The sequence below is a fragment of the Oppia nitens genome, unplaced genomic scaffold, assembly GCF_028296485.1.
Source record: "Oppia nitens isolate AA-2021 unplaced genomic scaffold, nextdenovo-longstitch-racon4-pilon3 scaffold20_pilon_pilon_pilon, whole genome shotgun sequence".
In the NCBI taxonomy this organism is placed as follows: Eukaryota; Metazoa; Arthropoda; class Arachnida; order Sarcoptiformes; family Oppiidae; genus Oppia; species Oppia nitens.
In genome coordinates, this window is record NW_026533200.1 from 392934 (window position 1) to 465022 (window position 72089).

The window sequence follows — 72089 nt, forward strand, 5'->3', positions numbered from 1 at the left end:
ATATGTTTGTATTTACTGTTGAAAAAGTAATTGAAAGCAAAAGTTGTCTGAAAACTAGTCGTTTGAAAACTCTCTCTCTCTCTCTCTCTCTCTCTCTCTCTCTCTCTCTCTCTCTCTCTCTCTCTCTCTCTCTCTCCAAGAATCGGATGTATTATTAKTATTATTGCCAATACTATCAAGTATTTCGTGCAATAGTTTAATCAAAAAAAAAATTATTGAAACCAAAAATAAAATGTATTACAAAAAAAAATAAATGATTCATAAAATTCTGGTTATTAATTRATTGATTGATTGATTTTATGGAGAGATTCCTATAGACTATAGGCTATACTGTCTATAGATTATTGAAATTTTTAAGCCCTAAAGGCATTTGAAAAACTGGTTCAATAAATAAACTTTAAATAAATAAATTTCACTATAAATTTATATATTTATATACTGTATATAAATTTGATTGATTGACTTTTATTATTATTATTATAGTAAATTGATCAAGCTTATTATTATTTTTTTTATTGGACTATTGGAGCATTAAATAAAATGTATTTTTTTATATAATATAAAATTATTATTACTATTATAATGATTACATTGACATTCAATTTAAACAAAATTTTTTTAGACATTAACCTTTTATATCTTTAAATTATATATTTATTGTTATCTTAAATAACTTATATATTAGGAAAATAGTTAATTGACTTTTATTTTTTTTTAAAAAAATATGTAATTTTTTAATTAATAAACTAATATTTTTTTGTTGATAGAAATAATTTAGTGATGATTCATAATAAATATCATTTATAAAAAAATTATATTTAATTAATTATAAATTCCTAAATAATATATTCATATTTATGATTAATTGTATTAATATTTTTTACGTAAATATGAAAATTTAATTAATTATTTTAAATACAGTTTTTCCCTATTTTTAGAAATTATTTTTAAAAAATTATTTTATGAATAAAATTAATTTAATGTTTAATAAAAATTAATTTGTATTCAAAACTACAAATAGTCTAAAAAATATATGTTTTACATGTAATTATAATTATGCGATAAAACATAAATTATATATTTTTAATAATATTATAATTATTTTATATATATATATATATATATATATAATATTACTATTATTTTTCATTATTATACATTTTATTACTAATACAAAAAAAATAAATTAATAATTTAACATTAAATTACAACAACAAAAAACAATTTTGTTTCAAACATTTAATATCATAATAATAATAATTATATGTTAATAATATTAGTATATATTTCTAACTAATAAAAAAACAAACTAAATGAAAACCACATTAAAAAAACCTGTTGGCCTTCAATTGAAAATTAAATATTTATATATAAAAAAATTTAATGATTATATCAGTTATATATCAAATATATAATGGTTTTAATGGCTATCGGATATAATAGTAATTAATTATTATTATTATAAACAAAACACGCAATGATTTAACTATTTGTTTGTTTAGTATTAAATTTTTTTGGTTGAATCATTTGATAGTATAAAATAATAATAATTATTAAAAAACATTTATTATGATAAATATTATTAGTTTTTTTTATGAAAAATAATAATAATTTTTATTTAAAAAAAATATCAGTTAAATAAACATATTTATAAATAAAAAACATATAATAAATTGTTTACTAATAAATAAGTTAATAATACAAATTGACTTTTAAAAAATCAGATATTTTATAAAACATTTAAAACCAATTTTTTTACTAAATAATTATTTTATATATAAATAGAAATGATTATTATTTTATTTTTTTAAAATACTTAAATATAATTCATTAATTGAAATGCTATTAAAAGATTATGATGATTTAAATTTAAAATTTAAATAATAATAATAATATTGAACATAAATAATACAAACAAACAAAAATTTGATTAATTCAAAGTAAATTTTGATAAATATAATTAATTTTATTTTATTAAAAAATTTGAAATAAAAAATCTCAGACAAAAATTGTTTTATTTTATTAAATATATAAAAATAATTTTTTTTTAAATAAAAAGATAGACTAAATATTTTAAAGTTTATTATTATAATATTTAAAATAATATATTTTTTACAATTAAATATACAAACAATAAACTATCATTTAGTATTTTTTATATTAAATTATTTTTTTTAATAATGTATGACTATTGGCATACAAATTAAATTTAAATTGAATTTAAATATTTCTGTATAAACTATAATAATAACTCAAATTAATAAACTTTAAAATATATTGCTTAAATTTATTTATTTTTAATAATAACAATTTAAATAAATCAGAAAAAAATGTTTAATTAAATTTCTAATAATATCTAATTGAAAAAATAATAATATTTATTTCAATAATGCTTTTATTTACTACAGTATTAAATAAATTTATTTTAATTAATTAATAATAACATTAATACAAATTTAATTAATCAACTTTTATATATATATATATATATAATAGATATCATTATAGCATAAAAATTATTATTATTATTATTATTATTATTATTATTAATATTATTAATATTATTTAAATTTAAATTTTTAACTAAAACTAAAAAAATATTTTAAAAAATACATTTTTAATACTATTATTACTATAAGTTATAGTCTATAACTACTATAACTACTAAATATAAAACTATTGCTTAATATTATTATTATTATTATTATTATAACTATTTGTTAGCAAACGTATTGACAATATGTTGGATAATATCCGTGAATTTAGCCGAAAATTTGCCGATAGTTTCCAACAACAAATCGCCGCTATTATCGGTTTTCCGCAAACGATTGACCAGATCGTTGACCGAGCGATCATAATGGCGACCAATTCGGCCAAAAAAATCGGCAAATACTGGCTTCAAGTTATCGGTAGTCAATTGTTGGTCGCCATCGGCGGCAATATCGGTGAATAGACTGACCAATAGTTGGCCAAGTTTTTCCCGATAAACAGGTTGATCGGTACGTTGTTTGCCGTCGGTTAACGGTCCAAATTATCTACGGATTTCGGCCGTAATTTTACCGAACAAATCGCTGGCATCGCCGAAATGTTTGGCCATTTCCGGGTCATTTGTAGCCAACTGTGACCGAAACCTGTCCATTGATTTGGCCAATTGGTCGACCAGTTTAGCTAAATCGTTGCCAAATAGAAACGGTATGTTATTATTATAGTTATCTACGGGTGCATCGGCTAAGTCCCGGAAAAATTGGTTCAACTCTGTGCTCAACTCCCGGAGCCGTGAACTAAATTTTTCGGCCAAATTTGTGTAACCGTTTGACTTGAATATAGCAATCAAATCAAAGTCATCGAAACCGGTTTCTCTGTAAACTTTTTTATCAAATTCAGCACGGCCTATTTAATTAAATATATTAATTAAATTTTATTTATAACAATAATTAGTTAATTTATAACAATTAACTATTTACAGTATTTTATAACAATAAGTATTTAATTTATAACAATAACTATTTACAGTATTTTATAACAATAACTATTTAATTTGTAACAATAATTAGTTAAATTATAACAATTTATTATTTAATTTATAATAATTAGTTAATTTACAACAATAACTATAACTATTTAATTTATAACAATAACTATTTAATTTGTAACAATAATTAGTTAAATTATAACAATTTATTATTTAATTTATAATAATTAGTTAATTTACAACAATAACTATAACTATTTAATTTATAACAATTAACTATTTAATTTATAATAATAATTAGTTAATTTATAATAAATAACTATTTAATTTATAACAAATAACTATTTAATTTATAATAAATAACTATTTAATTTATAACAAATAACTATTTAATTTATAATAAATAACTATTTAATTTATAATAATTAACTAATTAATTAATTTAATTACTTACTTAATATAATAATAATTTTAAAAAAAGTTTTCTATATATTTAAAAATTTTTTTAAAAAATAAATTAATTAATTAATTTAAAAAATAAAAAAATAATTACGATGTAGACAATCAATATCATCGATAATTGTACCAAGATAAACTATCAATATAACAGCAATAATAGTTAATAATTTTTTATTAGACATTATTGTTGTTGGTTATTAAAAAATAATTTTCAATTTTAATTAACAACAAAAAAATAACGGAAATTATAAAAATTTAAAAATAATTTTTAAAAATATATTTACTATATTTATTAAAAATATTTAATTTATTTTCTAAATTAAATAATTTGTATTGTGTTTAAACATAAGTGATCCTTATATACCCTTTAAAAAACATACACATATTTATACATAGTTTAATAATAATAATAATAATAATAATAATTAATGTAATAAAAAAAACTAATAAATGATATTTATTTCGTAACTATTATTAACAGTATATATCAAGCGCAGTGTTACCCCACCCCTCCTATAGACCCCTTTATTAGCATCTTAATCAATATATATATATATATATATAGTTAAAGTTATAGATACACTGTATATATAGATACACATAGATAATAAAAAAATAACAAAAATCATACATATTATTAGTACAAAATTTTTTTTTATTATATCAAATCAAAGTTAAAAAACATAAATTAATAAATTAAAAACATAATAAAAATAATAATTTATTAAAATAAAAACAATATTATTTGCAAATCATATATTTGTTCATGTTAATACGTTATTATTATTACTATTATTACTATTAAAATTATTAAAATTATAATAAATATATATAATGGTATATAAGTTTAAGTTTAGAAAGTTTAGGTGCTATTTGTATTAATTACTAAATTATTAGTATCACATGATAAATAAAATTATTTTATATTTAATTTGAAATTAATTACTATTATATATTAATATTGTAAATATAAGAAAGTTTTTTTTTAAAAAAAAATAATTATTAAAATAATATCATTAAATATATAAGTATTTTTTTAAAAAATATTTATATATAAATATTTGCAAAAATTAAAGAAAAATAATATTTATTATTTTTTAAAAATATTCTATAGTTTTAATTCTAATATAAATTAATAAATATATATATATTACTTTTAAATTAAATTTTTATTCTAACTTGTAATTAAATAATAGATTTCACAATATATTTAATTAGATGATTATATTTATATATTAGTGAAATAATATAAATTATAATCAATACTGTTTTATTAACAGTATTTATTTGATATATTAATATACTAACCAAAATTATAATATTATTAAAGTAATATTAATTAAAATTTTATTATAATTTAATTAATTACTTATTACAAACTTATGTAAATTTTTACATAATAATAATTTTTACATAGATAAAATAATTAAATTGATAAAAATTTATTGATAATTTTACTTATTTAATATTTAAGCTGTGTCATATAAATTTTTATTTCATATATCTTATTGTATTAGCAATAAAAAAATAAATAAATTAATAAATTATATATTTATATAATAGAAATAATAATAATTATAATAATAATAATAATAAAACTAACTGTAAAAATAACTCTAATTATATAAAATAAAGAAAAATTTAATTAAAAAATTAATAATCATGTAATTATAAAGTATTTATAGGTAATATTTTTTTTTAATTAATATTAAACATTTTATTTTTTTTAATTAAAAAAATAAAAATGTCTGTAAATTAAAATAATATAAATTTTAACCAATTAGTAGTGACTGTATATTATTATATATTTATTAAATTATTATTTTATTAGTAAATATTACTATTATTTTAATTTATAATTTATAAACAAATTTGTTAAAAAAAATTAAAATAATGTCAAAACAATTTATAGTATTTAGGTTTCTAATTGTTGCCTTGGCATTTAACCTAAGTGAACTAGGTAATTTATTTAATAATTATAATTACTTTTGATATTAATAAATACTATATAATACTAATATAACAATTAATACAAATATTACTATTAATACAAATATTACTATTAATTCAAATATTACTATTAATACTAATATTAATAATATTACTAATTAAATCACTAATTATATTACTAATTATATTATTATTATTATTATTATTACTATAACTTAGCTAATAGTAAAGTAGACGAAAAGTTTGATTTAGTTTCGCTATTGAATGGCAATAGTTTAGAAAAATTGGTCAAAAAATACGGACCAAAACTACAAAAAATAGGCAAATTGTTGGACAAACTATTTCAGGACATTAGTAAAACCCCTGTCCAAGACATACCGTTCCTATTGCACGACGATTTAGGCCAACTGATCGACGATTTATGTAATTCATTACAATTATTTCAGTCAGTATTGGCTGATAAACGGGAAACCCGTGAACTATCAGTATTTGTTGGTAACGCTGGGAAACTGTTTGGACAGTTAGCCSTGGAAATCAAACATATATTCGGACGGTTAGTATTGAATCGGAAACGTATGGGTCGACCGGTATCGGGACCCGAATTGGAACAACTATTAGTCGAATTGTTTACCGATATTACCGATAAATTAAGTCAAATAGATATCCAAAAATTGCGATCAGTTTTGTTAAAATTTTACAAAAATWTWGGCAACCATTTGATTGATGTAATCAAACAGGAAATCAAAAGTTTGCAACAAAAGTATCCGATTGAGTATAAAAAAGTTGAAAAATTTCTAAACAATTTCTATATTAATATACAAAAAATTGTTAAACAATTGTAAGATATATTGATTTTATTATAGTTATTATTATTTTGTTGATAATTTTGATATAAATAAAATAATTAAAAAAAATGATAAATTTTTAACTATATTGATATAAATGTTTCAAAATTGTATCAAATATATATATATATAACAATTTTTTGAAAATAATCGTTGAATATATTTTATTAAATAAGTATTTAAATTAAAATAATAAAAAACTTATTAACTATTATTTAAAATTAACTATAAAATAATAAGATAAAAATAATAACCAAATAATTATAATAATAAAATTAATTTTATTTTATATAAAAAACAACTATTGATTTATTGATTATAATAATATAATAGTCTAACCATTTTTTATGTAGATTTTTATTAGATAAAAATATTATTTTTTTGGTCAAAAATTAATATTAATTTTTTATAAAAAAAAAATTAAAACTATTGACAATTATAAAACTAAAAAAAAATATTGATATCTTAATTGAGCAATAAAAAAAATATTATCAAGGTAATTTATATTAGGCATGTTTGTGTGTATTTGATAGTTTAGACTTAAAATATTACTATTATAACTACTACTACTATAACTACTACTACTATAACTACTACTACTATAATAACTAATAAAATTTTTTTTAAAAATATATATTTAGTTATTTAGTAAACAAATTGACTAATTGTTGTATAAAACCATTGATTTTGACAACAAATTTATCGATAATTTCGGACAAAACGGGATTTTTCGGTCGCAAACGTTCGGCTAAATCATTGACTGCTAGATTAAAATGGCGGCCAAAACGGCTAAACAATTGCGAGAAAACTCGTTTCAAATTACCGCCGCCGACGCCGCCGGCAGTACTCTGGCCAGCGATAAAATCGTCGGCTAATCCGATCAATAGCCGACCAATTTCCGGATTATACACGGGTTTGTCCGTACGYTGTTTGCCGGCAATTAGCGGTCCAAATGTTTGCCGKATTTCGGCCGCTATTTTACCGAACAGATCGCCAGCATTGCCGTAAAGTTTGGCCGATTTCGGGTCAGCTTTAGATGCGGACGATTGTTGAAACTTTTTCAATGCTTCCTCAAAATCCTTGACCAGTGCCGCRAAATCGTTGTTYARTAGGAACGGTATGTTTTGATCTACCGGTGCATCGGATAAGTCACGGAAAAATTTGTTCAACAATGAGCTAAGCTTCTGGAGTCGGGACTGAAATTTTTTGGCCAAACCCTGGAAACCGTTTTCATTGAGTAGTGAACYCAGATCAAAGTCATCGAAACCGGTTTCTCTGTAAACTCTTTTATCGAAAGTCGAATGGCCTATAGTTTTGGGAAATAAAATATTAATTAATTTGTTAATTAAATTATTAATTTGTTAATTAAATTATTAATTTAGTTAATTATTTAATTAATTTGTTAATTAATTTATTAATAACTAAATTAATTAATTAATTATTTTATTAAATATTTAAGTAATTTATTAATTTGTCAATTAATAAATTAATTTGTTAATTAAATTATTAATTTTGTTAATTATTTAATTAATTTGTTAATTAATTTATTAATAACTAAATTAATTAATTAATTAATTATTTTATTAAATATTTAAGTAATTTATTAATTTGTCAATTAATAAATTAATTTGTTAATTAAATTATTAATTTAGTTAATTATTTAATTAATTTGTTAATTAATTTATTAATAACTAAATTAATTAATTAATTAATTTATTAAATATTTAAGTAATTTATTAATTTGTCAATTAAATTATTAATAACTAAATTAATTAATTATTTTATTAAATAGTTAAGTAATTTATTAATTTGTCAATTAATAAATTAATTTGTTAATTAATTTAGTTAATTAATTAGTTAATTTATTAATTAATAATTTAAAAAAAATTATATTTTTAATTAAAATAATAATAATAATTACGATGTCGATGTCTATGTCGATGTCTATGTGCATCGCCAAAAACATTATCAATAAATTCAACTAAAACCACCATGGTGATTAAAATTGTTATAAACTTTATGTTTGACATATTTTTTTAGTTTTATAAAAAAAATAAAAACAAAAAAAATGAAAATTCCTACTATAATAACTTTATTATTATTATTATTATTTTTAACTATGTTAAAGTTAATTATTTAATAAAATAATACCCTGATACTTATATACCCTTAAAAACACACACAYATATATATACATATACATATATATATATATATACATATATAATCTATTAAATATAATAAATGAGTTTATTGTTATAGCTATAAAACTATTTACAATAATAATTATATTAAAATTTTTTAGTTTTATATTATTATTATTAAAAAATATTTTTGAAAATTAGATATAAAGTGTCAATATTTTTTAGGATATATAGCAGTATAAAAAAAATTGTGRGGGGGGGGGTAGAAAATTATTATATTTGTTGTATAAAAGTATAAAATTCCTTAACTCTACCCCTCCTCTAATAATAATTATTAGTATTAGTTAGTTTCAAAAAAAATAAATATTTAATTACAAACTTAATTATATATATATATATATATATATAGTTTATTAACACATATTTGTTTACGTCAATATTATAAATCACTTATTTTATTAATTTAATAACTTATTTAATACATATATATATATWTATTATAGTTATATCATTATAATTCAAATAAAAATATTAACATTATTTGCGATTATTTTTTTATTTTATTTAGCAATTATGTATTTATTACTACTACTACTACTACTACTACTAAATAAATGTATATTATATTTGTATTATATTTATATTAAATTTATACTGTATTATATGAAAAATATTAATATAATATGATATTATAATTTATATTATTAAAAAAAATCTGAAATAAAATTTGTTATTAACTATTGTCAACAACAAAAATATTATCATTAATTAATTTAAAGTTTATTTAGTAGATATATTTATATACACAAAAATTATATATAAATTAAATCATTTTACAAACAATAAAATATGATATATAATTAAAAAAAATAAAAAAAAATAATTTTAATAATTTGTTTATTATTTAAAAAAAATTAATTATCTGTTTTTAATAAAAATTATTTATTTATTTTTTCATAAAATACTTTTTATTATACATATAATAGTAGTAATAACTAAATATAATTAGCAAAAATTGCTATTTAGTAATATATATRTATATAWATATATATTGATTTTGTTTTTTAATTATTAATATTATTTATTTAGTTATTTAAAAAAATATTTAGCTGTATCATTGAAATATTTTTAACAAATTGTCAATAACCTAATCAACAACAAAAAAAATATTTTATTTTTTTAACTTAGTTAGACATGTAAAAAAATTATACAAAAATAWTTTTTTATTATTATTACTAAACAACTAAATAATTATTAAATAATAATATATATTAATATTATCTATTTTTTATTATCATTTTTTTTAATAATAATTTTTTAGAAAAAAATGTTATTTTACAAACAATTATCATTATTATCAACAATAGTATTATTATTATTAATAATTTTAATTAGTTTAACAATTTATTTTGATTTAATATCAATGAATTTATTATTGACTTATCAAAAATCATATTATAATTATAATAATTATTATACAAATTATAWAAATAAWATATCGGCCAACAAATCGTTGGCCAACAGTGACAACAATCGGCAATTATGGGACAATAATAATCGGCCGGCAATTGATTTATCGGCGGCGACTCTATTGARTCCAAACATTGTTAACCAACAAAAAGATATCCAATTAGTAGTAAAATCRTTGAATTTTRTACGTAAATCGTTTCGGTTTTATGAGGAAACCATATTAGATGGTAGTCTAACATTGGATGGTTTGGACGGTTTACGTATGTTTACCGATCAGATGACTGTCCTATTGACTACTAGACTACTAGTTAGAAGGACTACTACTAATATACTAGCGATGAGGAGGCGTAGGAGGACTAGTAGTAGTAGTGATGGCCGATACCACCCGACACTTACGGTTAAGTCATCTAACAATGGATTGAATGTATTGATTGATATCTTAGAGGATATGATCAAAAAAGCTGATCAACTAATACAACTAGCATTGCCATTGGTTTCCCAAAAAATCCTGAATATTATCAATGTATTTAAAAATATAACATTAATTTAAAACATGTTTTTTTTTAGAGATTTATCACTAAAATATCAGTTAGTTTTTAATTATTACTAAAACTTTATTAATTAATCTTTTTTATAGCATTTAGTTATCTATTAGTTAAGGATTTTTATGGTCAGCGYCCGGACTATACATTGAGAGTCAATCAGTCACTTGAATATACTCAACGTTTAGATGAACTATCGGTACCATTGAATGATAGGACATCCGACACATGTATTACACAATTGTATAGTAAAGGACAAGTAGGCTGTAGTCATATCACTGAYCAGTGCTGGCAACTGATGACAGCCCCCGGCTATCAAAGCTATGATTTGTCCCATGAATTATTGTATTTGATAATTGCATCGCAAGTATACAAATGGCTTATATAGTATACCAAAAAAAAAATTAATTAATTAATAATATGTTATTATTAATAGCTTAACTGTSACCGAAARATGCARTCAATGATTGATAAACATAATCAACAATCAGTGRGAAAGTTGTTTGAAATGTTTTGTACAAATATGTTGAGAGAGTGTCGTGAGATTGTTGACCGAAAGTTTAACAGTTTTGATGGATCGGACATGGATTTGTTTATGGAGGACAGTATGTATTATATATACACACACACATAGATACATATATACATACATAAGTCACACACATACACATATATACTGTACACATATACACACACACACATATATATACACACACACACACATACATATACACACATTTATACATACATACACACACAAACATACACACACATATCTATACATCTATACATACACACATACTGCACATACATACTCATTGCACATACACATTGCACATACACATTGCACATACACATTGCACATACACATTGCACATACACATTGCACATACACATTGCACATACACATTGCACATACACATTGCACATACACATTGCACATACACATTGCACATACACATTGCACATACACATTGCACATACACATTGCACATACACATTGCACATACACATTGCACATACACATTGCACATACACATTGCACATACACATTGCACATACACATTGCACATACACATTGCACATACACATTGCACATACACATTGCACATACACATTGCACATACACATTGCACATACACATTGCACATACACATTGCACATACACATTGCACATACACATTGCACATACACATTGCACATACACATTGCACATACACATTGCACATACACATTGCACATACACATTGCACATACACATTGCACATACACATTGCACATACACATTGCACATACACATTGCACATACACATTGCACATACACATTGCACATACACATTGCACATACACATTGCACATACACATTGCACATACACATTGCACATACACATTGCACATACACATTGCACATACACATTGCACATACACATTGCACATACACATTGCACATACACATTGCACATACATATTATACATTAATGATTAAAAAATAATAAATAAATAATTTGTTTAGTTTCCTTTTGCGGATTAATTGGTTTCAAAGAGTTTACTATTGATAACAAACAGTGGCTAACAATCATAATCAATGAACGGATCAACGATCGTAACGGTTGTTATATTTATGAATACTATCGACCAAAACAACACCGACAACAACAACCTCGAGGTCTGCGACGGACTAAACGAGACGAACAACTTCTGGCTGACGGATGTCTACCACACAAGACATCAGTCGGTTTGTCGGCCATTACTGTCTTTATTAGAGATATTATATGGCATTCAATTTAATTTAATTTAATTAATTAATTAATAATTAATTATATGATTAATATTGCATTTTATACAATAATATTAAATTTATTGTATGTATATATATATATATATATATATGAAACACAAAATATAGTTAATTAATTATTTAAAATTAATTATTATTATTARTTWTTAAATATTATAATAATGTTTTTTTTTTGTTTTTTTCATAATATAAAATTAGTAATAAAATTATTAGTTAACAACAAATTTATATATACTTTAGTATCCCCCCCAAAAAAACTACTAAACATAATAATTAAATATTATAAAAATTAACTAAAATTATATTTATATAATAATTATATAGTTATAATTATAAACTTGTCGGGTGGGGKTGGGGTGGGTGTAAACTAAATTTTTTAAAAAAATTGCATGTTAATAATATATTTTTTGGGAGGGGGTTTAGTGTCTAGTTTATTATTAAATAGATTTTAATTTTTTTACAAAAATAAGCTAGTTAATTTTTTATTGTGTGTGTGTATAAATATTAATAATARTATATAACTTTATTTTTACTATCATCATGGTAAAATAGCTAAAAAAAATTATTGCTTATAAATACTAAATTATATGATTAAAAATTTTATATAAATTATTTTTATTTATTTATTTAAATTAAATGTTTTATACAATACAATTAAAGTTGTTTTTTAAGTTTTATTATTATTATTATTATTATTATTATTATTATTATTATTATTATTATTATTATTATTATTATTATTATTATTATTTTTATTATTATTTTATTTTTATTATTATTTTTTAAAATTATTATTTTATTGAAATCAAAAAAATTAAATCAACAAATAATAATAATAATTGTAAAAATATATTTTACAATTGTTTAACAATTTTTTGTATATCATTAAAGAAATTGTTTAAAAAATTTTCAACTTTTTTATACTCTTTGGGATACTTTTGATGCAATCGTTGGACTTCCTGTTTGATTACATCAATCAAATGGTTGCCTAAATTTTTGTAAAATTCTAGTAAAACTGATCGTAATTTTTCGATATCTACGGGTTTTAATTGTTCAGAAATATCGGTAAACAAATCGACTAATAGTTGTTCCAATTCGGGTGCCGATACCGGTCGACCCATACGTTTCCGATTCAATACTAACCGTCCGAACAAATGTTTGATTTCGACGGCTAACTGTCCAAACAGTTTCCCGGCATTCGCGACAAATACGGACAGTTCACGGGTTTCCGGTTTTTCAGCCAATACTGACTGAAATAATTCCAGCGAATTAACTAAATCGTCGATCAGTTGGCCTAAATCATTGTGCAGTAGGAAMGGTATGTCCGGGACAGGGGTTTTACTAATGTCGGCAAACAATTTGTCCAACAATTTGYCTATTTTTTCTAGTTTTGGTCCGTATTTTTGGATCAGTTTTTCTAAACCATTGCCCTTTAATAGCGAAACCAAATCAAACTTTTCGTCTACTTTAGTATTAACTAAGTTATAGTTATAATAATAATAATAATAATAATAATAATAATAATATTAATATAGTTAGCGATTTAATTAGTAATTGAATTAGTAATATAGTTAGTAATTTAATTAGCGATTTAATTAGTAATTGAAAATTAGTAATATAGTTAGTAATTGAAAATTAGTAATATAGTTAGTAATTTGATTAGTAATATTAGTTACATTAGTATTAATTATAATATTAGTATTACTAATAATTAGTAATATAATTAGTAATATAATTATAGTTTAATAAATTACCTTGTTCACTTAGGTTAAGTGCCAAGACAAAAATTAGAAACATAACTACTATAAATTGTTTTAACATTGTTTTAATTTTATTACAAATTTGTTTATAAATTAAAAATAAATATTTWAAAAAAAATAATAACTACTAATTAAATTGAAAATTTAATTAATATATAACTAATATACAGTATAACTACTAAATCTTTATATACTTTAAAAAATTTTCATAAAAAAAACAAAAATTAATTATTACTAGTTTTTACATTTTATTTTATATACACTATTAGTTATAGATTAGTACTGTAGACTATTTATAAAAAATTATATAAAATTTTAAGATTTATTATTATTATTATTTATTATTATTTATAACTATATGATGACAAACAATTATTTATTTATATATATATATATATATATATATAATTCCTTAACCCTCAACCCCCTCTATTTTAACCTAATAATTATCAAATATAATATATTATATATAAATTATTATTAATATTATTATASTGTATATTAAACAYATATATTATGTAAAAAGTCAAAAACATTTCAACAACAAAAAAAAATGTTGTTAATTATTATTATTAKTATTAAGTTATTTTATATATTAATTATAAACTTAATTAAGTTTTTTTTAACACACAWATCATTTAYGAYACCAATGATATTAATCATTTAATAAAAATTAGTTTTTTTTATTCAATAGCTATACTAAATTGTCTTTTTTATACTTAACTATATTAACTATAATTTTTTGATTTAACCTAAAATTTAACTAGATAACATTAGGAAACAATTATCTACAATTTTACATGTTTAGAAATTTAGTTTTTTTTTAATTTTTACAATTTTTTTTATTAATAAAACTTATATTGATAAAACAATACATATACAATTATTATTATTTTTATATTACAACAATAATTTATTACAATAAAAAGTTAATTTAAACAATAATAATAAATTTGAAAAGTATAGAATATTAAAATAAATATATTTATTTTAGTTATAACTAAAATTGTGTAAAATATTATTTTATTTTTTTAAAATATATGTAAAATTAATTTAGGTATTAATATAAGTTTAATTAAATAATAAATATTAGTGTAAAAAATTATATAATTATAGTTATTTATTTGTTTACAAAAAATAATAATAATAATATGATTTATTAATTTAGTATTAAATATAATTAATAAAACTATTAATTATTACAATAAAAAATTTTGTACTCAAATAATATATACTTATATTGGATCATATGATATATATATATATATATATTAATATATTAATAAAGATTTTATTATTTTTAAACTAAGTATTAATCAATAATTATATTTATTAATTAATTAATCTAATTATAACTATATATAGATTTAATGATAAAAAATTTAGTGAACCTGACAATAATATATATATATATATATATATATATATTAATGATATATATATTTAATATATATATATACAGTATATAATACTTATCATGTCATGTGTATATATATATATATATGTTTGTCAATCGTATGATTAGAAAATTATTTTTTTTAAAAAATCTATATATTAGTAAAAATATATCCGTTTTATGTGAAAAAAAATATATATATATATATATATATATATAGTACTATTATATGATATGATAGTGTAAAAATATATATATATATATATATATATATATATAACTAGTGTTACCAATTATTAATAAAAATAATTAAGTAAGAATAAATAAATAATTATATTTAAAAAAAATTAATATATAGAATCAAACATAATATATTTCAACAATTAAAAAAAATACAAACATAAATTTCAATTAGTAATAAAAAAAATAATAATTTTGTTTATATATTATGAATATATATATAAATGAAATTTAATTATTTAATAAAAAATTTTTTAGTTAATAGCTTATACCTGTAGTTTGGCAACACTTGTAGACACACACACACACACACACACACACACACACACAYACATACACACCATATTATACAGATATTTATTATCWAAAAAAATAATAATACAATAAAACAATCAATTAGTTTTTATTTTTAAAACAATACTTCAATAATAATAGTACAATTGATTAGTACATTGAAGTACATTAAAAAAAAATAATATTTTTTTTATGGTATATAAAGACACAAATATCTCATTAAAAAAAATCATTAGTGAAACACATAATTGATTTGTTTGTTTAACCCAACCATCAAATCATGAGATTAGCTATTGTATCGACACTACTACTAGTCCTCGGACTGGGCCTAACCTACGGCGATGATGAGCACCTGCACCGCATACCGTTGGTTAAGGTTGAGACTGTACGCCAACAGTTGCACGAAGTGGACACACCAGTCAGCGAAGCCCTACCATCACTGGTCAGTCGCTGGTCAAGACGTTTCCGTACSGAAGATCCCGAACCAATACCGGAGCCGTTGTCCAACTATTTGGACGCACAGTATTTCGGTGTCATTACATTGGGAACACCGCCGCAAGCCTTTAAAGTACAGTATACTACTACTAATCCATACATCCCTATCCTATATATATATATCACTATCCCATATATCCATATCCCATACAACCCTATCCCTATTACATACATATCTATCCTATATATCCCTATCGCTTATATCCATATCCTATGTATCCATATCACATATATCCCTATGMCATACTGTATATCTCTATACCATATATATATACCTATCTCCCATAAATGTATAACCAATTAAATACTAAATTATATGTATGAATTTTTCATCCCTGTCCCACCCACACCTAAACAAAACCAACAAATAAATAGGTAGTGTTCGACACCGGTAGCTCCAATCTATGGGTACCGTCCAAATCATGCAAATGGACTGACCTAGCTTGTAAATTACATAACAAATACGACTCGTCCCTATCCATGACCTACAAAGCCAACGGTACTGGACTGGAAATCCGTTACGGCTCCGGCAGTATGAAAGGTTTCCTATCTACCGATTCGATGGGTGTCGGCAGTGTCAAAATTACCGACCAGACATTCGGCGAGGCCACCGAGGAACCGGGTCTAGCTTTTCTAGCGGCCAAATTTGACGGTATCCTRGGTATGGGTTTCGATAGGATCTCAGTCGATGGTGTGGCCACACCGTTTGAAAATATGGTCAAACAAGGCCTGGTCAAAGTACCGGTATTTTCGTTTTATTTGAATAGGGATCCGACCAAACAGCCGGGCGGTGAAATTATTTTCGGCGGTTCCGATTCCAAACATTACAAGTAAGTTGAGGGTGGGTGGGTGTGGGTATAGATTAAATTGAACTGACCAACTTATACTACTAGTGGGGGGGGGGTAGCTCATAGAAAATATTTTTTATTATAACAATCATATTGTAAATATATATATATATAGCACAAGTAGGTTTCCTATACTACTACTACTACTATTACTACTACTACCATGATAATAATAATAATTTTATAAATTATAAATATAGATTTTTAAAAATTATACAAGATCAATTTTTTGTTGTATACAGTATATATTTATAAATAATTATAGTTTAGTTAGAACTTATAAATAATAATAATAATAATAATAATAATAATAATAATAATAATAATAATAGTTAACATATTAACAAATTTATTAATTACTATTTAATTAACTAATTATTTATTTAAAAAAAAATAAAATAAAAATAAATTAAATAGATATTATAAAACATTTTATCAACAAAAATAAACTAGCTAGTACAATTTTATGCATCACTAACTACTACTACTACTACTACTACTACTACAGTACTATATAATGCTAATAATTTAACCTAACCTACCTACCTACAGGGGCAACTTTACCTATGTACCCGTTACCAAACCCGGCTACTGGCAATTCACCATGGATGACGTACAGGTAGCTGCCGGTTCMGCATCCACTGACCTGTGCAAGGGYGGSTGCCAGGCCATTGCCGAYACYGGTACCTCGCTGATTGCCGGACCTGTAGCCGAAATCGCCTCACTYAACGAACATATCGGTGCTACACCGGCACCGGTAGGCGGCGAATACATTGTCGACTGTCAAAAAGTTGGCCAAATGCCCGACGTTACCCTMACTATCGGYGGTAAACCATTCAAACTATCGGCCCAACAGTATGTCCTMCGAGTCAAACAACTGGGTCAGGAAGTATGTATGTCCGGTTTTATGGGTATGGATATCCCGGCACCGGCCGGTCCCCTATGGATATTGGGCGACGTTTTTATTGGTCCCTATTATACGGAGTTTGATTTAGGCAATCGACGGGTCGGTTTCGCCGATAGTGTCTAAACTATTGATAATTATTATTATTATCAAAATAATTAAWTAATTAATTAAATTATTTAAAAATAAATAAATAAAGTAATTATTTATTTAAAATTGTTTTTTTTAATTATTTTTTTTATTTAATTATTATTATTGCTATTATTTTATTARTTATAATTATTAGTTATAATTATTAATTTTATCAATTTTTTWTWATTATTATTATTATTAATCTAGCATAATAAGCTAGACACTTAAACATAGATATATATATATATATATATATAGAGAGAGAGAKAKAGAGAGAGAGAGAGAGAGAGAGAGAGAGAGAGAGAGATTAAAAACTAATATATATTTTTATGAAATGAAAATAAAAGTTTAGATAATAATACTAATAATAATACTATCAATAATAATAATAATATCAAAGTTTAATTTTTTTTAAACAATTCAATTAGCAATAGATTTTACTGTATATACAGTATATATGATGATAACAATACTCAAGTATTAGATTTATAATTAATTTTCTAAATATTGATATATATATATAGATTTCAATWAAACATTTTTTTTAAAAACAAACCTTGAATTGTGTGACAATTATTATATTTAAGTATTTTTTTAATTTTGTTTGATTAATTATTATCTTATTATAACAATAATTAKTAATAAATAAGTTTACAAAMAAAAAATAAAATACTTGAGTAAAAAATATTTATAAAATAATATATATATATATATATATATGATAATTTTAGTCTAAAATTTAATCTAAAATTGCAAAATTATTATTTATTAAAAATTTAATTGTTATATATATYGTATTTTATATATTAATACAAAATTTTATTGTTGTTTATTTAAATTTATTAAATATAACAAAAATTATTAAACAAATAAAAACTATATATTATTTATTATCTAAATAAATATAAGTATAATTTTGTCATAAATTTTATGATTAAATTAAATGAATAAATTTAAAAAATTAATTATATAATAATATTTATGTAATAAAATAAATTTATTAATAAAATAAAATAATTTAATGTTTTTTGGTGTAATAATTTTGATAAATATAATATAGACTAATAAATACAMTAAATACAAAATTATTATATTTTAAAACTTATTATTATATTTGTTATTAAAATAATTATTTAATAACAAATAAATTATAAAYTAAATAATTAATAATTAAATTTAAACAAAWAWCAAAAATTTGTTTCRATATTYAATTTTTTTRTTGTAAAAAAAGTAAAYAATTTAGCAAAATATGAATATATTAGAAAAATTGMACTTTTTTTAGAAAATGTATATATTTTGGAAAAAAAGTATAAATTTTAGAAAAAAAGTGATTATTTTGGAAAAAAGTGTAAATTTAGGAAAAAAGTGATTATTTTGGAAAAATGTGTAAATTTAGGAAAAAAGTGATATTTTTGGAAAAAGTGATTATTTACTAAAAAAATGCACTTTTTGTTAGAAAAAATTACTGATAATTAATTGATTGACATATTAATWGATTTTTTTAAGYAAATAGTTTTAAAAAAATTGAAAAACATATCTAAACAAAAAAATTTTCATTTTATTTTTTTATTATTTAATTTTACTTAAATTATCTTAAGTTTATTAAATTTATTTATTTAWAAAAAATGATTTACTATTTTATTGTAATTTTAGAATAAAAATTCCTAAAAAAAAATGTTAATTATTTTTTTCTTTTAAAATTTATTAATAGTTAATTTAAATAAATAAATTGTAAAGATTTTTGACTATKAAAAATCAATTAACAACRAAAATTTTATCAATAATTTTTTATTTTTTTAATAATCAATAGTGTAATTAATTATCAATAATTAAATACAAAAATAGCATATAATAATAATAAGCTCATTATAATCAATTCAAACAATCATTTAAATATAATTAGAAAAATAGTTAATTAATTAATTAATTATTATAATTATAGATTTATAGAAACAAAAATAATAATAATAATATTTTGGATAATAATAATTATTATTWWTATTGAATTTAATATTTAATTATATATCAAATTAAACAATTTGAAAAATATTTTGAAAAAATAAATCCTAATCCTAATAATAATAATTTTATTAATTATGTAATTATAATATTAATAATAATTTTTATTAATTATGTGATTATATAATAATAATAATAATAATAATAAACTACAAGTCAATCAAATTATTAATGGCCACCGGTTTCGGTTCAAACACAACTCTAGCGGCCTTTTGACGATTATAATAGTCGTAGACCTGTACGGGTACGGGCTTTGGATTGGCTATACGGTGGGTGCGTTGTGCCGGTAGTTGTACGCAAATTTCATCGGCTGTAATCTGTGTGGGTGAGTTTTATTTAAAAAAATAATTAAAAAATAATATAACTAATTAGTATTACAAATTAGATAATAATTATATATTTAATTATATTTAATTAAATTATGTAATAATTATATGCAGTTTTTTAAAGAAGTAATAGAGAGATGGATAGAGAGATAGACAGAGAGATAGACAGAGAGATAGACAGAGAGATAGACAGAGAGATAGACAGAGAGAGAGATAGACAGAGAGAGAGAGATAGACAGAGAGAGAGAGATAGACAGAGAGAGAGAGATAGACAGAGAGAGAGAGATAGACAGAGAGAGAGAGATAGACAGAGAGAGAGAGATAGACAGAGAGAGAGAGATAGACAGAGAGACAGACAGATAGTAAAGTAAAAAATAAAACTAACAAAAAGTTTTTAATTTAAATTATTATATATTATATAATAGACGGACACATACTTTATCAAAATACAGTATGACTTGTGTGTCGCCCTTCTGGGTTTCGACACGTTTGACACGACTGTCCACTTTGCGAATATCGTCCAACTTTTCCAAATCGGCCACAAAACCCGACGGCAGTTCGGCATCAATTACAGCCATATTAGTGGCCAATCCGTCCAAATAACTAAATAGTTTCAAATTAAAAGCACAGTTAGTTAGTGGTGTTAGAGGACAGGTATGTCGTGTTGTAGTAGTGAGACATACTGTGTGCAGACATTAATATAGAGGAAATTATCGGTAGATTTGTTGTCCAATTTGGCCGTTAGAGCAAATGCTGGAGATTCCGAAGCAGTGGCCAAATTGTACTGATAGGACAACTGGACAATTGCCGAACCCTGACCTTCGGCACTGATATCAACCGATCGGACACTGGACGGCAGGTCTAGACGTTGCAAAACAATAGCATTTTGGGCATCGATAGCCATATCGCGGGCTTCTCCGCCATCGTTGCCAAACTGATACTTCAATTGCATCGATGTCTTGCCATCGGATGCTACCCGACTGGCCAGTGCTCCCAGTGCTTGAATACCGATAACCGTATCCTGGGTAGAGGCAAAACCACCCTGGGCATTTTGTTTGGATATCAACCATCGGAGTACGGGTACAGCCGATTCAATGTCATCCCTGGCCACCAAAACCAATAGGGCATAGCTAGTCATCTCAACGTCATAGGACTTGGGTAGCGAAAAATGTGCCGATTTTTTCTGGTCATCAGCACCGGTAGTGTTTGAACTTTTAGCCGACTCCTGCCACCACATATAGTCGGGTGACTTTTGGGCYAAACTAGTCAACCGACCGAAAGCCTGGTCTTTATGGGTACTGTTGGCCAAATGCARGGCATAGGTCATCAACGCTACATCGTATGGATTATCCGATGACTGAACTTCACGGGCCAATAGTTGGACAGTTTTCTSGATAACCGACTCCCGTAGCTTSAGAYTGATCGGCCGACTSGTCGTGTAGTATAGCAATCAATACATAGGCTGACAATACGGGCGATGATTCAGCCGATCCGCCCTTCATATCCTTATGTAGGACAACACCCGTTTCGTTGAACGATCCGTCCGGTAATTGTTGTCTCAATAGCCAATCAATTGATTGTTTAATTGATTGGTTGTCCATTTCGACCTTTCCGCGGGCCTGCAAAAATGATTTGATAACAAATGCAGTCAACCAAGTGCTACCAGCGCTGTCCGATTTGCCGAATGCCGAATACGACCCGTCATCACGTTTGTAGGTCAGCTCCCGTTGATAACCCGATTCAATATGTTTCAGGGCTTTAGATTTAATTGCATCGGTTAATAGGCCAGCTTTGGTCAGGTAGTCCAGTACGACAATGTTGGGTACAAAGTTACTAATTTAGTAATAAAATAAGATTAACCATTAGATAGATACCGGGGTGGGGGTGGGGTGCTAATACATATTGCTAAAGGGGGGGGGGTAATCAATGTGAAAGTATAGTACAATACTGTAGTTATGATATAATTATAATAATTTAATAAATCATATGTAATAGTGATTCACTGTATACTAGTTATTATTATATATAGTTATTATAATAATTACTATATTACTTGTATATTATTAACTAATATTATTAATAACTACTATTTAGTTAAATTATTATATCTAATTTAATTTAATAAATAATTAACTAACAAAATAATAATTATTTTTTTTGTTATTAATAAATTAATTATTATTTAGTTAGTTAGTTATAAAATTAAATTATGATAGATATAATAATTTAACTAAATAGTAATTGTTAATAATATTAGTAAATTAATCTACTAATAAATTATATATATATATATATATAAAATTTCATTTACTAATTAATTATTAGTAAATTAATTTTTACTATTATTAATAATAAAGTTAATAATAATAGTTATAAATTTAATTAACAAAATTTATATATATAAATTTTAATCACTAAAAGTTCACTGATCACTAACATCTAAAAAAATATCAATAATATAGTTAATTAAATAAATAAAAACTATTAATAATAGGTATAAATAATAAAACTAATAAAAAAATTATTTAATTAGTAGTTATAAGTAGTTATAATTTTTTAAAAATTAATTAATTAAATTGATTGATAATTACAGCATATTTTGTTCGCCACAACCGTATGGCATACGCAGCAAATCGTCCAAATTGTTGACCGTCGGTCCCATAATATCGCCGGTGGCCGACACCGACACTTTGGCCGAATCGGTGACAGCATCTTCGGGTACAGTCAACGCTAGGCTACGTTTGAATAGACGCTTCTCAGGTGTGGCACTGCCGGCACTGGCATTGTTGCGGAGGTCAACCAATACGGCTTTATTAAAGTATTGAGTCTGGCCTTCGGGTTTGACCAGCAATTTCTTGACAATAGCATCGCCGGCTGTATCCGATGTGGCAGTCAGTTTGATGTCTATATAGCCGACTCGGGTGGGCGTAATGACAAACTTGACGGCTACGCCATCGTTGGCCGGTATGGTCAGCGACTGGGATTTGGTTGTATTATCGGTGGCCGACACTTCATTGGGTGCATCGGTAAATCGGAACTCCTGTTTCTGGTTATCCATTGTAATCACGGCTTGCATTGGTTTGCTCTGGTAGTTGAATACCTGTGCCTGAAGGGCAACAGTCTCGCCCCGTATGATACTGTAGGGCAGCGATAGTTGTATGAAAAATGGCCGAAAAACGGTTACCTAAAGTTTTAAGACAATATAAAATTGTTATATAATGTATGGACTGACTGGCTATCATCACATCCCTATCCCACACCATACCATACCATACCTTAGCACTGTTGGCAGCTATACCCAGACCAGTATCATCATCGATGGCAAATGCACTGATAAACCATGAGGTAATGGTGTCGGGTATGGCACTGTTGATAACGGCCGTACCGTTACCACTGATTTTATTATAATTTTTTTTGTAAAAAAAATTAAAATTAATAAATGTATATAAAATTTTTAAAAAATTAGAAAATAGGAGTAAAAACATAAAGCAATGAATGGTATGACCGAAAATATCAATATACAGGTGTATATACAGTACAATATATATATTTAATAGGGACAGTCAGTTAAAAAAAAAACTATCACCACCGGTGCTAATTAAATTGTAAATATAGTAGAAACTGTGTGTATGTATGTATGTGTGGACAGGTATGTCTATATTTGTGTATGTGTGTGTGCGTGTGTGTGCAAAACAATACATACATGCAATTAAGAGGACAGTTAGTTTAGTTTAGTTTAGTTAGGTAGGTAGGTGTTAGTTAACATGCTTACAAAATAGTTAATAGTTAAACATTAGTTAATTTTTGTTAATATAGTTAATAGCATTCAAAATAAACTAATTAATTATTAAATACTATATTCAAAATAACTTAAATTAATTTTAAATAAATAAATATATATTTAAAATAAATTATACAATTAATTATTAAATATACAATATTTATATATAATATTTTATATAATATAATTAAAACCAAAATTAATTTAATTTAAATGTTTTTTGTAGAGTAAATATTACTGGGAACTTTATTTCAAGTAAAATTCCACATTATTTAAAAAAAATTATATTACCCATCATTTAAAGTCTATTTAAATTTTTTTAATAATAATAAAACTTATAATTTTTACTTATATTTAAGTAATAGTATATATATATATATATAAGTATTAAAAAATTATAATAAAATAAATTATTAACATTTTGTTAACATTTAGCAAATTGCAGGGAAATTGCAGGAAAATTGCTTGAAAATTTGCGGGAATTATTATTACTAATAATTAAAGCAATTGAAAAAAAACAATAATAATAAATTATAAATTATAAATTTACGATATATTAGTTGTCATCCATAACCAAGTTTCGGGAAATTTTTGTCTAACTTTTATTGACTGCTTTTTATTATTATTATGGCTATTATAGTTATCGGCACCTGTATCATCATCATCATCATCAGCAACAAATGTACGGGTAGTTAGCTTTTTATTAAAATGTCTAGCATTGGCCATGGGTCTAGCAACCATTGCCCTCATTTTACCCCCCTTTTTATGATAGTAATGCCCTGAAATTTTACATTTGTATATAATTATTATTTWAAAAAAAAAATTATTTTTGTTGTTATAAAAATAAACTATATATAGTATAATTGTATATAAAAAAAATGTAATTAATTAATTACTTTAAATATCATAAATTATTATAAATTAATTATATATATATATATAGAGTATTTATAATTTCAAAAAAAATTGTTAAATATATAAATTTCAAAATGCAACATGATAAAATAGTTAATTAATTAATAATCAAAAAATTAAAGTCAAATTAATAATAAATTTCAAAAACACACACACACACGCACACACATAGACATAATAAAATTTATATTTTAAAAATCACATATTACCTAGTATATATTTAGTATTACTATTATACCAATAATTGCACATATTTTCTATATTATATATATATATATATATATAATAATAATTATAATTTAATTATCAATATATAATCAATAAATTATTACTATTGTATAAAAAACATTAGCTATTAGTAGTAGTAGTAGTAGAAAATAAAGCAAAAAAAAATAACTAAAAATAATGTGTTAATAATAGTTAGGCTATTAATAAAACAAAACAAAAAACTAATAAGCATTTTATATATACGATAGACAGGTAGTAGTCATCCATAGCCAGGTTTCGGCAAAATTTTGTCTAACTTTTATCACTTGAGGCACCGTTGGATTTTGCACATGTACTACATTTTGTTTATGATGTCTATGTTTACGTATTTTATTAGTTGAATATAATGTTGATGACGATGACATAGACCTACTATCAGATGATACATTTCCACACATTTGTATACAATTAGATCTTATATGTGGTTTTAGTAGTTGTTGTGGTGATAATAGTTTTGATGGAAATACTAGACATGGGTTTTTAGAGATAAAAAWTAAATAAAGTAATAGAAATAGKAATATAGTAATATAGTAATAGAAATATTTATTTTTTTTTGCTAAATTATTTTTTAAAAAAAACTATTTAATATTTGCATTAAGTTATTGCTAGTTATATATAGATATATAAATATTAMTGATAAACAAAAATTTTTTTAAAATTAAATATATATTTATTTAAAAAATAAATAAATAAATTGTTAGTTTTTATTTAGCATACTATTAAGATATAGTTGAATTGTAGCAATTWATAAGCAAGCACATATTAGATTTTTTAAAAACAGTTAAAATGCAATAATTAAACAAAATATATGTAATAGTAATTAATTTTTTTAAATAATAATAAAATCTATGGATTTTATTATTAGTTTAGTTAATGTCGCAAATTATATAGATATCTATACCAAAAAATATACAATTAATATAATATAATATAATTAATATCAAATTTTTTYCATATCATAACAGATATATTATATAATATAGTTTTTTTAAATACCTKTATATTAGACACACACACACACACACACACAGTCAGCTAATTATATTTAATTATAATAWATATATATATATATATATAAAATAAATATATTGAATAGTTTAGTAAAATATAGTGTATATAAAAAAAACACTTTCAATTAGTAATCAATAATAATAATAATAATTGTTAGCTAATAATTAAAAAATWAAATTAAATTAATAAGCATTTTAATAGATAGAAAGATAGATATATACGATAGACAAGTAGTAGTCATCCATAGCCAGGTTTCGGCAAAATTTTGTCTAACTTTTATCACTTGAGGCGCACCGTTGGTTTTTGCACAGTATGTTTTAAACTTTTTTTATGATGATAATSATGGCTAAGTTTAGGCATTTTAATAGGTGATGATGTTGTATCTGACATTAACAAACTATCCGTAAGACATTGTTGTAAACCTATAGGTTTTAGATATAGTTGTTTTGATCGAAATACTAGACACGGGTTTTTAGAGCAAAAAATAAATAAAGTAATAGAAATAGGAATAGTAATATAGTAATAGAAATATTTATTTATTTTTTTTTGCTAAACAATCTATTTTTAAATTTTTTTAAAAAATATTTGCATTATGTTATTGCAATTAGATATATATAGATATATAGAAAATATTAATAATAAACAAAAATATTTTTAAAAAATTATAAAAATATATATTTATTTAATAAATAAATTGTTAGTTTTTATTTAGCATGCTATTAAGATTGTAGTAATTGTAGCAATTTATAAGCAAGCACTATTATTATATTAATTATTTAAAATAAACAGTTAAAAATAAATAATTAAACAATATATGTAATAGTATTTAATTAAGTTTTTTTAAATAATAAAATCCATAGATTTTATTATTAGTTTAGTTAATATCGCAAATTATATAGATATCTATATCAAAAAAAATTATACAATTAATATTGTAATGTATTTCCCTATTGGACCCCACTATACCCTATTGGGTATTTAGGGTACGCCTACCCGTTCCCATATATAAAACCCCAGTAATGTACTAATCGGGGTCTTCTAGTGTATACTATACTGTACTGTATATTCATATTATTACTGCTATATATTCAATAAAACATTTGTATATTACATTTTGTGTATCAATTATTTTTTTAAAAACTAAAGTGTGTGACATACCCAACCCGCCGGCACCGGGAATACAATTCCCTTCACAATTGGAGGTCCTACCGAGACCTTCCCATTGATTGTGGTCTAAAGTTCGGGGACACGCGCCTTGACGGTAAAGTGGGTCGAGTGGGAAGTGTAGGTACCATTCGGACACTTCAAGAGGAGAAGCAATTCCCGTTCGCATCCACTTTGGAAGGTCTGCAAACAACTGCACCGACGGATTGGATCCATGCACACCAGATCTCGAGGAAGAGTACCACCCGCTAGAAGACCAATACGACAAATTATGGCTGACGACCAAAACGCTATCACACTTCAGGATCTACGACAAGTTGTCAACGAAGTAGTAAGTGGCGGCCTTTCCTCTTTGGGTAATTTTAGAATAAGTAGCTATGAGGGAAATATAAGCAGCGAAGCGCAAGAGTGGATCGACGATTTTGTCGATGCCACTAATCTCAAAGGTTGGGATGATAATAGGCGCTTCAGTAACTTCAATCAGTTTTTAAGCGGCAAAGCAAAAAACTGGTATAAACTTTGTTAAATTGGCCGGCAATGCAGCACCAGATGATTGGGCGGCTTTATATCGAGCATTCATAAGATATCATGTCCCCACTGACAGGGATAATGAATTGCGTACAAAAATGATAAAAAGAAAACAATTAGAATACGAAGATGTAAAACAATACATCACTGATAAGCGACTTAAATGCTTAGACTATAACGCAAATATGCCAATTAATGAACAAATTGATTTCATAAGCGAGGGATTCAAACCAGAAATTAAAAAGTGCATTTATCAATTTAATAGCACTAGTATTGACGAGTTAATGACTAACTCAAAAAATATAGAAAAAGGCTTAAATAAAACAGGCCTAGATATCGACGCCTCTTATAATAAATCGGATAATAATCTTATAAATGATTTAAATAATAAATTTGAAAAGTTGTTCACGAAGCTTGACAGACAAGCAGAATATAGAGAGAAATTAGAGCGAAACAATGACTATGATAGATTTGGTAGAAAAATAGAAAAATATAGAAGTAATGCAAATTTTAATACTATTAATAATCGAAATGGAAACAATTACAATCAAAACACATTTCGAGATCGAGGGGGTTTTAGCAGAAACCCAACGTTTGATAGATTCACTAGTAAACAAAATCACCCCAATTCGAATATTACTTATAATGAAAGGCCTAACAGGTCATTTTCAGGTGGTGGACAATTTGACTCATACCGTAGAGATATATCCAGAGATAGAATGGACAATAGATCAAATCAAAGAGATATCTCAGGTGATAGGCGCAACGATAGCTTAAATCAAAGAAATATATCACTAGAAAGATATAATAGACAAACAAACAGAGAAAATTATTACAAAGACAATGATCAATTAAATCGAAATGTAGGGTATAACACTTCTCGATCATCGTCATATTCCCCGAGAAATGATCGCCGAAATCATTCGGTTGATCTCGATTATAATAGGTCTAATGATACATCAACAAAACGTGTTGAATTTGAAGTCGCACGCGAAAGGAGTAGATCCCGTAACTTGAACGGTGATAACGCCTGCTATATTTGCAAAAAAGTAGGCCATTATGCTAGAGTATGCCCTAATCGTGAAGCCGAACAAGTGAGTACACTATCAGACACTTACACTGATGAACCAATAAACCAATATAAAATCCCAAAACTTATATTTAAAAAAGTAGAAATTAATAACAACAGTGTTGAAGCTTTGATAGACACCGGAGCTGAAGTGTCACTAATAGACTACGCTGTTATTAAAAAGTTTAGGATTAAAATGTTCAAAATGGGTAATGAAGATATACGGGCAGTTAATGGTAAAAAGGTTGAAACGATTGGTAAACTGTACCCTAATATCTCAGTAACTATTAACGGCTTAACCAAAGTAGTAAATATAAAAGTAATCGTAGTTAAAAACTTTCACTTTGATTTACTATTAGGTAATAATTATACAGTGAAAGCAGGTGTCTTTATTGATTGTGCTAAAAGACAAATTATGTGGAGAGAATCCATAAAAAGCCTTAGTTGTTTAGAAAAATCATATGACTTCTATGATAACAAATTGCATTTAGCAAAACCAATAACTGTTCCGGCAAATGAACCTCAACTATTACAGGTCAGACCTAGTAATAAAACTAAAAGGTTACCATATTTTAATTGTAAGTTTATACCTTCTAAATCATTTGCAGATAAATACAACATTGACATAAAAAGCGATAAAATTACAATAAAATATAGTAAGGGAACGATCTGTATATTTAACAATAACAATTATGAAATACACCTAAATGATGGGATTATTGTTGGCTACTTTATAGTAGATAAAGATTCAGATAGTGAATCTGATACCACCTTAACCAACAATCCTATCGAAAATTTAATAGAAATTTCAAGCAATGATTCCGATAAATCTGATGATTGCACAACAACATCAGATGAATACTATACATACGACTCAGAAAGTTCCAATAGTGATATTGAGATTACACCCGATATCGAAAGATGTGAATATTGTGTAAACAAAGAGTACAAATCAGATCAATATAACGATGAATTCATTTATTGTAGTAATGCCTATTGTCAATATATAGCTGAGAAAAATTTGATGCAAAATAACTTAAGCTATGCAGAGAAACCTATACGGGGTATTCTGAAAAATAACAATAAAAGTATAGCCTCGCGTTACATAATAAGTTCAGATTTGACAACTGAACAACAAAGTAAACTAAATGATTTACTTGAAAGTTTTAGCAGTGTCTTTGCTTTTGACAAAAACAAATTAGGGCTTTGCACAGTAGAAAAGTTTTCACCAAAATTGAAAAATCCTGAACAAAGACCTATAATACAGCCTCCCAGACAATACAGTCCTTTCTTAAACAATATTATAAAGCAACAAATAAAAGATTGGATAAATATAGGAGTAGCCGAACCATGTGTCAGTGCATATGGTTCGCCCGTGTCATTAGTTGACAAAAAAACTTTAGGTCCAGATGGTCAGCCCGAGAAAAGATTATGTGTCGACTATAGAATGTTAAATAACTTAACAGAGGATGATATACACCCTATACCTGATCTGCAGCGGTGTCTAAGGTCATTTGCTAATGCAAAATATTTTTCACTGGTCGACCAAAACAGTGGATACATGCAGTTTGAGGTGGATGAGAAAATTAAAGATATGTTAGCTTTCAGGACTGAAGATGGGTTATATACATTCAACAGAATGCCATTTGGTCTAAAGCAAGCCCCGGGATTTTTTATGAGAGCTATGAATAAAATATATGGTGACAAAATAGGTAAATCCATTGTCGTCTATTTTGACGACGCTATTATATTTAGTAAAACTTTTGATGAACACTTAATTCATGTAAAAGAAATCCTTGAATTGCTTGAAAAAACGGGTATAACTTTAAAACCAAGCAAGTGTTCCTTTGGACAAATGGGAATAGCATTCTTGGGGTACATTGTGTCTGTAGATGGTATAAAAACAGACCCATCAAAGGTTAAATCTATTATGCAATATCCCACCCCAACTACACTTAGAGCTGTACGCTCATTCATAGGTTTAGCCGGTTTTTATCGACGCTCTATAAAAGATTTTTCTAAAATAGCTGAACCATTGACACGCTTGACAAAGAAGGTTAAGCAAATGGATTTAGAAAAAATCAAATTAAGTAAAGTTTATGTGAGGAAGTGCGACGAGGGGCGATTATACTATTGGGGACCCGAACAACAGATTGCATTTAATACAATAAAGCGCGCATTATGCAACGCTCCTGTATTATGTCATTATGACCACAGGCTACCTATTGAGTTACACACAGATGGATCATTATCAGGTATTAGTGGATCACTATACCATATAATAGATAAAAAACTTAAACCATTTTGTCACATGAGTTGGCTATTACATGATAATGAAAAAAATTATTCAATCCCAGAAATAGAAATGTTAGCTATTGTCAAAACTACACAAAAATGTGAGGTTTACCTAAAAGGCCATAAATTTAAAATAGTTACCGATTGTATATGTCTTAAATGGTTAAAGGATAAACGTAGCCTCAACCCTAGACTTGAGCGCTGGTCCTTACATCTCTCATGCTTTGATTACATAATAGAGTATAGAAAAGGTAGCTTAAATAAAGTAGCTGACGCGTTGTCTCGTTATCCAGTCCACAAAGCAGAACTTATGGATGACAATATAGAACAGCATTGCTTAAAGTTAACAATGGGTGAATTATTACCTGACTTTTCGCACATAAATTCAAAAGAAATGGCAAAAATGCAGAAATCTGATTATAATTTTGCAAATATTTATCATTCTTTATACACGCAAAAGCCAGAATACCTACAAAAGCAGTATTGTATTGAAAATGATATCCTATATAAAAAGGTTAAGATTAGCAACGAATATAAATTAGTACTATGTTTACCAATAATAAAAGTTTTAGAAATTCTTTACTTATATCACGATGATATCTATGGTGGTGCACATTTGGGAATAAATAAAACCCTAAGTAAAGTAATATGTCGTTACTATTGGCCTAACATGAAAAACGATATATTTGATTATGTAAATTCATGTCTCGATTGTCAAACTAAGAAAAAGCCATTAATACCAACAGCAGGGTTAATGGTACCTATTATACGCGACGCCCCTTTAGAACTAGTAGGTATCGATTACTTAGGCCCTTTCAAAGTATCTAAAGATAAGGAAAATGTTCACATAATTGTTGCAACAGATTATTTCACAAAATATGCTATAACAAAAGCAACGCCCGAGGCAACAAAAGAGTCGGCAGCACAATTTGTTATAGAGCAAATAGTTTGCACCTTTGGTAGCATTAAAACATTGCTAAGTGATAGAGGTACACAATTCACAGCTAAATTTAGCCAAAAATTGTACAATGAGTTATCTATAAAACATGTTACCACTACGGCCCACCATCCACAGACAAACGGATTAACCGAAAGGTTTAATCAAACTCTAGCGAAAATGCTGTCCGCTTATGTAAACAAAGTTCACACCGATTGGGATATCCAATTACATTGGGTTACTTTTGCATATAACTGCTCAGTGAATGCCACTACAGGCTTCACTCCATATAAACTAATGATGGGTAGAGATCCGATACTCCCACCGGATAGGAGATATAGTGAACCCATGGTAGGTTATAGCAATGAGCAGCAGTATTTAGATTCAATAAGAGACATAATAACCTATACACATGAGAAAGTTATTCATAGCATACAGAAAGCTGCTGAAAGGAATAAAAGAAATTATGACAAAAAACATAGAGATGAGGAATACATTGTCGGTCAAAAAGTATTCGTACTCTATCCTAATCAGATCCCCAAACGTACATCCAAATTACTTCATTATTATCACTGACCATTTAGTATAAGTAAAATCTTCCCTAACAAAGTTAATGTAGAAATCGAAACTAAAGAAGGAAAGCGAAAGCTATCCGATGTAGTACATGTAAGTCGATTACGTAAATATACCGACAGGGATGAACTTATAGATAGATTAGAAAAGCTAACAGAAATACCAATAAATGACATCAATATTGATAGTTATAGCTCAACATCATCAACAATCAGTGATGATGAAACTGAGATTTATGAAATTAATGAACCAGAATTGAATACACCAATTGAACAAAACATTGAAACAAATATTGATGTTAAAATTGAAAACCAAAATAACAATAACTCAAATAATCTTAGGCGTTCAACTAGGGTTAAAAAACCGAGAAAATTATTTGATCTTTTATTGTATACATTACTATTAATCCTTACTTTAAATAGTTCTCATTGCTCATTACAAAAAATGAACCCATTGGTTTGGAGGGTATCCAAGAAACCAGTGATTACAGGAATAAATAGAGTTTTATTAACTGCCAGTTACGACAGCCCTTGCGATATCTTCTTGCGTAAATCTTTTATTCCTGAAGGAAACAAGGAATTACATGAATGGTGTGAAAAACAATTATATAATGACTTTGTAAAACCCCTTAGGAAAATGTGTAAAAGCCCTTATGAAATGCCACTTAATCAATTAGTTAAGCCTCGCAACAAACGAATAGCTATTATGGCCATAGCCTTAATTGCCATATTTGTAGTTTCCGTCTCTACCACAATAGGAGTATCTGCACACGCAATTGTTCAAGCGAAAAATAACAAGTTAGAAATCGAAGACTTAAAAGAAACCAATGAAAGGTTAGTTGAGAGTATGGCAACCTTAGAGAAAAATGATGAAAGAGTTAACAGAGTAATTGAATTACTCCAAAGAGAGATAGAAAATTTAGGGTATGAAGTTAAAAGTTTTAAAGAAACAGTCAGACAAATGGTGAATGAAAGATTACCTTCACTTATGATACTAGTATCAAATCTTGCGTCAAGGTTTGCGGTCATACAAGAAAAACTTATAGACATAGGTCGCAAATGGAGTCAAAATAAAATAGACCCGAAATTATTAGATATTTTTAATGTGACACTACCCTGTGGTGATAAATGTGACTTCACTTACAGCGAACCAAAAGAGTGTGTTATAAATGAACAAACAAGGATGTTAACAATTATTTTTGATCTTAAAGTTAAGGAATCCAATACTACTATGATGTACGCTGACCCCTTTACCCTATTTGAAAAATCAAATATGAGCAATTTGTTGTGTAAAATAATTTACAACGGGCCACAAGAAATAATGTATGATGAATTGCATGATTGCGTAACTCCAATGCCAAAAACTACAGAAAATATGCAAAACATATTTGTTGTTCCATCATCGGATAGTTGTAGTACACAAGGATTAGGTAACATAACGGAACATTTTTGGAGTATAGATAGATGTGATGACTACGATAAAATAAGGCCTGAAAATGTAATTCAAATTAAACCGAGAGCAGATCATAATTTAATCTATTGTAACACATTAAACATAACGATTTACAATAAAACAATAGATTGCCCTAATTTTGTTTTTGCAATACCTAACACAGCATCATTTAAAATAGCAAATTATAACTATGAATCAAAACAAATCATAATAGATAGCGAGATTGATTTAAGACCATCTATATCCCAGCGTATTAATTTTCATATAATGCCAGATCTACATAACTTTGAATTCGATACATTAACCAAAGAAATAAACACAAAGTTATTATCAATTAAAGCTACTAAATTTAGTCATGACAAAATTAGTAGAATTATAAATTACAGTTATAGCGATATGATTATTTATCTAATAATCATAATACTTTTACTATTTATTATTTTCAACTACTATAAAGTTAAGGGTTTTTATAAAGTCTGCAATAATAAAACATCAAATACTGTAGAAATGAGTAAAGTTAGTAGCATAGAAGAATTTGAAAGTGAAGAGACCAGCAGTGAAAGTGTTGAAATAAAACCATTAAAAAGAACAAAGTTCTATTCACCGCGCAAAGCATTATTGATAACTTCAATTCTTACATTATGTAGCCCTATAACATCGACAAAAACAATAATATTAAATATTGCCTACCAAAACCCATGTGACCTAGCTTTAGGCGAGAATTATACTAGTTTTGAAAAAGATTGGTGTAATCGTAGATTTGTCGATTCATTTATTGAACCTTTAAATAAATTCTGCGAACAATCGAACGACACAATAGTTATTAACAAAACATTATTTTTCAATAAAGTTAATGAAACGCATAGCAAACATAATAAACGAGACATATCCATACCCAATTACACTACTATGAGTTTATCAATGTTATCTGCCAGATTGATTTTAATCAAAAATATAATTAAGCAAATTGGCATTAAATGGAAACACAATCAAATAGCTGAACAATTAATAAATAATTTAGACTTTGCCGATAATATAAGCAATGATAAAACAATCATAGGATATAAACCGCTATCTTGTACACATGATGATACGTGTAAAATCATTAGATTAGAAGTTATTGAAAATAATAAATGGTATTTAACTAATCAATTAAACATAGATCACATTGAGGACATATTAAGCATAATTATTTTGACACTACTATTTATTATAGCTTTAATATTACAAAAACTTAGAATTGTCATTAAAGAAAAAAATTGGGTACTAAAAAATATGACATTCCCAGGTAGACAGCTAAACATTTTAGATGAAATCAATCCGTTAGTCCCACCACCATACCAGGAAAGCGAGGTTAATTAACCATAGTATAAAACAAATTGTAAATAATTGTATAATTAAAATAAGACAAAATAAACAAATAAAAAAAAAATAAAAAAAAAAATTTAAATAAACCAAAAAAAAAATTATATATTTACACATTAATTACCTTATATTTTACTGTACTGTAGCTATATATAAAATATTTTTTTTAATCGGTACCCGGGAACAAATCCCAGGCCGTACAAAGTTTTACACTCTACTATATTATTGTATATACATTATATTAACTACTTATAAAATATTTTTAAATTCGGTACCCGGGAACAAATGCTAGGACGTACAAAGTTCTAGACATCTATATACTATTGTTTATACATTATATATACTGTACATAAAATATTTTTAAAATCGGTACCCGGGAACAAATCCTAGGCCGTACAAAGTTTTACACTCTACTATGTTATTGTTTATACATTATATCAACTATTTATAAAATATTTTTAAAATCGGTACCCGGGAACAAATCCTAGGGTGTACAAAGTCCTACACTTTACTATATTATGGTTTATACATTATATATAATGTACACAAAATATTTTTAAATTCGGTACCCGGGAACAAATGCTAAGACGTACAAAGTTCTAGACATCTATATACTATTGTTTATACATTATATATACTGTACATAAAATATTTTTAAAATCGGTACCCGGGAACAAATCCTAGGCCGTACAAAGTTTTACACTCTACTATATTATTGTTTATACATTTTATCAACTATTTATAAAATATTTTTAAAATCGGTACCCGGGAACAAATCCTAGGGTGTACAAAGTCATACACTTTACTATATTATGGTTTATACATTATATATAATGTACACAAAATATTTTTAAATTCGGTACCCGGGAACAAATCCTTGGTGTACAAGAGAATATATTTATATAAAACACGAATTAAAATTTAAAAAAAAAAAAATATTTACTACACAAATATTTTTAATTAATAAACAAAACTATGTTTAAAAGAAAATACACAATAATATAAATGAAATCAAATATTTTTTATTAAAAAAATACAATATTGAAAATAAAAATTATACATAAAACAATAATGAAATTAAATTGTACACAAAATTATTTAATATAATCATCAATATCAAGAGGAAACGACTCAATAAAAGAAAAGTCGTCCAAAACTTTGGCGATAAAAACAAGAGAGCGGAACAGACAGTCATCATCGGACCCTTGAGTCCCGTATAGACGATGGACACACTTAGACCCAGAATAATGCGAGCCAACTGAAGATGCTTTAATAAAAGCCGAAATAGTCGGTGGTAGACGCTGTAGAGCACTTACTTTCGGTGTAGGGTCAAAGTAATAATCTACATAAAAACAACTAATTAATATCTAAAAAATAACAACATATCCATCAAATATTACATTTGTATTTGAATTCGGTGATTTTATGTGAGACGAAGACACCAGTATGAATCAATGGATCAATTCGAGTGATATCAGTCTTCCGCATTACAAGAAAGACAACCTTATCATTGACATCAACGACGGCTTTCATGTTGATACGCGCTTTCGTGACTTCGGGACTGAATAAAACTTTGTATTTTGGATCAAATCCAACGTATTCTCTCTGACGATAGTGTGAAGTCCCTAAAATCACACGGTTAATAAAAATACCAGAAGACATGGCAACCCAACTATCGTATAGATTTAACCAAGTGTCGAGTTCCAATTGACGCGACAAATCCAATGATTGTTTACTACAGTAAAATGAACAAATAAGGATAATAATTACTGTAGAACTGGTAATGAAAAGCGAAACTTATACCTATCAAAACCATTATGAAGAGTGAACAACCCTAATCTTTGGAGTTCCATAACCAAATCACGTAAAATCATTTCGTGAGGACCAGCACCAACCGGATCTGGTACCGCCTTAGGAATGTCCTGCGCCGACGAACCAGCTACGCGGAAGGATATAGGATCCAAAAAGCGCTGATAATCTTTTTTATGTTTAAAATTAGCCAAAGGTTCAACAGTTGGCAACTCATAACCCGCCCAAAATACAACAACAAAATGCCGTTTGAAATTCCCTCTACCCAACCGAGTAAACTGACCGACAATTGCTTCCAATTCGTATTCATCAGCAATTGGACCCGGTTCGTCAAAACTTCTTGGCGCCCTTTCATACTGACGAATCTTTATGTCAACACAATTGTCCACAAACGAATCATCATTCGGACTAATCAAATCTTTTAAGTCCTGACGACCATTTAAAAAGTCGGCCTTATTTTCACACAAATAGCGCTAAAAGTAATGAAGTAGAAACAAAAAAAAATCAAATTAAACAAAAAAAAATAATAAAATAAAATAAATAACTTACACCAAAAATGTCAACCACTTGTTTGGTCGATCGAGTGACTCTCTTTGGTGACGAATGGGTGGAGATATCAATAACTGGTTCCCGAAGACGAGTCAAAACTACCGATGACGGACGAACCAAATTGCCATTAGACACAGCAGAGAGAGCAGAATTCGGGACCACAGACACAATGGTCTCAGAGGGGACGTTATAAATGGCCGATAAATCATAGTCATCGGGTGTTGACATCGGTCTAGTATTGGTGACAATCGGTGCGACAGTGGCCCTTGTAACATAAGGCGCCGCCATAAGTTCGGGTGAAACGGGAGTCACAAGTCTCCGTTTTCTAACGGGAGATTTATTTCTCTCGTTAAGAGGAATGTCTTCCCGGCGTAATCCACTACCACCGCTACCATCATTAAAAACTCGGACATCGCGGGGTACGTAAGGAAGAGGAGATGGTGAGGACAATGGGGACTCCGACTGATGAGGTCGAGGAGTGGTAGGCAAAGCCTTACGCTTACGTGAAGACCTAGTCCTCATACTGTATGTAAACAATAAAATAAATAATTAGTTAAAATGAATTTAAATATAAACAAAAAAGTACATATACAATATATATATATATATAATTTATAATACAAACCAATAATAATAATATTTAAATAGTAATTATTAATTATATAAAACCCGTTGTAAATGTTTTAAAAGCATTTCCATAAAAACTATTTAACTAAAAAAAATACTAAAATAAAACACAAAAAAAAAATTGTGTAGCAGAGCATGGATTCGATCCTATGTCCTCTTGGGACACTGGAAAGACAGCCATTCAAATTATTTTTGATGAATATTTTAAAATTAGTAAAAGAATTGCACGGCTATACATTGCACGGGACAAACAGATTATTCAATATTTATTACTATTATTATTATTATTATTATTCCTATTATTATTATTATCATTAAATCAAAACAAAAAAAATTAATAATAATATATAATAATAATTATTATTATTATTAAATAAAAAAAAAATTTTAAATAGCTATTATTATTATTATTATTATTATTATTAAGCAAAACAAAAATTAATAATAATATATAGTTATTATTATTATTATTATTATTAAACAAAAAAAAAATTTAATAATAATATATAGTTATTAGTATTATTATTATTTTTAAACAAATAAAAATAAAATTATTATTATTATTATTATTACATTATTATTAAACAAAACAAAAATTAATAATAATATATAGTTATTATTATTATTATTATTATTATTAAACAAAAAAAAATTTAATATAGTTATTATTATTATTATTATTATTAATATCACTATTATTATTAAAGTTATTATTACTACTACCAAAAACAAAAATAATAATAATAATTATTATTATTTAAGAAAAACATAAATATTCATCATTAATATTATTATTATTATCATTACTATTATAACTACTACGACAAAAAATAATAACAATAATTAAATAACTATTACTTATATTGTTATAATTATTATACTAAAACATAATCATTAAATATTATTATTATTATTTAAAACAAAACATTATTATTCGTATTATTATTATTAAATAATTACTAGTATTATAGTTTTATAAATAAAAAAAAAATATTTCTATTTTTATTATGACAGTTACTAAAAAAAATAATAATTAAATAATACCTAGTATAAAAAAAACAAAATAAATAATTTTACATAAAATAATAATTAATATATTATTATTATTATTATTATTATTATAAATAAAAAAAAACATCTTCATAACTACACTAATTAAAAAACTAATTACTAATTATTATTAAAATTATTATTAATTACTACTACTAGTGTAAAAAATAATAATAATTAAGTTACTGTTATAAAATACTTTATTATTATTACAAAAAAAAAATTATAACTATTATCCAAACTATAATGAAAATAATAACAATAATTAAATAATTATTAGGAAATCTTATAATAATTAAATATCACTATATATATAAAATTTTACAAAAAAAAAACAATTAAAAAATCGTTTTAATTATCATAAAAAATTATTATAATTTAAAAAAAAATACTATTAGTACTACTACTACAAACATAAATATATTAATTAAATAATTATTATTACTATCAACTATATTATTAATTTAAAAAAAAACATTATTAATGTTATTATTATTATAAATAATAAAATAAACTATTTTTACTACTACTACACAAAAAAAAAAACTAATAATAAATATTATTATTATTTTTATTATCATCACTACCACTATTATTATTATTATTATTATTATTATTATCATTATTATTATTATTATTATTATTATTTATTAGTACTAATAAAAAAAATATATAACAAACTTTAACATAACTATTGATTATTAATAACTAATTTTCTTTATTAAAAAAACTTGTTTTATATTATGTTTATTTAATATATTAATTACTCTTACAAGACATTTGACAAATATATTATTAATTAAAATAAATAATAAACAAATTATATATATTTATATTAAAAAGATTTCTATCATCATTATTAGTAATGTTAAAGTATATTATATAATGCATATAATTTTATAACATTATTAATAAAAATAATAATAATAATAATTAATGTGTTATTTTATTATTATTTAAATTTCGGTTACACTTTAACATAATAAAATATAAAATCAATTAAAAAATCTATAAAAATTAACTTAATATTTAAAATATAAAATCAATTTAATAGTTAAAGATAAAAATCAATTATACTTAAAATTTTTAGTTTATTAATAGTTATTGATTGATATATAAATTAAAAGCTATTAATTGCTAAATGTTTGCTTAATCTGACCCAACAATTGATCCCATTGTCTATCAAAATCACTAAAATATTAATATTTTTAGCTTAATATAAATTATAGTTATTATAACTATAAACCTATTATTACTATTATAACTAATATATTATTACTATAATTAGTTAGATATTATTATTATAATTGTTTATAATATAATATAAACAATTAACTGCTATTATTACTAATATAATTAATTATAAAATACTATAAAAAATAAAAAAAGTTATTATAACCATTATTATTAGTATTAAATTTATAAATAACTATAAATACCTATAATAAAAAAAACAACAACAAAATTAAATATCCATATATATATATATATAATTAATACAATGTTTATATAAACATAAATTATAAGTAATTTTCATACTATTATTAAAACTATTATTATTATAACATTACTTATAATCACATAACAAAAAAACAAACAAACACGTGACAAACACATGTGTTATAACTATCATATTATTATCTATTAATATATTAAAATATATTAATAATTACTTTATTAATACTACTATTACTGTATTATAATTATTATATAATAAACAACATAACAATACTATTGCAAAAAAAAAACAATGTTTAGCAAATAATAAAAAAAAATAATATTAATAAAATCACATTAATTAATATACAAAAAAAAATTATAAATCAATTAATTACTGTATAAATTAATAACATATAATTATATTATTATTTAAATTAATTGATTTTTTTAATATAACATAAAAATACTGTATATTAACTATATATATCATAAAAAAAATACTATTAACTAATATTATACACATATTATATATATATACAAAAATCATTTACAAAATATAATATAATTAATTATAATTAATATTCATTGACTAAAATTAACTAATTGTTAATATATATATAAAAAAAAACAAACCTTTAATTCCAAAAAAGTAGTCCAAAAAAATAAATATTAAACTAATATTATTATCACTATTACTGTTATTATTATTATTGATTTGTTAACTATTAATACTAATTATAACCAAATTATTATAATAATTAATTTTAATTAAAAAAACAAAACAAAACAAAATTTTATATATATTGAATTAAAACCAAAACATGTGTTTCAAATATCATTCAAAAATTGTTATAAAAATACACATAAAATACGCTAATTATATATTAAATACATAAATTATGTTTAATATAAATATATATATATATATATTAATTAATAATTAAATTTTAAGTTTATACATGCCTAGGGTCAGGCATTTTATACGGGTGCGGAATATGTAATGTATTTCCCTATTGGACCCCACTATACCCTATTGGGTATTTAGGGTACGCCTACCCGTTCCCATATATAAAACCCCAGTAATGTACTAATCGGGGTCTTCTAGTGTATACTATACTGTACTGTATATTCATATTATTACTGCTATATATTCAATAAAACATTTGTATATTACATTTTGTGTATCAATTATTTTTTTAAAAACTAAAGTGTGTGACATACCCAACCCGCCGGCACCGGGAATACAATTCCCTTCACAATATAATATAATTAATATCTAATTTTTTTTAAATACCTGTATTTAAAAAATGTAAAAAATATATAAATGTTTTCTATATATTTTTTATATATTATTTTTCTAGTTTGTAATTAGAAATTACAAAAATATTATTAATTAATATATATAACAAAAGCAGCATGCTAAGTTAGGGTTCATGTAATTAATTAATTAATTAATTAATTAATTTAGCATGCTAAATGTAATTTTTTTTAAATATTTTTTTTAATTAAAAGCAAGTATTTTAAGCAAGCATATTTTTTTTGTAAATTATCAATTTGATAACTGCAAAAAAATAAGTAAAGTCAACAATGTCAATTTTGTATACACATAAAAACATTATTATACATATTTAAAAATGTAAATTGTTTTAGTGATCAAAGAAATTTGTTTGAAAACATTTGTAGAAAATTTCTAAAAAATTTACCTCACAATCAATAAACAATCAAAAAAAATAAGCTAGCTTATTAAAATTTTTTTAAAAAAAATACTCTATATGTGCCCATTTATTTTTATCAAAAAATTGCTTTATGTTTAAATGACCTGGGTTAAAAAGGTAGATTTAAAAAAAATCATTACATGACATTGACAGTAGTCCATAGCCAAGTTTCGGGAAAATTTTTACGCAATTTTGGCTGGACCTGAGCACCGGTATGTGATGATGATGATGATGATGGTGCTGAATGAGCACCTGTATCATCATTATCATCATAGCTATCGGCAGCCATTTTGTCAACATTTTGATAGGCTTCCTCGGCAGCAAATGCAATGTTATTTTCAAACACTTAAATTTTAAAGTTTATACAAAAATAAAAGTATAAAAAAAAATAAATATTTTTATATATAATTTAGCATGCGCATAATTTTTTCTATAAGCTACTATTAAWTTACACCATTGTAATATATTTTTAATAATTGTTTTTTTCAATACAATTCAATATATTACTAAATATTTARTAAATATTTACAAATATATRCAAATATATATAATATATAATAATATATACAAATATTTACAAATATATACAAATATTTAATAATATATTTAYATATATTTACAAATATTTAMATATATATTATTTTATCATGTTCATTAAAACAAAAATAAAAATATATTTAAAAAAAAGTTATATAATAAAATACATATTATAATTATTAAATTAAWTAAATTAATAAAATTATAAATAAAATCTAAATAAATTTAATTAATTWAAAACTAWTTAATTAATTAGTAAAACATCAAATTAATTAAGCAATTAAACTAATTATTACTTAGCAAGCATAAAAATAAATGTTTCAATAAATGTTTTAATTAAAAAATATATATTTTTARATTAATTTTTAAAAATATAATTTTAAAAATTAACCTKGGRGGGGTCATACCATTACAAACAAATTTATTTATACACACAAAATATATATGAATTTTATTTTAAAAATAAATTACTCATTAATTAATAATGTTTTCCATAACCAAGTTTCAGGAAATTTTTGCCTAATTTTTATGGGTTTAGTAGTAGTTGTTAWATGATTATTGGTTTCAACATTACTATTATAGTCTACTACTATATCCAWTGGTTGACTGTTTGAAAATAGGCGGCCCCCACCACTACCAATGTTGGCATAATATAAATATCCTAATAGTTTACACACAAAAAATGTAGTTTATATACACTAATAATACCATATAATAAAATATATATAATAAAAATTGTAAAAAAAATTATTAAAATTTATACTGKATTTTAWAATTAAAAAAAATATTTTTAATTAGATAGCTAATAATTTATAGTAGTTTATAATTGCTTAAATTAKWTAATTTTATTTTAACAATCTATTTTTTATAATTAAAATTTATATCATTAAAATTGATATTGTTTTAACTATTATTATATTATTTAGTATATTATAATTTATTTTCTATATATATATATAGATATTTAAATTTAAGTTTTTATAATTTTAACAAATCATAAAAATCACACATAAATTCAATAAACTATTATAAATTAAATAAATTATAAACTTATTTTAAATAAACTAATAATAATAATAATAAATAAATAAATTTAAAATAATTAAGTTAATATATATATATTTGTTTAAGCAAATTAATAAAAATTAAGCAAGCAGATATATTCAATAAATGTATTTCAATATAGTAAACAAACWAAATAAAATAATTTACAATTAATTTTTTTTGTAAAAAAACAATCTAGGTCATACCATTGCACACATAATTAATGCATACAAACAAAACAATAAATATAAATAATTATATTTTTTAAAAAAATTACTCATTAATTGTTAATGTTTTCCATAACCAAGTTTCGGGAAATTTTTGCCTAATTTTTATGGGTTTAGYAGTTATATGGTTGTTATTATTGGGACTATCCTGTACTACTACTGTATCCATTGAGGCTCTGGCCACTGCTAGGGGGGTTGAAGATTTGCGAGCCCCACCCCAGCCTCCAAAACCACCGCCGCCACCCATATTGTTGGCGGCATAATATAAATATCCTAATTAATAGTATWATATAMAAAAAATAATTTATTTTTWAAAYTAATTAAATTAAAATCTAATTATAAATTAAATATATTCTATTAAAATAATTTTTTTTTTTGAAAAACTAAATTATATTTTAAAYAATATTTTTTAATAAATAACTATAGAATACTTTAAATTGGAAAAATTAATTTAAAAAATTATCWAAAAAAATAATAATTTGATAATATTTTGCATAAAAATWTAAATATATATTTAATAGCAATAACTCGWAAAAAAACATTTAAAAGCAAAACATTTATAACATTAAGTGTTAAATAAAAAATTGCAGYAATTTTTTTGTTATGTTAAGTAATTATAACACAATGTATTTTTACGAAAATAATAAATATATATATTTTTTAGGTGTCAAACCAATCAATTGCTTTATATAATAATAATAATAATATTATTATTATTATTGAAAAAAATCATTGTTTTTTTGGGGGKAAAAAAATAAWTACTTAATATTAGTTGTATTCCAGAGCCAAGTTTCCGGGAATTTACTACGAATTTTTACTATATTATTATTATTATCAACATTCAATTTATCATTATTATCATTAGGTTTTATATCATCTAACAACTCTATACTAGACTGTTTAAGTACCATACCACCAGCACCGGGAGGTACGACCATAGCTGCTATAGCCATTGGACGGCCATGATATTCATAATAAACTAATAGACAWTATATATATATACYATAATATATAGATTTTTTTAAAAATAAATTATACTTGATAATTTTTAGATAKATATATATATAGTATGTATTAATAGATAATAAAAATATCTAGATGCWATTATATACATGTTATCAATTTAAGCGCAAATTTAAAATATTAAAATTTGTAAATTTAAAAGTATTAAAATTTGTAAATTTAAAATATTAAAATTTGTAAATTTAAAAATATTAAATTTGTAAATTTAAAAATATTAAATTTGTAAATTTAAAAATATTAAATTTGTAAATTTAAAAATATTAAATTTTGTAAATTTAAAAATACAATAAATGTCTAAATAGCTTATATATATATATATATGAAATAAAAYAAAATGGGATAGCTAAAAATAAATATTATATATATATTATCATTTAATTAATTATAAATTAATTTTTAYRTAAAAAATTWAATWAAAGTAAAATTGATTTTTCTTAAAAATAWACATTCAATRAAAAATAAAAATAATTTTTATATTTTTGTTTAGTAGAGATAACACTATTTATACTATAAATTTTWTTTATTTGTTTTTTTGGAGATCAAACCAATCAATTGCTTTAAAAATTATWACTAAATAATAAAAAAAAACATTTKGGGAAAYTTTTTTKTGGGGGTGTGTGGGTGGGGGAGGRAACAACAACAACAYCAATAAAATTCAAGTAATTTTACTCAATATTAGTTGTAATATTCCAGAGCCAWGTTTCCGGGAATTTACTACGAATTTTTACATTATTATTATTATTATTATTATTATTATTATTATTWYTAATATTAATAGTTGTTTTATCATATAATGTATCTAATTTAGAGTCCYTGAKYAAAACCATAGCTATGTCAATAGCACCGGGAGGTCCGGCCATAGACATTGAACGGGCCATATATGCAGAACAAACTAATAATAATATATAGAAAATAGATATATACTGTATATATATATATAATTTTTTGACAAATTATACTTGATGATAATTTTTTTTATAAGTAAATAATATATATATACAGTATATATATATATATATATTAATAGTTATAAAAAAAATATCTAAAAATGCATGTGTGTTTTTGTTGTTGTTTATAAATAAAATAATTATTTATAATGTTATCGCAATTTAAGCGCAAATTTAATTAAATATATTTTTAAAAAAATAAAATATAAAAAATTTTAACAATATATGTCTCGATAGTTTATAATAGCTAAAAAAAATATTTTATAATAAACTATATATTAGTATATTTTTATATTTAAAAAATTAATTTAATATTAATTTTTATAATAAATAATTGAATTAAAATTGATTTTTTTTTTTAAAAACATTCAATCAAATTGGCTAAACATACAAAAATAAGTGCAACAAATATTTTTTAAAAAAATTAAAAAAAGTAGATATAACACACACAATGTATTTATATTACAGTATAATTAAATACATTWTATATATTTTTTTAGGGATCAAACCAATCAATTGCTTTATAATTATTATTAATGAAAAAAAAATCATTAATTTTTTTGKGGGCGAAAAAAATTTGCAATAAATTTACTCAATTTTAGTTGTATTCCAGAGCCAAGTTTCCGGGAATTTACTACGAATTTTTACTACATTATTATTATTATCGTTATTATCATTAGTTATAGCATCTGATGATAATGACTGCATAACAGTAGTCTCCTTGAATACCATACCCATAGCCATGGCTGCACCGGGAGGTCCGGGAGCTCCAAACATTGGACGCGCATAATCATAATAAACTTAATATATATATATATATAATTATAAATAAAAAAAATTATAAACTAAAATTAAAATAATAAAAATTAAATAACAAAATAAACAATTTTTTTGCGCAATATATTAGTATATAATTATATTTTTATAAACTAATAATTAATTAAAAAATAGAATTTTTTTATATAAATCTATTATTAAATATATAGTAATATAATTGAAATATTTATTTATAATATAAATCTATTATTAAATATATAGTAATTCAATTAAAATATTTAGAATTAAAAATATTTTTTATAAAATAATAATATTAAATATATAGTAATTCAATTGATAAATTTAAAATTAAAAAATTGAATTTTTTTTAGAAAAATAAACCAATAAACCAACACAACAATAAAAAACCAATTGAAAACCAATTTCCCCAGATTACCATGCAACATTTTTTTTAAAAAAAAGTGATAATAATAATAATAACGAAAATAAGGGGTCAAAACCATAGATCACATTTTTTATGAAAAAAATGTATTGAATAAAAAAACTTTTTTAAAACAAAAATTAATTACTCAATTGTCGTTGTATTCCATAGCCATGTTTCCGGGAATTTACTTCGAATTTTTACATTATTACTTAATTTATTATTATTATTATTATTCATATTCAATGGTAATTTTTGACCCTTCAATACAGCTGTACCGCCATTGGCTACAGCTATGCCAGCTGCTGGCCTGGGTGGACCTCCTAGTATAAATGCATTTTCAGCTATAGGATGACCACCCCAGCCATGATCTATACATACCATACACACACATATATATATTTAGTATAATTTATTTTAAAATTAAAATATAATAAAATAAGCACGCATATTATTTTTTTAAAAAAATTAACTAATTAACTAGTTAATTAATTATAATAGTTATTATGGGGGGGGGTTATACTAATAATATTAATTGTAGCTAAACGCTAATAGTATAATATCAATAAATTACGGTATACTACATAAATTACGTCCTAATACATAAATTACGTTTTCTATATATTTTTCTATCTATGTATATCTGTATAATTGTATCTCGGTCAAATTGATCATACATTGCTAGCCTATATTAACTAAACTAATTTAATTAAAAATTTATATATTTTGATTTAGTACTTAGATTGCATCAATTTCCATAGCCATGTTTCCGGGAATTTTTGTCTCAATTTAACTACATCACTAGATTTTTTAACATCACTACTAGTTGTACTAGTAGTACTAGTTAACGATACTAGTTGACGCTTGGTAATTTCATTATTAAAACCAACATTAGGCATCCGGGTATATTGGACAAAATTTCGATAATAAACTAACAAACCCCCAAATATCAATTTTATTATTTTTTTAAGTAAAAAAATATTTAAAAATATTAATTGATATTCAAGCAAGCAAAAAAAAATTTTAAAAAAAATAAAAAATAAACCTAGTTGAAAAAAATTTAAATTAAATTATGTCGCATGCTCGCTTGCATTCAAATTTTTTTTTTTAATTTAAATACTAAATAATTTATCACAATCATATAATTAATAATTGATATTATGCAATTATTTTAAAAACTAAAAAAAATAACTTTAAAAAAGTATATTTTCCAATAAAAATATTATAAATTTACAATTAATAAATAAATATTAAAAATATAAACTAGCTAACATTAATAATAATAATAATTAATTTAACGCTCGCATTTAAAAAAAATAATTATAAATAATTATAATTTTTTCTAATAATTAAAAAAATAAATCAATCAATCAATCACTTACTCGGCTCCGGCCGATGAATGTGTCCATTGGTCAGTACAACCACTCCCGAGTCGTCAAACATTTCGCCCGTAGTGGTCGAACCGGGTCTCCAGTATGACCAGCGACCGCCACCCGAACCACCCGAACCCGACGATTGTTGTTGAATAGTATCGTATGATTTCAATTCGGCGATAACATCATCGCGGCTAACATCGAAACCCGATTTCAATAGCATTACCGATTGGTCGACACCGAGTACACCGACTACGGCCCGTGGTTTACTGTCCACCCGAATCTGGACCTGAGCTCCCGGTTTGGTAGTCTGGACATCAGTTGACACTGAAACAGGTGTTTCAAATACACCGTCAACATTGAAATTCAGGGCATCGGCTACCAGTTCCGAATTGGCCGGTCGTATATAATAGACAATCAATCGGGCATTCGGTGACATTTTACTTGTAGTTTTTACCGAAAATTCTACCGATCGTTGATTGGCTGCCACTACAGGTACGGTATTGGTGGCCAATATATCTCCTCTGCCCATAATCTGATAGACCAACGATACTGACGGGTCCAATGGTTCGGTACTGTTAACTACAAATGTTAGGTCATCGCCAACTTTCGGCTGAACCTGTTTGGCACCGGTAGACTGTTTTTGTTGGACTTGCAGATAGCTATTCGACGGTGATTTCGAGGCCCGGATATCCTCCAAATTATACGACTGTCCTCTGTATTCGGCGTGCATTCGGAATATGTCTTTATCCGGTGGAGGTATCAGATCGATAATGGCTACACCTTTCAGGACGGGTAGCTCCTGTTGATGGACTTCCCATTCATCGTACGARAAACGGTATTTGAATATCAGTGGCTGCAGGGGGTTATCCTCGACGGGTGTATCGTCACGATAGGCAACACGCAAATAGGCCGTATAGTTAAGGCCCGGTTTGAACGTCTGGGATGTCTTAACCAAATCAACCTTAACATCGTTGGTATAGACTTTCAACACAGCCGTCCGATTATAGCGCCGTCCGCTTAGTTCGTCCTCAACTTCGGCCCGGAATTCAATCTCTTGTTCATAGTTTTGATTGTTTGCATCGATTTGCAAATCGCGTACAATATTCACCGGTATGTCCACCGATCCGGCCGTACCTCCCGATCCTAGTTTGACTTTTGTCTGATATTTAGGCTGTTCCTGACGTCCACTATCACCGCCGCCGCCATAGTAATAGTAGTGTTGATCCTTACGTTGGACAGTCAACGTAGCCTCACCTTTGACCGGACGACCGTACGTATAGATRGCCYKAACAGTGGCCAATATATCCGATTTTTTATACGTTGCATACGGCGGCAACTGTACGGTAACGTCAAACGTCGGCAATACATACTCGGCTACGGTAAATGTTTTTTGAAAACGTTGGCCACCACTACCACCAGCCARTTCGGCCACTATTGTCCAATCGCCGAGCATCGGCTGTTCGGATAGTTGTAGATCGTAGCCGCTAATCAAGCCGGTAGTCGGTTGWGATTTTAGCCATTGTTTTATACGATTGCCTTTCGAGTCCTAAATTCAAGMCYCGGGTGGAGGGGGAGGGGKGGTAATTWGAAAAATTARATTTAAATTGTTTGTCAAAATATGTATATACACTATACAGTAGTGGTGTGTGTCTGAGTGTGTATATGTATGTATGTATGTGTGTGTATATGTATGTATGTATATGTATGTGTGTGTATATGTATGTGTGTATGTATGTATGTATGTATGTATGTATGTATGTATGTATGTGTATATGTATGTATGTATGTGTGTGTATATGTATGTGTGTGTCTATGTATGTGTGTGTGTATGTATGTGTGTGTTTGTATGTGTGTGTGTGTGTATGTATGTGTGTGCCTGTGTGTGTGTGTGTATGTGTGTGTGTGTGTGTGTGTGTGTGTGTGTGTGTGTGTATATATATATATATATGTATGTGTGTGTGTGTGTGTGTGTGTGTATTTAAACCCAAAAATAAAAAYTGTTAGTTAATSCCTATCACCCCACACATACACACACACCACCCCTCTAAAGCTACCCCCTCCTGTTGTTTGGGAAAAAAGTTATARTAGATGTACAGTATATATATATATATATATTAATAGTATTAATTTACTACTAAATTATTAATAATTTTTTTACAAACAAAATGTAGTGGGGGTGGGATAGGGTTTGGGGGGGGGGGTTGAACTCTATGCTAAACAAAAATTGTTACATGTATATTTACAATGACTATTTAGTTTTATATAATATCATATATATATATAGGTAACCTTGAAATATATAAGTGTGTGTGTCGTGAATCACGACACTCGTGATTCATAGTATTGGTAAAAAAATTATTAATATTTTTTAAACTAAATAAAGTGATCATGAGCAATTTTTTTTTAAAGTTCATGATAAACGTGATAATAAAATATTATTTAAAAATAACTATTTAACCAGTTGAGAATGCTAGAAAGCATTACCAAAAACAAATTTTTATTACGTAAATTACTTGTTTTTGTCATATTATAAACAATATATTTATTCCTAATAACCATTAGTCCATATGAGTCATTATATTATATTATATATATAAACGCGTTAATTGACAATCTTCATGACAAAGTATTTATATTGAAACAATATATTTGATTTTTTGGTAATGCAATATTTCTGATGATGTAATTGTATATTTATAATGATTTATAGATCATTTTATAATATATTAATTTATTGTTAGAATTAACTATTTATATGTTTAACTTAAATTTTAACAACAAACTCATATTTTAAATTTATCGACCATTTTCTTTGTTCCTGAAGAGATAAAAATTTTAATTCTGATTTCTATACCTTACTTTTGATACTTAATTAAATCTAAATTAAAATTTTTAACCAAAATTTTTTATACTTTAGTCGCCATTTTGTGTGAGATATTAAAATTTTAATTCTGATTCATATACCTTTCTTATAATGCTTCATTCAAATCTAAACTTAATAAAAAAATTTCTAAAATTTTTTTTACTTTGGCCGCCATTTTCTCTATGTTCCCGAAGAGATATCAAAATTTTAATGCTGATCCCCTATACCTTATTTTCGATGATCTAACCGAATCTGAAATCAGAATTTCAAAATTCACAACACACACACACACACACACACACACACACACACACACACACACACACACACACACACATATAGAATTCATTAAACAAATTTAAAAAAATTTGTTTGAAAATAACTATTTAAAAATAACTATTTAAAAAATAAATCAATCTAGTATCACGTTTTTAATTAAATTTTACAATTATTTAACTTTTTAAGAAAAATATTATACAATATATAACAAAAATTATACTTATTTTTTAAAAAAAAATAAATATTAATTTATTTAATTAAATATAATTGAATAAATAAGTTTGATTTTATAACTTTTTTTTCACTTATATTGAATATTAWGTTCAATTATCTAAACTTTTTCAAAAATAAATACCAAATAATTTACTAAAAAATTACTTAATATCTAACCCTAACCAACCCAACCAGTAATTTAAAAAATTTAAATTTAAATTAAAAACAAAATAAATAAATTTTATTACACAATTGAATAGTTAAAACAATTAKATATAACTATTTAACTAAACTAATTATACCATAAAAATATATATTATTATCAATAATAATAATATAATAATAAAACATATTTTTTTAAAAAAAATAATTAATTAAATATTATTAATTAAAAAAAAATAAATCAATAATCAATCGGCCCTTACCTTAATATAGATATCGACACTGGTATTCACTGTAGGCCTGAGCCGGGGATCGACWACAATAACCCTAAACTGGACCAACTGTCCCGGTTTGTACATCGCTTTATCCGTTTGAATGAATACCGATCGGGATTTCTGTTGAAACTCTAGCGATTTGTTTTGCCGATACTGTTTGCTACCRTCACCACTACCTACACCACCGTGACTGGCCTCTACATTCAAGGTATAATTACCCGATTCTGGCCAATCGGCAGGTATTGGCAACTGGAGATTCTGTGCCGAATCGGCTACGGGTAGCTCCAGTTGTTTGCTAAGCGAATGTTGGCCACTCTGGTCGCCCACTCGTACGGTCATTACGGTCGGCTGTTTAAGGCCAGTGCCCGTAACGGCTACGTGATAGTCGCTGTCGGGCCTCAATTTTGAYGGWCCGACTACAGTGTAGATACCGTTTTCTCTGTCCATCGGMGGTTCGGGTGTTGTCGACGATTCAATGGGCGGTCGTATACTAAAGTCGTTGTCGTCAAACATATTGTGGTTTTGATTAAAAAAAAATAAATTTAAAAAAAAAGTTCAAAATATATATTAGTTTTTATTCAACTTTTTTTTTTGGTTATTTTTATSATAAAATTATTAGTAGTTTTTTCAACTTTTTTTTTTAAAGTGATTAAAATTATTAGTAGTTTTTTTCAATTTTTTTTCAACTTTTTATTTTTGTTGATTTTGATTAATAGTTAACTATAAAAATATTAAAAAAAAAATAATATTTAGTAATAAAACTATTAGTAATAATAATAGTCTCCTATTAGTTTAAAAAAACACTATAATATTACTAATTAATAGTCTATTAATAAGTAAATWAAATAATTTTAATAAATTGTTTTAATATTTTTTTCACTTATTATTAGTGAAATATATTGTGAAATATTTTTATTAGTTAATATTAATTATTAGAAAACTTGTGTTTGATTGACATTTAAATAAAATCAATAATAATAATAATAAATATATTAAAAAAAATCAAATTAATTCACAAAAATTATTGTTCACAAACAATGCAATSTATTTAATAATAATAATAATAATAATAATAAATWTATTATTAGGCGACTAATTATTATTACTGYTAAAACACAATACTATTTAATAATATACTGTGATATATATTAATGACAAATCATTTYTAATAATTATAAATAAAAATAAATAAAACAACAAAATATTTTTTAGTAATAATAATAATAATATCTATTGAATATATATATATATTTTGTTAAACTAATAATATGACAGATAAACAACAACACATGTATAGTTATAGTTATATATCATATATATATAYAAAAAATATGTGAATCATATATATATARWTATATAGTATATATAKATATATAGTAAAATAATATATGTATCTATATATATATATATACTTACACCCTCATTGCACTGGTATTATGTAATAGTGCTGATATTGTCGCTAAGAGACATACAGTTCCCAATACGCCGGTGCCGGTGCCGACATAGTAACCCATTATTATTATTATTAATTAATTAATTAATTAAAACAATAATAATAATAWTAWTATTAKTATTAYTATTATAACACTATATTAGATAATAAAAATATAGAGAAAATATTATTATTAGTATTATTATTAAATATAACAGAATATTAATAATTAATTAATTATAACATAATATTAATAATTAATTAATTATAACATAATATTAATAATTAATTAATTWATTTATTAATGATTTGCACCTTTAGTTTTGATGTAATTTAGTTTTTATTATTTTGGTAAAACACTGGGCACTGGTATATAAATAATTTTTATTGAGATACAGATAGACTTATATATATATATATACAGACAGACACTAACTATTGATTTTTAACTTTTAATAAAAAAAAATTTATATAWATATTATTACAAAATGATTGAAAAAAATGATTTATTAATTTTTGAAATACAATTACTTAAAAATATATATATATATATAAATTTTAACATTCAATATWTATATATACAGTGCTATTCAAAAAATTTCAAAATAATTTTGAAATAAATTTTTATATTTAATATTATATTACTTATATATAAAACTTTATTTACTACTATTACTACTACTACTACTACTAGTTTTTTGATACATGTATTTTTACAAAACAAATTTAATACTTTAAAAAATAAAATAAAGTTGTTATATGAGATAATAATAATTTTTGTTTTTTTTTCAATAATAATTTTAAGAAAAATACATCATTTCTATTGGCTGTTAATGAAAATTAAAATAAATATAAAGAGAGAGAGAGAGAGTTTGTATAAACAGTATAAAAAAGAGTCTCTCTCTCTCTCTCTCTCTCTCTCTCTCTCTCTCTCTCTCTCTCTCTCTCTCTCTCTCTCTCTCTCTCTCTCTCTCTCTCTCTCTCTTAAAAAAAACATTTAATATATACTGTAATTAATATTAAATTTTAGTTTTTAAATTTTTTTTTTTTGGTTAGTTATTTAAGTGCTATTTTTTTCTATTAGTCGGTTAGTTATATAATATATTATATAAAAAAATAGTATTTTCATCGGAAAATGTATAAAAATTTCAATTTTTTTACACAAAGAGAGAGAGAGAGAGAGATACTAAAAAAACGAGAGTTGTTTTACAACTATCGCTAGACATATATATATATATATATATATATATATATATATATATATGGGATATATATAGCTATATATTATAAGCACCGSTATTACCAGTAAAATCAATGACCTTGGTCAAAATCATATATATATATATATATATATATATAGCTGGCTAGCCTAGTATCATTTATCATGGAGTATCCATTATATAATATTATATAGTATATACTGTATTGTAGCTATTATATATATATATATTATAGATTTATATCACTATATATACTGTATATATATATATATATATATATATATATATACTAATGTAATATATAAATTGCAACATTGCATATACAGTATAAATGTTGTTTTAAGTAATATATTATAATAAAATAATAATAAAATTTTTATTTCTAGCAATASCATAGATTAMAAAATAATTAAAAAAATTAAATAAATAAATTTATCAAGATTATATCATGATAAATAATTTTTGTTAAAATAATATGATAAATAAAATTTTTAACTTTTTTTTGTTTTTTTGTATGATTTCATTAAAACTATGCAATTATTTAGTTTGTATTTACTTTTTAAAAAAATTTTTTTTCTTATAATATTATTAGTAAATAAATATTTAAAGTTAAATTTATATTTTTTTATTACATATTAAATACTAGAAATATATATATTTATTTTATTAACAGCAYAAATATTATTTATCAATAAAATTAATTATATTATTATCAAATTCAAGGATTTTACTACAATTTTAATATTAATTATTTATTTAAGAAAATACGCTGTATTTTAATATTAATAATAAATATTTATTTAAATTTTTTTTCTCTCTAGTATTAAACACTTAATTAATATGTAAAACACATATCAATAGTAATACTTAAATATTTAATTTGTAAGGAAGTGTAATATATTTTAATTTTTTTTTATTTTTAGATATTTTTTTTAAATAAAAAATTATAAATAATTATTTATTGCTAGATTGAAAAATTTATAAATAGATATATGAGTAATAATAATAATAATAATAATTCAATTGAATAGATGCTAATAAATTGTAAATTATTTATTATTGTTTAAACTAATCAATGTATTTTTTTAAGATTTAATWAATAAATTTTATTAGCAATAAAATTATTTTTTTTTTAAATTGTTAGATTTTTTTWTTATTATTAAYACTGTATGCTAATATTATAAAACTTAAAAATTATTATTATTATTATTATTAGWAAAAATATTTAATAATTAATATTAAGCATAAATTAAACATAAAACTATTAAMAASAAAATAATTATTAATAAAYTGTATTTAATTTTTTTTWATAAAGTTTTTAAAAAATAACTATTTAATAAAAAAAAAACATCATATATATAAATATAAAATTACTATAATTTGATACTATTTTAATAAGTAAATTGTTTTCTACCGACAAAAACACATGTAAATTRATTTTATTRATATTATATMTAAATATATTAAGTAACTATAGATATATTATAATTTTATGTAATATAAACTTTTTTATATAAAAAAAATTACATAAATTATAATATATTTCTAATAATAATAATAATAATAATTTTATATTAAATTATTTTTTCAACAAATAAAAAATCAATWTATTTACTACCTTTATGTATGAAATTGATATATAATATTATCTCAAATTATATGTATAATAGTTTGTTATATATATTTAAAAAACCAAAAAAATATAACAAAATATAATTATGTATTAATTATTTAAATAACACAATAATAATAATAATATAAACTAATTTTTAAATAAAATATTTATTAAATAAATCAARTGTCTGTGCAATTTAATTAAATAAATTTTATTTTATTAAAAAAAAATATTTTTTACATTTTATWAAATTTAGTTTATTTAACTATTTGCTTATAACAAACGGGTTATTGTAAAACAAACAAACATGCATGTTTTTAATTAATTAAAAAACAATAAAATAATAAAAATAAATTTCACAATTTAATAACTAAAATTGTAGTAAACTGTTTTTATATTAATAAAAAATTTTTTTTTTAAAGTTAATTAGTTTATTTAGCTAAAAAAACATATGTTTAAATAATGTTTTTTTAGTTTAATTTTAATTTATCGTGTATTTTTGTACACTAGTTTTTTGTTGCATATTTTTTTTATATAAACATAAATCACATAGCTAATTTATTTTTTAAAAATATATAATGTATATATATATATATATATATATAAATTAACATTTAAAAATAGATAGTATTGTATAATTATTTTTTATAGATTAATAACTTTTTTAACTAATATAATATGTATATAATTAAATATAAATCACTATGAATTAGTTAAAAATAAATAAATTAAGTTTTTTTCAGATTTTATAATCAATTGTTTTTTTTTATTGTAGATTTAGTTAATTTTATTAATTTATTTACTAGTATTTTTTTTAATACTCTATCTATTTTATAATTAAAACAAAAAAAAATAGTTAATTTATTTATAATTACTAATATTATTTAAACTTATATTTTTGTAAATACTATTACATTGAAATTAATATAGATTTCTATGTTTTCTGTAAATTTTAATAACATTTATTTTATACATTATTTATTATGTAAATCATTTATTATATATAAATTATTTTGTATTATTATTGAAGGCTAAAATATTTTAGACATTTATATGTATTACATTATGTAACAATTAATATATTTTATTTATGGATATTAATAATATAAAATCAATATTTTTTTTAAAAAAAACTACTAATACTTTATTTAAATATTTCTTACTTTTTCACAATTTCTCAAAAAACTTTATCCAAAACTTGGATTGACATACATATGTTTCGAGAGGTAACTCCTCTCTCATCAGTGTCACTGAGATTATGGCCGCTAAGACCTATCTCAACACTTGTTGTACTCTATGATGTAGTGCTGGATCGGGTGTTTGGCTCGAAATTAGTATCAATTAGTGATTTATTTGATATGTTTATTGTATGGGAAAGTTTAAAGTATTTTATTTACAGTATATTTTTAATGTAAATTATTTACAGATTTTAACTGTACATATAGTTTGCCATAGAACTAGCTCTCAGTATGAGAGCTAGTCTATGGCATTATTATTTGTTTTTTAAAAAACATAAGTATTGATTAGGGATAGTATTTGTATGAATTTGATCATTCATTAAATTAAATTTTTTATATTTGTTTTGTTCTATATTCCAATTTTCTAAATATCTACGTGAATAATAATTAGTTTCACTATATATAATACTTGCATTTGAAAAATTTACATCATGTTTTGTATGAAAACAATGGTCAGCAATATTAGATTTATATGAATCACATACTAATGCTTTTTTATGTTCTCCTAATCTAATACCTAATTTACGTTTTGTATTGCCTACATATACTGATTTACATAATTCACAATTAACATTATAAACTACACCGTATTTATTAAATTTTGATTGACTATATCTATTATGTAATATATTTTTAATATTGTAACCTCTTTTATATACTGTATTTATGTTGTATTTTTTAAATAAATGTTTAATTTTTTGACTTATGCCTTTGTAATAGGGTATAGTAATTACATTATTAATATCAAAGTTATTAGATTTTATTTTATTTTTATTATTTTTTTGTTGATTTATCAGATTAAATATTAATGATTTAGGGTAATTATTAATTAATAAAATATCTGTAATGTATTGTAGCTCTTTATCTAAATATATATTATTACTACAATGAGTAAAAGCTCTATAAATTAAACTTTTAATTACTGATAATTTATATTCTTTAGCATGGTGTGAATTAAAATTTAAATATCTATTTGAATTAGTATTTTTTCTATATACTGTAGTATTAATTTTATTTTGATTTTTAATTATTAATACATCTAAAAATGATATTTGAGAATTTATTTCATATTCTACAGTAAATTCAATAGTTTTAAAAATTTTACATATATTATTAACATGATTAAAAAATTCAGTAGCAAATCTTTTATTAATTATAATAAATGAATCATCAACAAAATATTTTAAAAATTTGGGTTTAAATTTAAAAGTATTTATTGATTTTTCAAATATATATGAAACTAGGGCCTCAGCAACTACAGGTGATAAATTACAACCCATAGGACACCCTGTAAATTGATGGTATATTTTATCATTAAATAAAAAACTATTATTTTTTAAACAAAATTCTATCAATTCTATTATAGTATTTATAGGTATTTTAGTTTTATTTTTAAAATTATTATCATTAATTAATTTATTTTTAATTATATTTATTGTAAAATCAATTGGTACATTTGTAAATAAATTTTTAATATCTAATGATAACATCATATCATTTTTAGAAATATTAATATTTTTTATTTGATCACAGAATTGATGTGAATCTTTAAGAGAATAAATACTAGATCTAATTGTAGGACTAATTAAATTACTTAAATAACTGGATAATTTACTACAGGGATGTTCATAATAAGGGCATATTATTCTACAAGGTTCTTGAGGTTTATGTAATTTTATTAGACCATAAATATTAGGTGTATTATAATTAGTTGGATACAAATATTTGTATGTATTGTTATTAATAAAATTATTGTTTTTTAAATTTTTTAAATAATTTTTTAATTTTATAACTAATGTATTTAAGTTACATTTTTTTACTAATTTATATACAGTATTGTCATTTAAAATATTTTCTATTTTATTTATGTAATCAATTTTATTTAAAATTACTGTTTTACTACCTTTATCGGCGCTAGTTATTACAATTGAATTATCATTTTGTAAATTTTTCAATGCATTATATTGTTTATTAGATAAATTAAATTTCGTAGATTTAACACTTTTTAATATACTAGTTAATTTGTGTCTGATATTTTCAATATCTGGTTTATTATCTATATATTTTGATAATTTAGATTCAATTGATGCTAATATTTTTTCAGTTTTTATAAATTTAGGGGTTAATTGAAATTTAGGGTCTAATTTCAATACTGATAATTCAGTATCAGTTAATGTTTTATTTGATAAATTTACTACCCAATCATCAGTATTTATGTTTTTATTAGTATTAAATTTAAATTTTTTATTTTTTAATAAAAAATTATATCTATTTTTTAATTTTTGTCTTATTTTATATTTATTGAATTTACATAACTTATCAATTCTATCTTTAATTTTAAAATATATATCATTTGATAATAAATTAATAATTATATTATTTAATTTGTTAATATTTAAATTTAATATATTAATACGTTTTCTATATTGTAATATTTTTGATTTTAAAAATTCAAAACTACAATTAATTGCTGCTATTTTTGATCTATAAAAATTGTCTATTGGTTTGACTATTAAATATTTTGGTATTATATTTGTTTTTAAACATTTGATATAAAAAGTTAAATACTCCTTACTTTCAATAATTTTAAGCCATTCCTTCTCCAAACACTTACATTTTAGTAGAGTATTATGTCCAGCAAATTCAATGATTAAATTATTTAAAGTGATTTTATTTTGAGAACACATTTTAATTATTTAAATATTTCTTACTTTTTCACAATTTCTCAAAAAACTTTATCCAAAACTTGGATTGACATACATATGTTTCGAGAGGTAACTCCTCTCTCATCAGTGTCACTGAGATTATGGCCGCTAAGACCTATCTCAACACTTGTTGGACTCTATGATGTAGTGCTGGATCGGGTGTTTGGCTCGAAATTAGTATCAATTAGTGATTTATTTGATATGTTTATTGTATGGGAAAGTTTAAAGTATTTTATTTACAGTATATTTTTAATGTAAATTATTTACAGATTCTATGGCAAACTATATGTACAGTTAAAATCTGTAAATAATTTACATTAAAAATATACTGTAAATAAAATACTTTAAACTTTCCCATACAATAAACATATCAAATAAATCACTAATTGATACTAATTTCGAGCCAAACACCCGATCCAGCACTACATCATAGAGTACAACAAGTGTTGAGATAGGTCTTAGCGGCCATAATCTCAGTGACACTGATGAGAGAGGAGTTACCTCTCGAAACATATGTATGTCAATCCAAGTTTTGGATAAAGTTTTTTGAGAAATTGTGAAAAAGTAAGAAATATTTAAATAATTAAAATGTGTTCTCAAAATAAAATTACTAATACTTTATTTTTCTAATTTATTTAACAACAAAAAAATCACTTAAACTATATTAAGAAATATATTAATATTAATATTTATTTAATGTTAAGTTATTAATATAAAAAACACTTAGAAATATATATATATATATTATAATAATATGTAAATATGTAATAATAATTTTATTTTTTGTAATTGTTGTTAGCAACAGATTTGTTATTTATTTATTTTTTTTTTTGGTTAACAAATCCAATAAATAACTAAATTATAATAAAATTATAATAAATTTATAAATAAAATTTCAACAAAATTCAAGTACAATACAGTAGTCTACAGCTTTTTTTAATACTTTATATGAAATTATATACTACTGTATAACAATATATACCGTAAAACTTTTATAATAAAATTAATATTTGATTTTTTTTATTTAGTAAAAACCGTATGATTTATTTAAAAGTTAGATCAGTCAACAAAAAATCATTTAATAAATTATAAATTATATATATATATATATTTAGTTATTTGTTTTTAAAATATTATTTATCGTATTTGAAATTATTATTGTGAAAAATTTTTACTGAAATAAATAAAATAAAGATGTAAGTTTATTTTTTTATTTTTTAAAAATTTTATATATTCAAATATTTAATATAATAATAATTTATGCGTATGTGTTTGTAAGTATTTGTAAGTATGTGTAAGTGTGTGTATGTGTAAGTTTGTGTATGTGTGTGTATGTGTGTGTATGTGTGTGTATGTGTGTGTAAGTGTGTGTAAGTGTGTGTATGTGTGTGTATGTGTGTGTATGTGTGTGTATGTGTGTGTATGTGTGTGTATGTGTGTGTATGTGTGTGTATGTGTGTGTATGTGTGTGTGTGTGTGTGTATGTGTGTGTATGTGTGTGTATGTGTGTGTATGTGTGTGTATGTGTGTGTATGTGTGTGTATGTGTGTGTATGTGTGTGTATGTGTGTGTATGTGTGTGTGTGTGTGTATGTGTGTGTATGTGTGTGTATGTGTGTGTATGTGTGTGTATGTGTGTGTATGTGTGTGTATGTGTGTGTATGTGTGTGTATGTGTGTGTATGTGTGTGTATGTGTGTGTATGTGTGTGTATGTGTGTGTATGTGTGTGTGTATGTGTGTGTATGTGTGTGTATGTGTGTGTATGTGTGTGTATGTGTGTGTATGTGTGTGTATGTGTGTGTATGTGTGTGTATGTGTGTGTATGTGTGTGTATGTGTGTGTATGTGTGTGTATGTGTGTGTATGTGTGTGTATGTGTGTGTATGTGTGTGTATGTGTGTGTATGTGTGTGTATGTGTGTGTATGTGTGTGTATGTGTGTGTGTGTGTGTATGTGTGTGTATGTGTGTGTATGTGTGTGTATGTGTGTGTATGTGTGTGTATGTGTGTGTATGTGTGTGTATGTGTGTGTATGTGTGTGTATGTGTGTGTATGTGTGTGTATGTGTGTGTATGTGTGTGTATGTGTGTGTATGTGTGTGTATGTGTGTGTATGTGTGTGTATGTGTGTGTATGTGTGTGTATGTGTGTGTATGTGTGTGTATGTGTGTGTATGTGTGTGTATGTGTGTGTATGTGTGTGTATGTGTGTGTATGTGTGTGTATGTGTGTGTATGTGTGTGTATGTGTGTGTATGTGTGTATGTGTGTGTATGTGTGTGTATGTGTGTGTATGTGTGTGTATGTGTGTGTATGTGTGTGTATGTGTGTGTATGTGTGTGTATGTGTGTTTACGTGTGTTTATGTGTGTGTATGTGTTTGTGTAATTGTATCTATAAAAATTATATATAATAGTAAAAATTAACTAATTAAAATAATGATACATTTAAAAAATATTAACATTTTTAATTTTTTTTATTATATCAAGTACTATTAGGAAATAAACATGGAAAAAGCAACTAAATTTATTAAAACTAACTGTTCAAAATTAACAAGATTTTTAAAACAATTAATCAACTTGAAACGTTTGTTAATAATTGTTTGCATCGCTGGTTTTATCTATCAATTATCAGAAATATGTGATTTATATTTTAAATACGAAAAAGTTACGGAAATTTTAGACGAACGTCAAGATATTCTACAATTACCAGCGTTTACTGTATGCTTGAATAAAGTATTATATGTTAAGCAAGGTTTTATTGATAAGTTTTTTTCAAAAACTAAAAAAATTTTTAATAATCAAACACAACTAGCAATTAACTCTAAACAATATATATTACTAAAAAAATATCTAAATAATCTAACTGTTCAGGATCAATTTAGTTTAATTGAATCAATAGATAAATGGTTTAATTGTAATTATACTATTGATTCTAAAAAATATGCATGTATAAATTATACACAATCAATAGATAATAATCATATTTGTTTGACAACATTTTATAATTATTTTGAAAACATTCCACTAGATTATGGTAGTTTATTTAAAATTAATGTTGAAATTGAAAAATCAAAAATGATTGTTGTTAAAAATAAACTAGATTTTTTATGGATTAGTGTACACACAAACAATTTACTAGTACCTATTGTATCATATAAATCAACATTTTTCAGATTAGATAGCAATCAGATAAATAATGTTTACTATACACGTAATACTATTGTTAATAATTTTATTAATAAATGTGAACAACAAGATTTAAATGTAAAAAAATTGAATTCACTAACAAATTTTGATTGTATAAATAAATGTAAAAATAATAATTTATATAAAACATATAAAAAATGTTCAATTAAATATTTATGTCATGAATACAATAATACACAAACATTTATTGAAAATAATAATATTATTAATAACATTACCATTAATAACATTGAAACACATTGTTCACAATATTGTAAACAATTACAACATTGTTATACTGAAAATTATGATATTGATATTAAAAAAAACAATATAATCAATTTAGAAAACAAAAATATTATATCTATTGATTTAAGACCCCTGGTAAAAAAATGTTTAAAATTTTTGTACATAAAAATAAAATTACTGTTGAAGAATTTATTTGTATGCTATTCAGTATAACAGGCATGTGGTTTTTGTTTAACTGTTTTAGATGTTTTAAAATTTTTTTGTAAAACTAGTATTTTTGTTTACAAATTTAGTAAAAAATTTAATATATGTAATAAACAAGTAGAAAACATCCAAATAAATGTAAACTTAGACAACAATAATAGAAAAATTAAAACTAAACCTAAACATAAAAAATTCAGTAGTTTAGCTAAAAATAAAATATCATATCATTATGTTAGCATAATTAAAAAATAATAATAATAATAATAATAATAAATTATCAGAAAATTTATTAATAAAAAAAACAAAATTTATTTTGAATTCATTAAAAATAATTCTAATTTTATTCAATTTTTCTTATTAAATGTTATAATTAATAATACATTTAAAATATAATATATATATATATATATTTATACCGATTTCTACAAACATTATTAGACACCCGTAGTACAGTATATACAATGCATTAAAAAATAAATAAACTATACATTCGAAAATTACATATAATACCAATGCATTATATATATATATATATATATATTCTATGGGTGTATAATAAAGTTTGAAGGAATCGGGTTTTTATATAAATAATAAAATTTTTCAAATGTTTAAATGTTTTAAATTTATAATTAATTATTTTTTTTTTTAAATATTTTCAGTACATATCAATTTAGGACCATTTTGTTCTCTATTACATTGTAAATCTGTACAGCAAAATGTTTCGTCATTGCATGGCTCATCTTGCTTAACACAAACTTAAAATTAAAAAAAAATATTTTTTTTAAAAAAAATTTTCATATTTTTTTGTTAAGGCGTGGTTCACATATTACGTTCTCACTTGAGGGGAGGGGGGGTATAGTCTAAGAACGTTCGCATTTAAATAATATTTTATTTCTTGTGGGGGGGGGGGAGGGTAACGGTTACGCATACATGCGAACGTAATTTTTTTAAATGACTACATGCGAACAATTGCGAACATAGGGGTGGGAGGGGGTCTAGATTACTTAAGTAAGTAGTGCGAACGTAATATGTGAACAACGCCTAATTAAAAATAATAAATAAATGAATGAAAAACTTACCAAGTACTTCATCATCATTATCATCAGCAGCAATTATGTTACTAAACAATTGTATAATTAATACAATAACTATAAACAATTTTAATAATTTAGCTTGATAATACATATTTTATTTTATTTTTATTTTTTTAAAAATTTAGTTTAGAAAAATAAAAATTAATCAATATACAATTAGATACTGATTATTGAATTTTGGAAACATTTGATATTTTACTTGTTTTTATACCTTTAATATTTATGAAAATATTTGTATAAAACTAATATTTTATTATTGATTTACGATTAAATAAATTACACAAAAAATAATTTATTATGAATTAGGGTTTTGATTCAGGGAGGGGGGGTTTGTGGTTAAAGGGTAAATAATAACTATTTTTTCATAATTTATCATAAATAATTTTTAAAAATTTAAATAACATATTTATTAAAATTTTTTAGTATTTTATATAATTTTATTTTTAATTGAATCAAATTTTTGTTTACAAATTCAATAATTTTAGTTAGCCGTCACATTAGCCGGACCAAGTTTTATATTAAGTTAACTACCTCTACCCCCCCTCCCCCCACTTTCAATATCTCTCTTCAAACAAAAAGATAGCGCAATCCAGTTATATATATATATATATATATATATTATAGAAATAAATAAATTATTTATAATGTAGGGGAAGTGGGTATATTACGGGTATCTAAGTTTGTCTAACCTTCCTTATGTAAACCAAACACTCGGCAATACACCACTTACCTTACGGTTTTGACTCTTTTAGTGATAACTTATAGTAATGCGTGGCTTAGGAACGAGCGGTTTCCTATTTAATCTACTCTGACCAATTAGGTCTTTAGCCCAAATAGGGTCTGTCACCCAAATAGGTTTCGTCACCCAATAGGGTCTGTCACCCAAATAGGTTTTGTCACCCAATAGGGTCTGTCACCCAAATAGGGTCTGTCACCCAAATAGGGTCTGTCACCCAAATAGGGTCTGTCACCCAAATAGGGTCTGTCACCCAAATAGGGTCTGTCACCCTAATAGGGTCTGTCACCCAAATAGGGTCTGTCACCCAAATAGGGTCTGTCACCCAAATAGGGTCTGTCACCCAAATAGGGTTTCAGATCCGTCTAGGGTTTCAGATCCTTCTAGGGTTCCAGACCCGTCTAGGGTTTCAGACCCGTCTAGAGTTTCAGACCCGTCTAGGGTTTCAGACCCGTCTAGGGTTTCAGATCCGTGCAGGGTTTCAGATCCGTGTAGGGTTTAAGAGCCGAGTAGGGTTTCAGATCCGTGCAGGGTTTAAGAACCGTTTAGGGTTTCAGATCCGTATAGGGTTCAAGATCCGTATAGGGTTTCAGATCCGTCTGGGTTTCAGGTCCGTGTAGGGTTTCATTCCTGTATAGAGTCACAGATCCGAAGACCTGGAAGGACCGTGGGCCTGGAAGGACCGTGGGCCTGGAAGGACCGTGGGCCTGGAAGGACCGTGGGCCTGGAAGGACCGTGGGCCTGGAAGGACCGTGGGCCTGGAAGGACCGTGGGCCTGGAAGGACCGTGGGCCTGGAAGGACCGTGGGCCTGGAAGGACCGTGGGCCTGGAAGGACCGTGGGCCTGGAAGGACCGTGGGCCTGGAAGGACCGTGGGCCTGGAAGGACCGTGGGCCTGGAAGGACCGTGGGCCTGGAAGGACTGTGGGCCTGGAAGGACCGTGGGCCTATAAGGACCGTGGGCCTATAAGGACCGTGGGCCTATAAGGACCGTGGGCCTATAAGGACCGTGGGCCTATAAGGACCGTGGGCCTATAAGGACCGTGGGCCTATAAGGACCGTGGGCCTATAAGGACCGTGGGCCTATAAGGACCGTGGGCCTATAAGGACCGTGGGCCTATAAGGACCGTGGGCCTATAAGGACCGTGGGCCTATAAGGACCGTGGGCCTATAAGGACCGTGGGCCTATAAGGACCGTGGGCCTATAAGGTACACTAAGAGCCGTCCGTTAACGGATACGGGGTCCGGAGTTCTCATAATAAAAATATTTACTTACGTAATAGTTGTTAGCTGTCCGCGTAGTTGTGGATAGGTCCAAAGGCGTCCCTTAAGATGTCCAAACAGTTGATTCGCGATGACAAAGTAAACACACACACAAAGTAATATGCAAATACTTTTATTAATTCACTTTAAAGTAATACACGTAGTATGACCCCAAGTGGAGAACTGATTTTGGTGTTTGAGAGACACCTCTATTTATACTAAAGTGTACGTGAGGAGAAAGTGTGTCACATTGAGTCAGGATTTAATCACTATTAAAACTAGGAGTTTACTATTCACTTTTTTATATAACATTTCAGTGCATTATTTTAATACTGCAATATTGAATAAAAACAAAATAAAACTCTGTTAAAAACAAGGTGTTTACCTCTAGATTTTCAATATAACATTTTAGTGCTTTTATAAATTTTTAACAAAAAATAATGATAATTATTGCAATAATTTTTCAGAGAAAAATAAAACAAAAATACATTACAATATAATTAGTAAATACAACCTTGGCTTCAATATAAATAATATAAAATTATAACAAACAAAATTTCAATACTTTAATAAATACATGCAAATGTTTATTAATTATAAAATATCGTTTATTTTGTTTGTTATTTATTGTTTATAATATAAGGAAAAAATTTTAAAAAATTATTTAATAATAATTTCTAAGTGCATTTTGAATCATAAATTTTGACCCACTATTGCATTTCCGCCCCTTCAAGTCATCATCTGTCCTCAGATGTGTAAAAACTACTGCGTGGTAACACATATAACTCATGTACACATTAGTTTACAAATTTTGTATTATAAAATTTTACTATAAAATCCCTTCACCTTAAAAAAATGCATGCATTATATAAACTTAAATCTATAAAATACCAATAAACCATGCATTATAATAAATTTTAATCGTTGTCCGTTTTCTGATCATCATTGTGCTTTGTTTCTTTTTCCGTGTTATCATCTATTTCATCGTCCAGTTGATTTTCATTGTCATTTTGTGTAGTATTATGTTTAGCATTGTTACTATCTACTTCATCAATGCCGTCCAATTCAGGAATTGTTTCATTGTTCCATTTTCTTAATCGTCTTATATGTACTTTCTTAAACTTTTTCCTTGGATTATGTACACTTTGGACAGTGTATACAAGTGGACTGTGCCGCGTAATTATCTTATAAGGGCCCATATATTGACTTAGTAATTTCGTACTAAGACCAATCTCTCTGTGAGGAATATGTAGTGACACCAAGTCACCCTCCTCAAATACTACATCGCGATGTTTAGCATCATAACGGAATTTACCATCATTATGAGCTTCAATAATTCTCATTTGAACCAATCTTCTTGTCTCCTCCATATATTTTAAATAATTAGTACCAAATGCAAAGTCACGCGGTAGATCATAAGATACGTCAATTGGTACTTTTGGTTCTCTTCCATATAGTAAGAAAAAAGGAGAAACTTTGGTAGCTTTATGATTACTAACGTTATACGAGAATGTTACTTTGGGTAAGTACTGGTCCCAATTGGTAACATTATCTTGAACATAATGTTTAAGCATCATAGCTACAGTCCCACATGCTTTTTCTGCAGTTCCATTCGATTGTGGACTATATGGTGTGGTTTTCACATGTTTGGAGGCTGTCAACTTAAAGACTTCTTCCATAAAGTCTGATATAAAGTATCTGGCATTATCTGTTAACACTTTTTTAATGGCGCCGTGTCTTGCCAATACTTCATCTACAAACCATTTCGCTATAGTAATGGCTTGTACATTCCTCACTGCCTTTGTCTCCATCCATTTTGTAAATAAGTCAATCATTATTATAATGTATTTACTGCCTTTTGACGTCGGAGAGAGAGGCCCAAGTATGTCTACTCCGACAATTTCAAATGGTTCATTGGCATCGATAGGCTGCAGCATTCCTTTCTCCAGTTTATTGTCGACTTTATTCAACTGACATGACTCGCAGTTGTTTACGTATTTTCTGATTGACTTTTCACAGTGAGGCCAGAAAAATCTCTCTTTGATTTTTCCATATGTTTTTCAAATCCTAAGTGAGCTCCGGACAACTCATTGTCATGTAAATCTTGTAGGATTTGTCGTCTTAATTCTTTAGGAAGGCATAACTGTAGCCTCCTATTTCTATTATCATCATAACTTATCCTATATAGAATTTCATTTTCAATAATGAATTTGCTTAAGCTTTTACTTTGTTGATTATTTTTTATTTTCTCTTTTAATTCTTTACACCATTTATCACTATCTTGTTTCTCTATTATGTTTATTGTAGGATTTATTAGTACTGGTATTACTGGTTCCCAATCGTCTGGTTTCTCGTATGGATATCTTGATAATGCGTCAGCATTGTTATGTAATTTTCCTTTCTTATATTTCACTTCAAAGTCATATTCTTCGAGTATTGTTCTCCAATGCATTAATCTTCTGTTTGGGTTTTTCAAATTTCTAATATATTGTAGTGGATTATGGTCACTATATACCACAAAATGTTCGCCATATATGTAATGTCGATACATTTCAACAGCCCATACTATAGCTAAACATTCTTTTTCTGTGATACCATAGTTTAGTTGTGCACTATTAAACATTTTACTGTTGTAACTGATGACGACATGTTTACCATTTTGAATTTGTCCTAGTATTGCTGACATGCCATAGCCACAAGCATCAGTGAATATTTCAATAGGGGCACCTTCTTGATATTGTGCTAGTATTGGGGCCGTAATTAATCTATTTTTAAGTTCGTCAAATGCTTTTTGACATTTAATATCCCAATTAAATTTAACATCTTTGCGCAACAGGTTTGTTAATGGTTCGGCTACAAAAGCATAATCTTGTACAAACACTCTATAGTAATTTGCTAGTCCAAGAAAGCTTTGTACATCTCTAACTTTCTTAGGTATCGGGAATGCTTTAACTGATTTTATTTTGTCTTCATCTGGCTTTATTCCATCCGATGAAACTATATGTCCTAAATACTTTACTTCTTTGCAAAGAAATTCACATTTTTCTATGCCTAATCGTAGATCATACTCTCTGATCAATTTTAAGACATTTTCAACGTGTCGTAGATGGTCATCAAATGTATTGGAAAATATTATTATGTCATCTAAATACACAACGACAAACTGATATAATACATTTCGTAAAACTTTTTGCATATATCGTTGAAATGTCGCCGGTGCGTTGGTAAGACCAAACGGCATTACTTTAAACTGATATAAGCCATCAGGCGTTATAAATGCTGTCTTGGGTCTATCTGAGACTTTTACATGAATATTCCAATATCCACTTAATAGGTCCATAACAGTAAAGTATTTACTTCCTTCAAGA

The 72089-nt window shown here is 24.6% G+C and overlaps 2 protein-coding genes across 2 annotated transcripts; one reads left to right on the forward strand and one right to left on the reverse strand.

Moving 5' to 3' along the window:
* Positions 1-16562: 16562 nt before the first annotated feature.
* Positions 16563-18820, forward strand: LOC128953202 (lysosomal aspartic protease-like). Its single transcript, XM_054298677.1, has 3 exons — positions 16563-16938; positions 17241-17695; positions 18266-18820. Exons 1-3 carry the CDS (start codon positions 16651-16653, stop codon positions 18741-18743), a joined length of 1221 nt encoding a protein of 406 aa, XP_054154652.1. The 5' UTR covers positions 16563-16650; the 3' UTR covers positions 18744-18820.
* Positions 18821-20845: 2025 nt separating this feature from the next.
* Positions 20846-55305, reverse strand: LOC128953197 (CD109 antigen-like). Its single transcript, XM_054298671.1, is given in 10 exon segments — positions 20846-21085; positions 21532-21697; positions 21778-22488; positions 22490-22927; positions 23686-24278; positions 24370-24487; positions 43782-43986; positions 50000-51539; positions 53774-54275; positions 55202-55305. Coding segments are annotated over 10 exon segments (4539 nt in total). The 5' UTR covers positions 55300-55305; the 3' UTR covers positions 20846-20917.
* Between the last annotated feature and the right edge of the window lie 16784 nt (positions 55306-72089).